General features: G+C 33.4%; 1 pseudogene; it reads right to left on the bottom strand.

Annotated features, from left to right (window-relative positions):
• Window positions 1-10,914: 10,914 nt before the first annotated feature.
• Window positions 10,915-19,109, bottom strand: LOC140183239 (probable protein phosphatase 2C 76; annotated as a pseudogene).
• Window positions 19,110-60,849: the final 41,740 nt, after the last annotated feature.

Genomic DNA, 60,849 nt, shown 5'->3' with positions numbered 1-60,849 from the left:
CTACAGATATTAAAAATTGACTATGAATATTTAAATTTTATTATATTTCCATCAAAAGAGAAACCCCAAGGTGATATGGTTTTTCTATATAAATAGATAATTCGAGCATTACTAACACATCAATTTGAAAAATGGAATTCACTCAACTTTTGTTTCATATCATTGTTTGCTTCTTTTTCCTATCACTTGTTTACGACACTATAGATGCTACTAAAATTAATAATCCTGAGGTAGGTTTCAACAGTGATGTTTTAGGTCTCAAACGTATCATTTCAATTGGTCCAAATTCAATCCATAATAATGTGTTGGTGCTGTCAAACTCAAATGGACCTCTTCCTAAAAAATACTCTTTCATAAAAAATATAGGTCTTGATCGTATCGTTTTTGTTGGTCCAAACTCAGTTCATAATGAAATGTCAGCATTGCCAAATTCAAATGGACCTCCTCTTAGAAAATACTTTTTCTCAAAAATTATAGGTCTCGACCGTATCGTTCCAGCTGGTCCAAATCCATTACATAATGAAGTGTCGGTGCTACCAAATCCAAATGGACCTCCTCTCAGAAAATACTCTTTCTCAAAAACTATAGGTCTCGACCGTATCGTTCCAGCTGGTCCAGACCCATTACATAATGAAGTGCCGGTGCTACCAAACCCAAATGGACCTCCTCTCAGAAAATATTCTTTCTCAAAAACTATAGGTCTCGACCGTATCGTTCCAGCTGGTCCAGACCCATTACATAATGAAGTGCCGACGCTACCAAACCCAAATGGACCTCCTCTCAGAAAATACTCTTTTTCAAAAACTATAGGTCTCGACCGTATCGTTCCACCTGGTCCAAACCCATTACATAATGAAGTGCCGGTGCTGGTGCTGCCAAATCCAAAAGGACCTCCTCCCAAAAAATAATCCTTTTCATAATATACAGGTCTCAACCATGATGTTCCATCTGGTCCAAACCTAATCGGTAATCCAGCACCGCAAAGTTATCCTCTAGAAACATAAATCATGACATTGATATTTCCGGTAGTCCGAATCCAATTAATCATAAGACACCGGCAATACTGGAAGGTCCTCCTTTCAGATATTTTTTTTAAAGAACATGTAGATCACCATTATATATATAGTTAGAATAAGTTTACCAAGTTATGTCCACTATAAGTATAATGCAACTATGCACGTTTATTAATAAATTTTCAGGTCATATTTTATTCGTATTTGTCTTACATTTTAGTTTTAATATGTTATGATCGAGTATGAGACTTTATCGTTGTTCTTATTATATTGCGTGATTATTTTATATTTCACCTATTAAAACAACAAACTGGACCTAAAACAAACCACCATTTAATTTGTATGCCAAAAATAGGTTTAATAAGGTAAGATCAGTTTCACATATATATAACTATAACAATAGAACCAAAAAAAATTTTCATAAATTTTATGCTTAATTTGTTTCTTAAAATTCGTTCTCTTCTTTAATCATACGTATATATAGTACTACTACTCATATAATCGGTACTTACTTAAATAATAATAAAAGGATAGCGTTCCCCTCCCAGCTCCCATCCAGCAAATTCCTCTAAAGCCAAACTAATAAATGCAATTTTAATATGTATCTTAGGATAGCATTATCTATTTTCAATAACTAATTAATTTTGGTCTTCTTCTTTAAATATAATTTAAATGGTTCATTCTTTCTTAACATTTTTAGAACAAAATAATTTTTTAGTAGTAATTAATTTTATAGTAATTCTCCCAATAATAATTGTTAAGTCAAAATTATCTTATATACTCTCAATTTCTTATTTTTAAAATTGATGAATTGATTGATTCTATTTTAAAATTTGAAAATTCTTAACATTAAAATGCATCGACTAACCATAAAAAATAGTATCGACTCTTTAAAATCAAATGTTGGTCATTCTCTTTTTCGTAAAAAAATAGTATTAAATAATTAATTATTCTTTTTTAATAATTTTGGTAAAAAAAATTTTATAATAACAAAAGGTTGAAAAATATCAAATTTGAAAAATGTTTGTATGTTCTCAAATTTTGATTTTAAACATTATTGATACATTTATAATATTTTAAAATGTAAAAAATTGAAGAGTTTGTGATGATCACAAATTTATATAATCCTTTCACATTGAAAATAACTTCTTATCACATTATAAAATAATAGCAAATTAGATAGTCATATTAGCATCTCATTAAATGGGTCATATAGCTCATTATTAATTACTCTTGTTTTTCTAAGGATATTAAAAATTGGCTAAGAATATTTAAATTTTAGAGAAAAGGACAAATAGGTCCCTGACCTTTTGTCCCGCGGACATTTTCGTCCCTGACCATTGAAAAATACTTTTAAATCCCTGACCTTCACAAAACTTGGACGGATCAGTCCCTGACGGAGACATTTGGACGGATCAGTCCCTGACGGAGGCATTTGGACGGAGGGACTGATCCGTCCAAATTTTGTGAAGGTCAGTGACTTAAAAGTATTTTTCAATGGTCAGGGACGAAAATATCCGCGGGACAAAAGGTCAGGGACCTATTTGTACTTTTCTCTAAATTTTTATCATCTTTCCATAAAAAAAAGAAACCTCAACAGTGATATGGTTTTCCTATATAAGTAGATGATACATTTTAGAATTTAAGAGAATCCTTTTTCAAAAGATATTCTTTTATAAAAAATGTTGGTGCCGACCGTAAAGTTTCATCTGGTCCAAATCCAATTGGTAATAGAAGTCCTCCTCTTGCAAGATATTCTTTTTTTAAAAATATAGGTCTTGATCGTATCATTCTAGTTGGTCCAAACCCAAATGGACCTCCTCTAAAAAAATACTTTTTCCAAAAATATAGGTTTCGACCATATCGTTCCAGTCGATCCAAATTCAGTCCATAATGAAGTGTCAGCACTGCCAAATCTAAACGGACCTCCTCCCAAAAATTGCTATTTCTAAAAAATTATAGGTATCAACCGTATCGTTTCAGTTAGTCCAAACCCAGTCCATAATGAAGTGCCAGCGCTGCCAATCCTAAATGGACCTCTTTCCAGAAAATACTCTTTCTCAAAAATTATATATAGGTCTCAACTGTATCGTTCCAATTGAACCAAATCCAGTACATAATGAAGTGCCGACGCTACCAAACCCAAATGGACCTCCTCCCAGAAAATACTCTTTCTCAAAAATTATAGGTCTCGACCGTATCGTTCCAGTTGGTCCAAACCCAATTTATAATGAAGTGCCGGCGCTGCCAAATCCAAATGGACCTCTTACCAAAAAATACTCTTTCTCAAAGATTATAGGTCTTGTAACACCCTAACTACCAAAGCTCACGCTTCCGGCTGCGCGACTCTGATAGCTCGGACATTACGACGACACTTATATTATTTAATACTAAAATATGAGCCTGTTTTAAAACTTTAGACCGCAATACCGTTCCCAAAAATACTTTCGTTCGATAACGTACATCCACAAATACCATTCAACTTACAACAGCTCATAAAGAGTACATCCATATATATACATAAATATATATAAATAATATTACAAACATAATCCAATACAATTCCTATCCCTCTTACAGATTATATCAGTATAGAGGCGAGGGTACAATAAACCATAACTAAAACAAATAAGAGCATCACAACAACAATTAAATAAGCTCTTCGTAACTTCTGCGCCCAAATCCTAAAAGGGGAAAAATGTAGGGGGGTGAGAACATCATCCTCGAAAGGGTTCTCAGTAGAGGGTTTTTGGGAATTACTGTAATAGGATACATGAAGATAACCGCACTAGTGATTCATAACCGTCTTATGCCTATTTTCAAAAACAACGGTTTACAATGAAAGTAAAGTCGGAAATCTTTTCGGAAAGAAGGACCGTTCAATTCTCAAAAACTCAAAAGCCTTTCAAAACGGTTTATCTATGCGGAACCAAAATAGCCTTTCATAATTTTATTCCAAACCAGAAACACAAAACCGAAATCAACCATCAGTTCATCTCTTTCCAACCACGGCCCTAGGCCCAAACAATCCAACCAACAACCAATCACCACAATCCAACAGAGTCCCAGATGCAAACACAGATAGGAAGTTCAAGCACAAACAAACAGTTATTACAAGTAGAACAGTTAGCAATTAATCACATAGGCAAACCAAGTGTAATATGCACACCCAACCAATATCACACAAATGCATATGATGCATGCCTGTCCCTAGTGGCTGATGATATCATCTGTCGGTTATAGAGCCAACCCGACAAGTCCTGGTAGCTAACCATTGGACTGTCCCTCTGTCGTGCATCCCCAACTCGAGTTATACTCATCATAAACTTGATCATAATCATGATCCATATCCATCATCCTCACTGGTGAATATTTACGGGGGCGAGCTCATCCGGGCCTTTCACAGTGCCCGGCCACACTTACGACATAGGGTCAACAGAGTATCAAGTCTCGACCTGGAGCACGTGGTGGCTAGCCACTGCTACTACCCAGGGAAACTCGTATCTCAGATAGTGGAAGTGCAACATTCACATTTGTCAATGATTCAGCATAAACATGCATTCAATCTCATCCATGGATCAACATCCATCTCAGCCATCTGGCTCACGGTTCAGTCCAGAACTAGCCAATATTCATATCATACACAGCCATTCTGGCTCACGGTTCAATCCAGAACCAACCAATATGTATAATCATACACAGCCATTCCGGCTCACAACAAAATGGCACTTCCACCATTCAACATCATTAAATTCATAAAGTCAGCATTTAAGCCATAAATCATTTTCTCAATTCATTTCACTTTGAAATCAAGTTTCAACTCTTTTCAGCCTTGGCTTTAAAGATCTCATTTCTCAAATCATCTCAGGCTCATAAGCCACTTTTACTCAAGGTAAATTCCCCTTTGAAAACAATGCCACTCTCGGCATCCTCTTTCCAAACTTCCATAACCATGGCAAGTTAAAGATTTATTGTGAAACATTCAAAATCATCCATTCAACAATGGGATTTTATAACAAAGTTTCTCGGCAGAGTCCCAAGTCTTTAGGGGAGAATAACATATCTCATTTCGCCAAATTCATTTAAAATCATTAAAACATTGGCTTTCTGATTTGAGTAAGAAAATAGGATCTAAGCCAAACCGAGTCACGTAATCATTTACTTCTTTCAAAACAATTTCCTTTTCTTAAACAAAAACCGGCTTCAATTCCATAATTAAACCTGAAGCGTTTCAAACTGATAAGAGAATCATTTTTGTTATGTTAAACTAGAGTTCAAAGGGTACTCTGAATCTTATTCAAAACGTCAAAATAATGAGGTTCGTCAATCGAGATCCACTTCCTTTTAAAATCACGAAAACTCTTCCAATGGACACTCTTTATGTTTAATAGAGAAAAACATAAACCAGTTTTACCTTTTAAAACAGCCTCAAGGCAAAATTCCTTTTCGAATAACTTGTGCCCAAAGACATACTATTCTTCTCGGAAAAGTAAGGAGGAATCATGATTCTCTTTTCAATAATTCTTTCAAAGCGTAGCTTCATCGCTTTCATAATTGTTCTAAGTAAGAATAATAAAAGAAGCCATAAATTCACAATCCTCCAAGTAAATATGAAAGGCATTAAACTCCAAATTTCCCAAATAACATTTCAAATAAAGCCTCGGATTTTATAGAAATTTGGGCAGCATCTCCCCTAAAACTTGGACTTTGCCACCCGGTTCGGGTCCCAACTAAACCGTTCCTCAATCCTTTTCAACAGTCCAGAACCCAAAAATCAATTCAAAATCACGCTAAATCCAACAGTCGCCTCAGTGGCATATCTCAAGAAAACCATTTCAAAGTCAACTCAATATCAACCGATTTAACTCATTTCCAAAGCTTTAAAGAATCGGTTCAACAATAAATCATTTATCAAAACCAAATCAATTAAAGCAACCCAGGCTGAATTTCAAGAGTATTCTATCTTTCACATCATCAAAATAATCAACTCAATTCAAATCAATCCTCAACGGATTAAACTCAGATTTCAAATATTTTAAGAATCAGCTTCAGAACATTACATTTCACAAAGCCGCACAACAACTCAGCCAAACCAACATTCATAAACATTCGAGTCAATCAAATAATACATAAGGTCGATACAATCACCAAATACACATTTTCTCACATCAGTATCCATATGTAATAATTCCAACATGTAAAAATATAGTTTTTGGAAAGCGCCCCTACCTCAAATGCAATTCCCATAACTCAAACGCGTCACAGAGTCCTTTCCGCCTCAACCCGAACTGACAGCGACCAAAACCTCAGCTCCAGTCACATTCGCAATAACCATAGCAACACTAATCGCAACATACAATAATTAAGACTCTACCCCACGTTATCAAAACTCGTATTCATTAACCGAACACAACAGAATACTCATGCGAGATCATTCGAAACATAATTTCTTACCAAAACAACACAATGAGGCAACTGCGATTTCGAACTGGCCCGGCAACAGCTCCGGCGGCAGCCAGAAGCTCCGGCGGATCAACTGGAAAAACCGTACAGCATCAAAACCATCTCGAAAACTAAAAAGGCAGAAACCTCGAATGAACCCTTACCGGCAATTTTTTCGGCGACGGCAGAAGTAGCCAGAATCTCCGGCGGTGGTCCCGGGAGTCGCAGAACCACTCCTGGCGACCAGAACCCTTTTCTGATGGCGGCAGTTCCGACCGAGGCGACGCCGGTGACGCGATCGGTGGCCAGGCACGGTGGTTGGGTTCCCAGCACACCTTCAGATCTCTCTGTCTCTCCTGCTCGGCGTGACTGAACGGCCTTCCTTTCAACGGCGCACCGGCGGCGAACCTTAGCAGTGGCGGAGGTAGGTGGCAGTCTCTGACGGCCATGGGAGCTCCGGCAGCGTCGCGGGTGGTCTTCCCCCTCTCTCCCATCGGGTCATCTCTCTCTCTCTCCTCGGGTTTCTCTGACAATAGTGGCACAATCATCGGCAAAAGCTCAACGGGACAGCGGCGGCGCGAGCTTGGCGACGGTGAGGCATGGGTCGATCTTCCTGGTTCGCGAGCTCTCTCTCTCTTTTGCGACGAGAAGGCAGCGACGGCCCAGCATCCTCACGCGTGGCGGCCCGGCGATGGCTCCACGGGACAGCGATGGCACGATTGGGTAGCTCGCGGCGAGGCATGGCATGGTGGCGGCAGTGCCATGGCGCTGCGGACAGCTCCCCCTCCAGCTCGACGGCGACGAGACGCGCCTCCTTCTCTCCCCCTCCCGCTGGCTCACTGTTTCTTTCTTTCCGGGAAAAGGAAACTTTGTGTGAGTTGCTGATGGGAAAAGAAATGGGGTAGCAGCTACAGGTTTTCAAATCTGAGTTTGCTGAGGGTGAAAGGCGGAACCGGGTCATGGGTTAGGGTTTCAGGGTTAGGGTTTCACTTTTGAAACTTAGGGTTAGGGGCATTTTAGTAATTTCAAATAAAGTTGGGAATAATATGGTAATTGAAACCCAAACTAAATCCAACACTAGAGATATATAGAAAATACTATTTGCTCATCAATTTCACAAATTATTTTCAATAAAATGCCCAAATCTAAAAATTAGAAATAATATACTTAATTTCTTCATTTTCTAAAATAGCAGTAATAATATTTAAAATATTACTTATCTAATCCAAATCATATAAAATCCTTATTATTTCATAACTATCAACTTTATAATTCAAATATAGAAAATAATCCAATAATTATAAAATTGGATAATAATCATAACTTATCTCAAATTCAATAAATCAAAACTTGCCTTAATTATCTTTAATAAAATAATTTCTGAAATTAAGGCTATAAATAACTATATGATTTGAGACTTACGCATAAAAAGACTTTTCAAAGGTTCTGGGTCTTACAGGTCTCGACCGTGTCGTTCCAGTTGGTCCAAATCTAATCCATAATGAAGTGCCAGCGCTGCTAAACCCAAATGGACCTCCTCTCAAAAAATATTCTTTCTCAAAAATTATAGATCTCAACTGTGTCATTCTAGTTGGTCCAAATCCAATTCATAATGACGTGCCGACGCTGCCGAATCCAAATGGACCTCCTCCCAAAAAATAAACTTTTTCAAAAGATATAGGTCTCAACCATGATATTCCATCTGGTCTAAATCGAATTGATAATCCAGCACCGGAAAGTTATTCTCTAGAAACATAAATCATGACCATAATATTTCCGATAGTCCAAATCCAATTAGTAATAAGACACCGGCAATAGTGGAAGGTCTTCCTTCAAGGAACATGTCGATCACCACTATATATAGTTGAATAATGTCCACTGTAAGTATAATGCAATTATGCACGTTTATTAATAAATTTCAAGGTTATATTTTATTCGCATTTGTCTTACATTTTAGTTTTAATATATCGTTATGATCGAGTATGAGACTTTAATTTATTGTTGTTCTAATATATATTGTGTGATTATTTTATATTTCACATATTAAAACAACAAACTGGATCTAAAACAAACCACCATTTAATTTGTATGCCAAAAACAGGTTTAATAAGGTAAGATCAGTTTCACGTATATATAACTATAACAATAGAACCAAAAAAATCTTCATGAATTTTATGCTTAATTTATTTCTTAAAACTCGTTCTCTTCTTTAATCATACGTATATATAGTACTACTACTCATATAATCGGTATTTACTTAAATAATAATAATAATAATACGAAATAATAATAACGAGAGTCTGAATTTCAGAAACTAGGGTATATATGATGAATTTATAAAGAATAAAATATTTATTAACAAAAATCTTCATTAAAAAAAAAAAAACTCTACAAAGAACATTTTAAACTCTACAAAGAGGATTCTGTTTTATTAAAATATTGCGATCAATATCCTTAAAATTAAGTTTACATTCATGCACTTCTGAGTGCCTATATATACTTTATTTTCACAAAACGAATCTCCATGTAACACCCTCACTACTAGAATGTCACGCTTCTGGCTGCGCCACTCTGATAACAAGAAGTATTATGACTACTTTACATACTAAATATTTAAATAGGAGCCTGTCACTCGACACTGTATCGCTGCGTTCTTTGAAAACCGGAAAATAAATACTTTATCTTAAGAAAAATACAAGCAGGCATAGATTCATATACAAGACTCCTTACATAATATCTTATAATATAATATACATATAAAATATACAACTCCTATCCCTCTTACAAACTAATTATAACAAAGACGAGGGAAGAAAATAATCTAATTCATACAACATATGAAACCAAACGCAGTTTAACTCTTCTTAATGCTTCTTCATCCGGTTCCTGAAAATGTAAAGCTGTAGGGGGTGAGAACCTAACCAGATGGTCTCACCACGGAGTTTCAAAGTTGTCATAAGAAGATATTTAATAAGAAAATTATTTTCAAACTCAGTGATTATCATCGCCTTATGAATCCTTTAAAAACCAGTAGGTAATCGTTCAAAACTTTTTCAAAGAAACAATGTTTAATCTAATTGAAATCCGAAACATTTCCTTTCTTATAAGCAAATCTCAATCAGAAACCAACTACGCAATCAAACAACACAATCATTAATTCAGCACCAAAGTTCATTCTCAAATGTAGAACGCCAGGACAAACACAGGCAAGACAGACAAGGAAAGCACAAGTATGTAGCAATTATAGCAAATAGTTCAAGTAGCAGTTAAGAACAGTTTAACAATTAGGCAAACCAAAACAAGTTCAAACCCAAGCAAAGCATACAAATGCATATGATGCATGCTTGTCCTATGGCTGATAAGGCTCATCTGTCGGTTATCCAGCCAATCCGACAAATCTGAATTGTCCTTAGACTGTCCCCCGATGTACATCCCCAAGAGTCTATGCATAGCTTTTTCTCAAATAATCAATATTGCTCAATGGGGATAACATTCCCCGGAATTTATATAGTGCCCAGTCACACTTACGTCGTAGGGTCAACAGAGTATCGAGTTTTCAACCTGGTACACGTGGTGGCAAGCCATGGTACTTTATCCAGGGAACCTCGTATCTCAGATAATTCAAAATCATAAGCCATATGAATAATTCAAAGATCATATCTCAACATTCTCAACATCATAATCATTCGTCAATCCAAATCTCATTTCCAAATTCATTCAAAAACCATATTTCAAAGAAAATTCTCATCGTCCTTCTTTCCATTCCGTTCACTAACAATTCCCAATCCAAAACATAACTCTTCGTTTGATAAATGAGGTAATTTTAAATCATATAATACTTAAAACCCTTTTAAAATAACTACTTTAAATGAAACTTCTAATTTTATAAAATTTCGACAGCATCTCCTCTAAAACTTGGGTTCTGCCACCCTTTTCGGGTCCCATCCAAACATTTCTCAAACTTTTTTCTCAACCATTTCCAAATCTCATTCATTTTCCAAAATTCAACCAGTTCCAATATCAAATTGTTTTCAAAGCGAATCAGTGCCAATAATAAATCTCTTTTTAAAATCAAACCAGCTCAAATACTAAATCATTTATAAAGTTAGACTAACTCAAAATTAAACCGTTTCCAAAATTAAATCAGTTTCATATTCCAAATCATTTCCAAAGCCGATTCATTTACATTATCAAAAATAGGTTCAAAACTAAGAAAATCATTTTTCATAATAATCAACTAAATAACCTTTCAAACTAATTTCTTTTTAGCCATCACAAACTACAATAGCAATCATGCAGTCAGTCATTCAGTCCAGCAAACAACCACATTTATAAGACAATCATAATCATAGACATATGTTTCTCACATTAATATCTATTTATAACAACTCTGTAATGTAAAATAGATATTAAGAAAAACCCCTACCTCAATTTAGTCAAAGCTCAATAGTTAAACGCATCAATTCCTCTTCCGTTCATCACTTCTGTTTGGTTTATGATCCTGAGAGAGCAATTGCTTTACCAGCCAAAATTATAGTCCCAGAATCTCCAACATTAGCAACATAGAGATGGTTATCAACCAAAACATCGATTGAAGCAGTAGAGCCATGATAAACCCATATTTTATGATATATTTTGTGCTTAATTTGAGTGATTTGTTCAATCCTTTACCCACTTATTCATATTAATTGCATGGTTTTACTTCTCCTTCCTTATTATGTGATGTATGTAAAAAACATGTTTCTTATGCTTTAAAATTAATTATTTTAATTACCTTTATTTCCATTCGATGCCGTGATTAGTGTGTTGAGTAGTTTCAGATCTTCTAAGGCAGGAATGACTCAAAGGATGGAAAGAAAACATACAAAAACGGAAGGAAAGAACAAAATGGAGTCCTTGAAGAAACTGGCATCCACGCGATCGCATGGACGACGCGATCGCGTGCCAAGAGCAAAGAAGCAGCGACACGGCCGCATGACTGATGCGACCGCGCAACTTGAGCAAATCGCATATGACGCAGACGCGTGAACGACGCGACCGCGTGACAAGAAAAACTCCAGATGACGCGACCGCGTGACCCACGTGGACATGTGACAGAGGCCACGCACCAGAAATTACAGGATACGCCCCCAGCGATTTCTGAAGCCCTTTTGGCCCAGATCCAAGTGCAGAAAACACAAATTGGAGGTTATAAAGTGGAGGAATGCATACATTAAAGGGGAGCTCGCCAATTTAGTTACTTTCCATGATTTAGATTTAGTTTGGAGAGAGGTTCTCTCCTCTCTCTTTAGGATTAGGATTTAGATTTAGGATTTTTATTCGCTTTCAGGATTATCTCTTTTGGTCAGGTTCAATATTCCTTTTATTTACTTTTGCAAGTTACTTTATGAATCCTTTCATGTTACAGATCACTCTTTTATTAATGTTATTTGAGGTATTTCAGTTTAATATTGATTTCTTTTATTTATGCTATTGTTGCTTTTACTCTGAAGACATTTTTATTCCAGTAGATTTACTTCCCCTTTTGGTTTTGGTTAAGAAATCAGTAACTCATGAGTTGTCAAATTCAAACAAGATTGATAATTGTTATCTTGTTAATTGAATTGAACTTCAATAATCCCAATCTTTTCTTAGGAAATAAATAGGATCCGAAGATCAAACCAATTAATCCCTTGACCTTCCTTTATATTAGTAAAGGCTAACGAAGTGGAATTAAGATTCAATTATTATCATCATTGATAATGATAGCCAGGATAGGACCTCTAATTTTCATACCTTGCCAAAAGTTTATTTATAGTCATTTATTTATTTCACTTGCTATTTAAATTACTTGTTCTTCATTTACTTTATTTGCTAATTAAACTATTCGCTCTTCATTCTCAAAACCCCAAATTTACAATCTCCATAACCAATAATAAGAACATACTTCCCTGCAGTTCCTTGAGAAGACGACTCGAGGTTTGAATACTTCGGTTATCAATTTTTAAGGGGTTTGTTACTTGTGACAACCAAAACGTTTGTACGAAGGGATTTTTGTTGGTTTAGAAACTATATCTACAACGCGACTGTTTATTAAAATTCTTTACTGCCAAAAATTCTAACGTCAAAATGGCGCCGTTGCCGGGGAACTGCTAACGTGTGCCTTATTATTGGTTATTGTACATATTTTTCTTTTACTTGTTTATTTATTTCTGTTTTTCCTTTTTAATTTTATTTGCTACTATGAACTCTCACCCCTCTCGCTTTGAGTTTGGTTCTAACTTTGCTGAAGGAAATAGAAGTTACAACAGGAATATGCATCAAGGTCAGACCAATCAAGGATGGATGGAGCCAAGAGGATCTAATCAACCCTTTAGGCGTCAACACCCTCCAAGATTTCATGGGCAACAACCATTCTACAATGCATACCCAACTGATAGATATGGTGGACAACCTTGTAACTACCAACAAGCCCCACCCCGTGCCTATAGACCATCCTCTCAACATAACCTCAAACCACCACACTCACAAGCTTCTTTTCACCATTCACCACTGTATGATCCTTTCCTACCCCAGTTCCAATCCAATCACCCCCAAGCACCACCACTTCCCTATGTTTCATGTCCAAATCCATCACCCCGAGAATCAGAGGTTCGCCTTAAGGCAACAGTAAATAAACTTCAAACAACCATTCGGCAACTGGAGCAGGCAGTAATTCAATTAGCTTCTAGACGCACGAACATTCAAGGACCAACCATAGCCCCATGTGGACAATCTAATGAAGAGCGTAGCATGAAGGAAATATTAGAAACTCCAATGGACAAGACAGAGCATGAATTCGTACTAGAACAAGTAGAAGAAGCTGTCATTGTACAAGAAGAAGAGTTGGTTGAAGATCTAGGAGACGCTGAACCTCCATGGGAATCCAGAGCTGAGGAGAACTCCGTCAAGGACGTTACAGTTGATGCTAAGGAGGACAGTGCACAATCCCCAAGGCAAGTCATTTATGAAGAATTAGACGGAATAACCCAGGACACAAATTCCCTTGATGATGATAGTCACAAGTCAAGCTCTCTTAGTAATGAACTTGCATCCGCAAGTGAATTCTCTGAGATCGAAGAATCTTCCCCAAGTGAATACAAAGATGACGCGGAGGTAGATTTCTCTCAACCTTCAATCTATGACTCAAGTGATGAGGAAGACATAGAAGACTTTGACCAGGACTCAGTTGCATTTGAAGAACCTTACAAGGAAGTGGAGGAATTCACAGAAGAGCACAAGGGAGAAGAACTTACAGAACCACCAGAAACACCTACCCCAAGGCCATTACCGCCTAATACAAGCTTCAAGTGGGTATAATCCTTAACCGTTAACTTTACTTATTCACTTGAATATGGTTTACTTGAAACAAATGGCCAGCTTAGAGCTCTCTGCGGCTTTAAGAGTAAGAGGGAAATGGCTCGTGCTCAGAGCTGGTGCACAAGGTTCAATAAGGTTCCACGCTTCAACTTGAAGTGCACGGATTGGTATCAAGCTCAATTGAATGGATCTCGGAAAACGTTTGGTCAGTGTGGTGAGAATCTACTTTCTAAACCACCCGGATGAAAAAATATGGATCAAGACGGAGGCGGATTTAAAAACAAGGCTTGGGATCATGGATTCTGTTCTGACATCCAACACCCCGGGAGCCTAAGAATCTGTTTGAAGCTGCTCAAAGGCTTTACGTGCCTAGTTTGGGATCCCGGAGGCCATTGGAATTACAAACATTGGTGGAGATTCCTGGATGAGTTCAAACACAAGCCACCATAACAGGAAGCTCATCAAATGTCCAACTTAAGGACTTTAACTAAAAGTGCTAGGTGGGAGACAACCCACCATGGTATGATCGTCCTTTTTCATTTTTATTTAGTTTTATTTGTTTTTGAGTTTTATTTTATTCCATTATATTGAACCTGGAGTTTTGCATAACATTCATATTAACACTGCATTCTGCATTTTTCATGCATAAAAAAAAGAGAAGCACGCACGCGACGCGGCAGCGTCGCTGACGCGTCCGCGTCATGTGGGAAAAATGGCTCCCATGCGACCGCGTCACTCACGCGGCCGCGTGACCTGGAAATCGACGTACGAAGGGTGCACGACCGAAAGTTGTGCGAGAGTGGTGCTGGACTGGTGCTGACCGCACACGCCTTACCACGCGGACGCGTCATATCCCCATGATGGCCACTCACGCGATCGTGTCAACCACGCGACCGCGTCACCCTGGATTTCGGCAATACTAAGTTTTGAACAGAGAGTTGTGCGACCACGAGGCTGCACTCGCGCCACTAGCACAAATCAAGTCACGCGATCGCGTGCCCCACGCGTCCGCGTCGCCTGACCTTATTGCGCACCACGCGACCGCGTTACCCACACGACCGCGTCACCAGCGTCACACAACCTATCCAGATTAGTGCCAATTTTCTTATCTTTTCTTCTCTAATCCTAATTTCTTCTATTTTTTTCTTCTTTCTTCTTTCTTTCTTACTTTATTTCCTTCCCTTCTCATTCTTCTTATCTTTTATTTTATTTTATTTATTTACATACTTTCATTCATTGCATATTTTTATTTTTTTAAATTTATTATTTTACCATTGGTGTTCAAATGTTCTTATTCAACTGTTACATCTTTTCTGGTATTTTCTTGGTGCTTAATGACTTGTTTAATTCTGATTAAGTAATATTATTTAAATCAATGCCAATCTTTTATATCTGTATTACTTTTGCATTGACATGAATTTATATTATCTCTCCTTCCCCACTCTCTTCCCCATTGTTGTACATTTTGTACCACTGGCATGCCATGGCTTCTATTGTTTTCTCACTTGCATGTTGTAGCTACCATGTAATTGAGACCCTTATTATTTGGCATTAACCCACCCATACTGTATTTATTTTTCTATATTTATTTCTGGGTTACTCTTCTTCCCTTTTTCTTTCAGGATGGCCACCCGGAAGAGAACCGGAAGACGTTTACATGGGGAAACAGGCAAGTCAATCTGCACATTCTATAGAGAAAAGCATCAGTTGAAGCCACCCGTCCACTTGCACATCTTAGCATGCATCGAGGAAGGTGCAATCTTTAAGTGTGGGGAGGTCGATACCGATCTCCATGGGTTAGTACCTTTCTGTTTCAACACCAATGTTTAAAGTTTCTTTGTTAAATTAGTTATTGTATTTGCATATTTGTTTGATTTTTTGCATTTAGTTACTACTTGGTTAAAGTAATAAAATTCTTTTAAGACCCTATCTTTGAAAATTTTCACTAATTTAAATTGAAAAAAAAATTATGTTAAAACTTGTTTGAAGTTATATGTGGAACATGGTTTTTGAGCCAAAGAACACACAACCTGTGAGATTTTGAGCTTATTTATATGGTTACACTATTTAACCATAATATTTTTATTCTTGTGTGTTTTCTTCTCTATAATTGCAATCTTAGCTTTGTTCCATTCTATATGTCCAATATTTAGTGTATTTACATACTTGCATATGATTGAGGCCATTATTTGATTTTAGCTCACTTATCCCAAATAAGCCTACCCTTTAAATCACCCTTCTCAGCCACCTTGAGCCTTTTAATCCCCATTTATTTTGTATTTTACCACATCACTAGCCTTAAGCAGAAAAATAATTAAATATCCCAATTGAATCTTTGGTTAGCTTAAGATAGGGATTGTGTAACAATTAAGTGTGGGAAAACTGTGGGAACATGGGTTAATAAGGGAATGTATCATGTTTCTAAATTATTTGAATATTGGGAATTTGGGAACCTGCTCATGAAAAACCAAAATAGAAAAATAATGGAGAATCCATGTGCATTGGTAAGTTATGTTTGCTTTTATGATTCAAAATATATATATATATATATATATATATATATATATATATATATATATATATATATATATATATAAATAAATAAGGGGACAAAATTATCCCAATATTAAGTTTAATAAAAGATCAATGCACATGTGATAAAAATTAAAGAAAATTTGGTACATGAGTATGGGAATTATACAAAAGTGGGAATTATGGGTAGCTAGGCATGAATTTAAAAGTATATAGAGTATATGTATATTAGGTGAAAGCTTAGGTTAATTAAAGATTCATGTTATAGCTCACTTGGCCATACATATATCCTTACCTTTACCTCAGCCCCATTACAACCTTGAAAAGACCTCATGATGTTTGCATTGGTACATTAAATATTTGTTGATTGATTAGATGAAGAACAAGGTTTAGAAAGCATGATTAAAGAAGAGTAGACTGATTGACCCTAGACACTTGAGAGACTAGAGTGATATACACTACCAGTAAGGGTTCAGTGCTTAATTCTATGTTCCCTGCTTTCATGAGCGATCTTCTTACAAGTTTACTTGTCTCTTATTGTATAATTTGAATTAGTGAAATCTGATTTATGTTTGTCTTGGAGAACTTATTTGCTTTTAACCAAGTAGGTAGAAACATTTTTTGCATGACTCATTTAGGTAGTTGCATTTAGAATAGGTTGCATTGCATAACATTCCACCACTTTAATCTTACCTTACTCTTTACCTTGGATTTAGCATGAGGACATGCTATTGTTTAAGTGTGGAGAGGTTGATAAACCCATATTTTATGATATATTTTGTGCTTAATTTGAGTGATTTCTTCAATCCTTCATCCACTTATTCATATTAATTGCATGGTTTTACTTCTCCTTCCTTATTATGTGATGTATGTGAAAAACATGTTTTCTATACTTTAAAATTAATTATTTTAATTACCTTTATTTCCATTCGATGCCGTGATTAGTGTGTTGAGTAGTTTCAGATCTTCTAAGGCAGGAATGACTCAAAGGATGGAAAGGAAACATATAAAAACGGAAGGAAAGCACAAAACGGAGTCCTTGAAGAAACTGGCATCCACGCGATCGCATGGACGACGCGATCGCGTGCCAAGAGCAAAGAAGCAGCGACGCGGCCGCATGACTGACGCGACCGCGCGACTTGAGCAAATCGCATACGACGCGAACGCGTGAACGACGCGACCGCGTGACAAGAAAAACTCCAGATGACGCGACCGCGTGACCCACGTGGACACGTGACAGAGGCCACGCACCAGAAATTACAGGATACACCCCCAGCGATTTCTGAAGCCCTTTTGGCCCAGATCCAAGTGCAGAAAACACAGATTGGAGGTTATAAAGTGGAGGAATGCATACACTAAAGGGGAGCTCGCCAATTTAGTTACTTTCCATGATTTAGATTTAGTTTGGAGAGAGGTTCTCTCCTCTCTCTTTAGGATTAGGATTTAGATTTAGGATTTTTATTCGCTTTCAGGATTATCTCTTTTTGTCAGGTTCAATATTCCTTTTATTTACTTTTGGAAGTTACTTTATGAATCCTTTCATGTTACAGATCACTCTTTTATTAATGTTATTTGAGGTATTTCAGTTTAATATTGATTTCTTTTATTTATGCTATTGTTGCTTTTACTCTGAAGACATTTTTATTCTAGTAGATTTACCTCTCCTTTTAGTTTTGGTTAAGAAATCAGTAACTCAGGAGTTGTCAAACTCAAACACGATTGATAATTGTTATCTTGTTAATTGAATTGAACTTCAATAATCCCAATCTTTTCTTAGGAAATAAATAGGATCCGAAGATCAAACCAATTAATCCCTTGAACTTCCTTTATATTAGTAAAGGCTAACGAAGTGGAATTAAGATTCAATTATTATCATCATTGATAAGGATAGCCAGGATAGGACCTATAATTTCTCATACCTTGCCAAAAGTTTATTTATAGTCATTTATTTATTTCACTTGCTATTTAAGTTACTTGTTCTTCATTTACTTTATTTGCTAATTAAACTATTCACTCTTCATTCTCAAAACCCCAAATTTACAATCTCCATAACCAATAATAAGACCATACTTTCCTGCAGTTCCTTGAGAAGATGACCCGAGGTTTGAATACTTCGGTTATCAATTTTTAAGGGGTTTGTTACTTGTGACAACCAAAACGTTTGTACGAAGGGATTTTTGTTGGTTTAGAAACTATATCTACAACGCGACTGTTTTATTAAAATTCTTTACTGGCAAAAATCCTAACGTCAAGCCATCATCCCAGAAAGGGTCTTTTTCAGAATCCAGAAATTGAGAATCAGTCCCTTGATACGTTTCACTTATAGCCAATTTGGCACCAGTAAAGAAAATTTGGATGCTTCATGAGATTATCAAAGAGATGCTCTTTCAAATACTCTGCAGCACCAGAACTACCATGACCATCAAATATTCCAAATAAGCATACTGAATGACCACCAATCTTCAATGTTTTAATATCATAAAAATTCTCCATCGTTACTCTCTTCCATCTGAAGCTTGAATACCACGACTAAGCCTTCCATCCTCACTTTTCCACCCTCCACTTGCAAACCGGCCATCATCATCTTTTTCTGGCATCATATTCACAAGGGAACCAACACTTCTTGACACAGAACCCGTATCCACCATCATCACTGTGAATGTCTTAAATTGACGAATAAAAAATACTAGGGGCAACTTGCAAACTCCTCTTAGTGTTGTTTATTCTCACTTGTTTGGAAAAGGTTCCAGCTTGAACAACCAAAGGCTTACACGATTGCTGCATACCATCTAACCGACCAATCCAGAAGACATGGGTTCCGGTGGCAGTTTTCGGCAACCACACCCGCAGCAACGCAGGTTCCAACAGAACCAAGTAGAGCGATAGTAACCTTTGAGCAACTCCGATGAGCTTCATCAGCGGTGGTAAGAAAGGCGGTCCCGACGGCCAGAGGCTCCAGCAGCAGTGGTGAGATTTGGCGGCAGTGACGTAAACATCGTCTCCTTCCTCACGTCGCACTCCTCCTCTGTCAGTCTCCTCTCTTCGGGCACTCTCTGTCCTCAGTTCCACCATGGATGGCGGTGACTCTGCTTGCGGTGAGGACGACGATGGTGACCTCAGCAGTGGCAGCGGCGGCAAGATGCAACGGCAACAGTGGCTTCTCCCCTGTGCGTGCTTTGCTCCTCCCTTGCATGGCTCTGGTTCGCGCTCCTCTTCCTCTGACGGCAACACACAACGGCACGGACGCATCTGCGGCGACGACAGCCTCAGCCGTGACGAAGAGCGGCGGAATAGCCCACGAGCTCCGGTGCGTCTTCCCCCCTTCCACCGGCACTCTTCCCTCTCTTTCTCTTTGTTTTCTCGGATTTCACTATCTCTTCCCTGCTTTCCCTGTTTCCATTTCCGTTCTCTTTTTCTATTTGTTTATTCTGAAGCTGTGTTTCTTTAAAGAAAAAGGGATATGACTAGGGGTGTACACGGCCCGGCCCGGTCTGAAGACCCGGCCCGGCCCCAAACACTTTAGGGGCTAATTTAGTGTGATTTCATCGGGTCTAAGGCCGGATAAGGGTCTCAAAAATAGACCCGGTCATTATTTCGGGTCGGGTCCGGGCCATAGCTCGGGTCACCCGAATTCGGTCTGGTGGCCCGGTCATCATACACAATTAATATTTTGTGTTATTAGTGATGGATGATGGCTATTCTTATGTGGAATTTAAATATTGTAAACCTTAATATATTGTGTTATTAGTTATTATAAGATTATAAGTAAATATTTTATGTTTAAAATGCATAAGACTTTAGATTAATGCATAATATTGTGTTATTTGTATTGATTTAAATATTTGGTATTTTTAGACAATATTAGTATTGATTATGGTTATGCTTTAATTTTAGAGAATGGTTGGTTTTTGTTATATTTTTGGAAAAACTACCAAAAGTACCCATGAAATTTATGAATGCTGACAAAAGTACCCATAAACTAAGGAAATTAACGATGTATCCATGGAAGATGATTTTGTATGATAAAAGTATCCAAACCCTAATTTTTTTGTTGATTTTTTAATAAAATTTTCAAACTATCCCCACTCTCAACCTCAACTCACTTTTTCAACTTTCCATAACCCAACCTGTACCTTTAAAACCTTTGTCATTGTGGCGCAGCCAGAAGCGTGACATTCTAGTAGTGAGGGTGTTACATGGAGATTCGTTTTGTGAAAATAAAGTATATATAGGCACTCAGAAGTGCATGAATGTAAACTTAATTTTAAGGATATTGATCGCAATATTTTAATAAAACAGAATCCTCTTTGTAGAGTTTAAAATGTTCTTTGTAGAGTTTTTTTTAATGAAGATTTTTGTTAATAAATATTTTATTCTTTATAAATTCATCATATATACCCTAGTTTCTGAAATTCAGACTCTCGTTATTATTATTTCGTATTATTATTATTATTATTATTTAAGTAAATACCGATTATATGAGTAGTAGTACTATATATACGTATGATTAAAGAAGAGAACGAGTTTTAAGAAATAAATTAAGCATAAAATTCATGAAGATTTTTTTGGTTCTATTGTTATAGTTATATATACGTGAAACTGATCTTACCTTATTAAACCTGTTTTTGGCATACAAATTAAATGGTGGTTTGTTTTAGATCCAGTTTGTTGTTTTAATATGTGAAATATAAAATAATCACACAATATATATAAGAACAACAATAAATTAAAGTCTCATACTCGATCATAACGATATATTAAAACTAAAATGTAAGACAAATGCGAATAAAATATAACCTTGAAATTTATTAATAAACGTGCATAATTGCATTATACTTACAGTGGACATTATTCAACTATATATAGTGGTGATCGACATATTCCTGAAAGGAAGACCTTCCACTATTGCCGGTGTCTTATTACTAATTGGATTTGGACTATCGGAAATATTATGGTCATGATTTATGTTTCTAGAGAATAACTTTCCGGTGCTGGATTATCAATTCGATTTAGACCAGATGGAATATCATGGTTGAGACCTATATCTTTTGAAAAAGTTTATTTTTTGGGAGGAGGTCCATTTGGATTTGGCAGCGTCGGCACGTCATTATGAATTGGATTTGGACCAACTAGAATGACACAGTTGAGATCTATAATTTTTGAGAAAGAATATTTTTTGAGAGGAGGTCCATTTGGGTTTAGCAGCGCTGGCACTTCATTATGGATTAGATTTGGACCAACTGGAACGACACGGTCGAGACCTATAATCTTTGAGAAAGAGTATTTTTTGGTAAGAGGTCCATTTGGATTTGGTAGCGCCGGCACTTCATTATAGATTGGGTTTGGACCAACTGGAACGATACGTTCGAGACCTATAGTTTTTGAGAAAGAGTATTTTCTGGGAGGAGATCCATTTGGGTTTGGTAGCGTCGGCACTTCATTATGTACTGGATTTGGTTCAATTGGAACGATACAGTTGAGACCTATATATAATTTTTGAGAAAGAGTATTTTCTGGAAAGAGGTCCATTTGGGATTGGCAGCGCTGGCACTTCATTATGGACTGGGTTTGGACTAACTGAAACGATACGGTTGATACCTATAATTTTTTAGAAATAGCATTTTTTGGGAGGAGGTCCGTTTAGATTTGGCAGTGCTGACACTTCATTATGGACTGAATTTGGATCGACTGGAACGATATGGTCGAAACCTATATTTTTGGAAAAAGTATTTTTTAGAGGAGGTCCATTTGGGTTTGGACCAACTAGAATGATACGATCAAGACCTATATTTTTTAAAAAAGAATATCTTGCAAGAGGAGGACTTCTATTACCAATTGGATTTGGACCAGATGAAACTTTACGGTCGGCACCAACATTTTTTATAAAAGAATATCTTTTGAAAAAGGATTCTCTTAAATTCTAAAATGTATCATCTACTTATATAGGAAAATCATATCACTGTTGAGGTTTCTTTTTTTTATGGAAAGATGATAAAAATTTAGAGAAAAGTACAAATAGGTCCCTGACCTTTTGTCCCGCGGATATTTTCGTCCCTGACCATTGAAAAATACTTTTAAGTCACTGACCTTCACAAAATTTGGACGGATCAGTCCCTCCGTCCAAATGCCTCCGTCAGGGACTGATCCGTCCAAACGTCTCCGTCAGGGACTGATCCGTCCAAGTTTTGTGAAGGTCAGGGATTTAAAAGTATTTTTCAATGGTCAGGGACGAAAATGTCCGCGGGACAAAAGGTCAGGGACCTATTTGTCCTTTTCTCTAAAATTTAAATATTCTTAGCCAATTTTTAATATCCTTAGAAAAACAAGAGTAATTAATAATGAGCTATATGACCCATTTAATGAGATGCTAATATGACTATCTAATTTGCTATTATTTTATAATGTGATAAGAAGTTATTTTCAATGTGAAAGGATTATATAAATTTGTGATCATCACAAACTCTTCAATTTTTAAAATTTTAAAATATTATAAATGTATCAATAATGTTTAAAATCAAAATTTGAGAACATACAAACATTTTTCAAATTTGATATTTTTCAACCTTTTGTTATTATAAAATTTTTTTTACCAAAATTATTAAAAAAGAATAATTAATTATTTAATACTATTTTTTTACGAAAAAGAGAATGACCAACATTTGATTTTAAAGAGTCGATACTATTTTTTATGGTTAGTCGATGCATTTTAATGTTAAGAATTTTCAAATTTTAAAATAGAATCAATCAATTCATCAATTTTAAAAATAAGAAATTGAGAGTATATAAGATAATTTTGACTTAACAATTATTATTGGGAGAATTACTATAAAATTAATTACTACTAAAAAATTATTTTGTTCTAAAAATGTTAAGAAAGAATGAACCATTTAAATTATATTTAAAGAAGAAGACCAAAATTAATTAGTTATTGAAAATAGATAATGCTATCCTAAGATACATATTAAAATTGCATTTATTAGTTTGGCTTTAGAGGAATTTGCTGGATGGGAGCTGGGAGGGGAACGCTATCCTTTTATTATTATTTAAGTAAGTACCGATTATATGAGTAGTAGTACTATATATACGTATGATTAAAGAAGAGAACGAATTTTAAGAAACAAATTAAGCATAAAATTTATGAAAATTTTTTTTGGTTCTATTGTTATAGTTATATATATGTGAAACTGATCTTACCTTATTAAACCTATTTTTGGCATACAAATTAAATGGTGGTTTGTTTTAGGTCCAGTTTGTTGTTTTAATAGGTGAAATATAAAATAATCACGCAATATAATAAGAACAACGATAAAGTCTCATACTCGATCATAACATATTAAAACTAAAATGTAAGACAAATACGAATAAAATATGACCTGAAAATTTATTAATAAACGTGCATAGTTGCATTATACTTATAGTGGACATAACTTGGTAAACTTATTCTAACTATATATATAATGGTGATCTACATGTTCTTTAAAAAAAATATCTGAAAGGAGGACCTTCCAGTATTGCCGGTGTCTTATGATTAATTGGATTCGGACTACCGGAAATATCAATGTCATGATTTATGTTTCTAGAGGATAACTTTGCGGTGCTGGATTACCGATTAGGTTTGGACCAGATGGAACATCATGGTTGAGACCTGTATATTATGAAAAGGATTATTTTTTGGGAGGAGGTCCTTTTGGATTTGGCAGCACCAGCACCGGCACTTCATTATGTAATGGGTTTGGACCAGCTGGAACGATACGGTCGAGACCTATAGTTTTTGAGAAAGAGTATTTTCTGAGAGGAGGTCCATTTGGGTTTGGTAGCGCCGGCACTTCATTATGTAATGGGTCTGGACCAGCTGAAATGATACGGTCGAGACCTATAGTTTTTGAGAAAGAATATTTTTTGAGAGGAGGTCCATTTGGGTTTGGTAGCACCGGCACTTCATTATGTAATGAGTCTGGACCAGCTGGAACGATACGGTCGAGACCTATAGTTTTTGAGAAAGAGTATTTTCTGAGAGGAGGTCCATTTGGATTTGGTAGCACCGGCACTTCATTATGTAATGGATTTGGACCAGTTGGAACGATACGGTCGAGACCTATAATTTTTGAAAAAAATATTTTCTAAGAGGAGGTCCATTTGAATTTGGAAATGCTGACATTTCATTATGAACTGAGTTTGGACCAACAAAAACGATACGGTCAAGACCTATATTTTTTATGAAAGAGTATTTTTTAGGAAGAGGTCCATTTGAGTTTGACAGCACCATCACTTTATTATGGATTGAATTTGGACCAATTGAAACGATACGTTTGAGACCTAAAACATTACTGTTGAAACCTACCTCAGGGTTATTAATTTTAGTAGCATCTATAGTGTCGTAAACAAGTGATAGGAAAAAGAAGCAAACAATGATATGAAACAAAAGTTGAGTGAATTCCATTTTTTAAATTGATGTGTTAGTAATGCTCGAATTATCTATTTATATAGAAAAACCATATCACCTTGGGTTTCTCTTTTTGATGGAAAGATAATAAAATTTAAATATTCATAGTCAATTTTTAATATCTGTAGAAAACAAAAATAATAAAACCAAAATTATTAAAAAAAAATAATTAATTTAATATTATTTTTTTTAACCAAAAAGAGAATGACCAACATTTGATTTTAAAGACTTGATACTATTTTTTATGATCAGTCGATGCATTTTAATGTTAGGAATTTTCAAATTTTAAAATAGAATCAGTCAATTCATCAATCTTTAAAATAAGAAATTCAGAGTATATAAGATAATTTTGACTGAAAAATTATTATTGAAAAAATTACTATAAAGTTAATTACTACTAAAAATTTATTTTATTCCAAAAATGTCAAGAAAGAATGAACCATTTAAATTGTATTTAAAGAAGAAAACCAAAATTAATTAGATATTGAAAATAGATCATACTATCCTAAAATACATATTAAAATTGCATTTATTAGTTTGGGTTTAGAGGAATTCGCTGGATGGGAGCTGGGAGGGGAATGAAGGACTTTGAATATATAAACGGTATTTATAAATTTTATTATTCTGAAGACAAAGAGATTGAAAATTTTTATTTATTTTTACATTTTTTTATAAATAACAGAATAGAAACGCTCAAGGATAAAAAAACCAAATTACCCAGTCATTATTTTGATAAATATAGTTCTAACAGAATCTTAAAAAAAAAAAACTAATAGATTGAAAGTTTATTTTTATTAATCATTCAAACTTTTCATTTAATTTTCAAGTTCTCTCGAGTTCTCCAAATCGAAGGTTTCACGAGAACTAAATATAAGTTATATTTTTATTTCTAAAAAATTATTATATTACCATTTAAATTTTAATTTCCGATTGTTTTGTCGATTTTTAACAAAATCGATGGTGGTTCGATTCTAATAGTCTGGGAGCGAAACCTACTCTTCTTTTGCAGGTACCAGTTCTATAAGTGCATCAAAGGTTTTCGAATTAGACGAGTATCAAGATAGAAAATAAGTTCAAAAAGTGTCAAAAAGGCAAAAAAAATGTAGAAGAAAAGATTCAAAAAATATACCGACTGAAATCGAAATAGTTTGCAGTAAATTTAAACAAAGTGGTAAAATGCCTTCGATAGAATCAAATGACTTTTGATATAAAAATTAAAGATACTGAAATGTAAATTGGGCAAAGAAATTAAAAATTGCTTAAAAGATAAATTAGACAGAAAAGGTAAATTGGACGGAAAAGTAAAGTTTTACAGAAAGTGTAAATAGAAAAAATAAAGACAATGGAAGGAACCCTACAGAAATCGAACTCAAATATAGACTAGGGAATTCGCTAGAATATGAGTGTGCTTGAGTGTATTTTTGAAAAAAAGTTCCAACCCTAATTTCTTCGAACTTGCCAGTATTTATAATCTACTTCTATAACCGACCACTAATTGCATGGTGCTGCCTTGTATGCGAATTTTTTGGTAACCGTTCCCGCTCTTTTACTAATTGATAAACGTTACCAATAAATTCCCAACTCAGAGAAAAGCCTTCAACTTTCTTCTCTCTGTAACTGCTTGATTCTCTATTTCAAAAGTGTCATTCGATCTATTCGAATTATTTTCCTAATTCATTAAGGTACCAAAATCGAGTACACGTCAGCTAACTTTCATTTAACACTGGTACGTATGTCTTTTCAATTTTTACTCCCTTTTTAACATCTCTCCAGCATTTCAAATTAACTTATTCTTTCGAAAGTATTTCTCGACCAACACCAATATTATAATAATAAATAATAAAATTATAAAAATATTTATTTAGTAGTCATACAAACTTTTATTTCATATTTATTTAAAATTCTTGAACATGATTTGGGCATATAAGTTATATTTTTGAAAAAAAAACTATGTGTATTTAAAAGTTCAATCATAAAATTATTCATAATATATATATGTAAAATATATATTATTTCACATATTTTTAATATATATTTTATATTTTAATATATAATATATATTAATAACTAATTTTTTATGTATATTTGCTTCTTGTGCGTGCCAACTCTTTTTGTCGTAGACAGTCTTTACGATAAATTAATTATAAGTATTTTTGTTGGTTGAATTAAATATTATATTACAAATTATAAATAATTATAACTGACGGATAAATTTAATTTAATTATAACTAGTCTCTATTTGTTATTCCTGTCCCTTTTGCCCCATCCCAAAATAAAAAAAATTATAAGAATAAATAATAAATAAGTCTCTAATTTTCTTTTTATATTAAATTAAATATCTATTAGCCTCGGACATTTCTACTATTAATTTTGGTTAAGAACTTATAATATCCATACAAAAAATGATTAGAGATCTATTTATGTACTTTATTCAAATTATAGATAATAAAGAAAATTTAAAATGAAATAAATACAATATGATTGCAATTAGCCAATTACACAAGAAAATGACAAAAAAAAAATATCGACCAGCCATTTCTTCCCTTTTTTTTTTTTTTGAAAATCAATCAATTATTATGTTCTTAAGCAAATCTGTTTTACGGGGAACAACAAAGAAAAGAGAATACTATATCTAATTCCTTATTGATTTGGTCAAATCATTTGTTGTTAGGCTATGAATTTCATATTTAAATGTACCATATTACTATTAATATTAAGATTTAATTATTCTGTTTATCTATAGTTTTGTAAAATTTTTAATTAAATTTTTAAATTTTTTTTAATTAGGTTTTTGTACTAATTTTTTTTTAATTAAATTCCTCTTGATAATAATTAATTTAATTGTATAGGGACTCAATTAGAAAAGAAATTAGTATAAGAATCCAAATAAAAAAAATATAAGAACCCAATTAAAAATAAAATTGGTGTAAGAATTCAATTAAAAGAAAAAAAAATATAAAGACTTAATTAAAAATTTTACGAAACTATAGAAACTAACGAAATAATTAAACTTAATATTAATATTAATATAGCATAAAAGAGGCGTAAAATTTAAGTTTCCAATGCCTGTTATATATTTATTAAAAAAAATTAAACTTTTCTGTTATATATTTATTAAAAAAATTAAACTTTTAGCACTACAAGATACTTATCATTTGGTGGAGGTTTTATAGTGGAAGTTTTTGAAAACTTCTCCAACATCGTTTATTCGTAGATATTTTTAAAATTTTCCTACATAAATTTGCACACAATTAAAACAGCCATACACCCAAAAGTCCACTCAAAAACTCAAAGCTCGTATCAAAGATGTAAAATAGGACTAATTTTGAGTTAGAAGGAGAATAAATAAGACCTATTGATTAAAATCCTAAATTATAGTTGTCACCATTGTTGTCGTCACCGTCACTGCTATTGCCACCACCACAGCGATTCATCTCAAGACATTATAGCCAATTAGATCATTCTTAAAAAAAATTAAAAAATTATAGTATTTAGATTTTATTATTTATTTTGTTTTCATAAATTCTTAGTTCCTAAAAAGCAATTTTTTTTAATCTTATAAATTTATTTTTTTAAATATGCAACAAGACATTAGGTAAAAAAAAAATTAAATAACTATTCTAGGAAAGGTCACGTCCTTCCTTTTATCAGCATCAACAGCTAAAGAAAGAAAACAACAAACAACAAAAAAATATAACTTAAACAAAAGAATCCAATGGAGATGAGATTTATAAGAAATTAATAATGCATTGTTTGTTTTATATCTATGTTTATATAGGTGTGTTTGATATGGCATACTAAAAGTTTGAAATTGAGATTAAAATTTAATATTATATTTGGTGGTTAAAGATTAAAATTAAATAAAATTTTAATTTTGGAACATAAAATATCAATTTTTTTAGTACTTTTAAAAAGTAAAGATATATGAAACTGAAATTTTAAAAAATTGGAGTATGTATTCATTTTGATCCTAAAAAAATTTTGGACTAAATACTTTAGTCTTTAACTAAAATTAATTATTCAATTGGTCCTTAACAATTAATTCTATCAGTCACTTAGATCTTTAGCTCCGTCAACTATAACGAAAGACAAAATGGTCATTGACAATTCAAATAGGAGACAAAATGATCCCTCACTGTAAAACCCATAAATTTTAAAAATTTTATTAAGAGTTAATTTCGATTTATTTATTCATTAAATACTTTAATCTCAGAAATTATTTTATAAAAGATAAATTAAAGTAAATTTTGATTAATTGAGTTTAGATTCCATTTAAGGTTTTATCTGATTTTATAATTATCGAATTATTTTCTATATTTAAATTATAAAGTTTAGCAAATGTAAAATAATAAGAATTTTATATAATTTAATTTAAACAAATAATATTTTAAAATTTAATACTTTTATTTTTATCAATAAAGAAAATTCAGAATTCAATCTTATATACAATATTCCCTAATTTTATTAAAATTTAACAAATTTCAATTTATCCAAAATAATTCCTAATTTTACAATTGCCCCAAATCAAACCTTAATTCTAAAATCAAACACACAAAATCCTAACCCATCCACCACCCCTCACTCCACCGCCACCCCCTTCCCTAAACCTAACATTAAGTTAATTCAGAAACAAAAGAGAAAGAAAAGGGAAAAAAGGGGGAGAAAGCAGAGTAAAGAGCAGAGAACTCGAGATACCTGAGAGAGGGAGAGAGAGAGAGAGTGGAGATCTCGCCGCTGCTGTCGGAGCTCCACCACTGCCAAACCATCGCAGAACCACAAAGAGGAGAAGCCCGCAGCTGACATCATCGGAATGGGAGCCAGAGGAATCAAACGCGATGGAGGTTTGCATCAGCTGCTGCCATGGCCGCCATTTCGTCACCGCCGCCGCTGGGTCGTCGTCGCGTCGTCGTCAAATCCGTCGACCTTGCCAACTCGTGAAAGAGAATCACGATGAAGCTCGGTTTCTGTTTCTTTGGTCCGTGAGCGGGGAGGTCGTGGATGGAGGAAGATCGAATGAGAGAGGACGCTGCCGCCGCTGCACCACGCCTCGTCACCACTGCCGCACCGTGCTTCATACCGTCGCTACTACTGTTCTGTCACGGGAGAAGGACGCGCGAAGGAGAGAGAGAAGGATCCGAAGCTGAGCTGAGGTCCAACCGCCGCGCTCAGTCGCTGTTCACGTTGCCGGCATCGCCTTCGTTGGAGCCGTCGCTGCCAGCTTCCATCTCCATCAGGCTGATTGTGGATTTGAGGGGACGAAGCTGCCTCTGTTGCCGGAGAAAGCACTGCCGGTAAGGGTTTTGGGTTTGGCCTTCGTTTCTTTTGAGATTCCGGAAGCTTTATTGTCGTTGCATGTTAATTTCAGTTGCCGTTGCCAGAGTCTAGTAGACGCTGCTGCTTGAGTGGCAGCCGAACTGATTTAGAGACTGCCGCTGCTTCGTTTTGTCATTTCAGTAAGTATTTACGTTTCGAAAATCCCTGTGTTAGTGTTTGGTTATGTGTGATTAAAGACTTTGAGGTTTGGTAACGTAGATTTGAATTTTGACGTTGCGTGTCGCGTAAATGTTGCTGTAGCTGCCGCGCCATTTCTTTTATCCCAGAAAGTGTCTCTATCTCGGAATCATCGCCATTAGTTTTCCATTATGTGCTTTAAGATTTTCCGTGATATTAATGTTTTAGGAATTAGAAACTGAGGTCGCACGTCGCGTTTGAGGTTGTTCTGCTTTTGAGAAAGCAAGCGGAGCCGAGGTTGCAGCTGCCACTGATCGCGGGTGGAAAAGAAAGGGTTTCTTGATGCGTTTGATTTATGAGTTTCGACTATTCGAGGTAGGGAATTTTTCTTAAAATCTATTTTACTTTGCGGAGTTGTTTTAAATAGATATTAATGTGATAAAACATATGTCTGTTATTATGATTGTCTTATAAATGTGGTTGTTTGTTGGACTGAATGACTGATTGCTGAAAAGAAATTGGTTTGAAAAGAAATTAGTTTGAAAGGTTATTTAATTGATTATTATTTAGAAATGGTTTCCTTGGTTTTAAAGCTATTTTTGATAATGTAAATGAATCGGATTTGGAAATGATTTGGAATATGAAACTGAATTAATTTTGGAAACAGTTTAATTTTGAGTTAGTCTGACTTTATAAATGACTTTGTAAATGATTTAGTATTTCAGCTGGTTTGATTTTAAAAAGAGATTTATTGTTGGCACTGATTCGCTTTGAAAACAATTTGATATTGGAACTGGTTGAATTTTGGAAATGAATGAGATTTGGAAATGGTTAAGAAAAGGTTTGAGAAATGTTTGGCTGGACTCAAAAAGGGTGGCAGTGTCCGAGTTTTAGAGGAGATGCTGTCGAAATTTTATAAAATTAGAAATTTTATTGAAGTAATTAATTAAAAGGATTTGTTTTTAAACATTATATGTTTTAAGATTGATTTATTTTTCAAATAAAGAATTACATTTTGAATTGGGATTGTTAACGGACGGAATAGAAAGAAGGATGACGAGGATTTTCTTTGAAATATGGTTTTTGAATGAATTTGGAAATGAGATTTGTATTGATGAATGATTATGATGTTAAGAATGTTGAGGATGTTGAGATATGAATTTTGAATTATTCATTTGGCTTATGAATTTGAATTATCTGAAATACAAGGTTCCCTGGATAAAGTACCATGGCTTGCCACCAAGTGTACTAGGTTGAAAACTCAATACTCTGTTGACCCTGCGACGTAAGTGTGACCGGGCACTATATAAATTACCAGGAGTGTTACCCCCATTGAGCAATATTGATTATTTAAGAAAAAGCTATGCATAGACTCTTGGGGATGCACGTCGGGGGACAGTCTAAGGACAATTCAGACTTGTCGGGTTGGCTGGATAACCGACAGATGAGCCTCATCAGCCATAGGACATGTATGCATCATATGAATTTGTATGCTTTGCTTGGGTTTGAACTTATTTTGGTTTGCCTAATTGCTAAACTGTTCTTAATTGCTACTTGAACTATTTGCTGTAACTGCTACCTAAACCTATGCTTTCCTTGTCTGTCTTGGTTGTGTTTGTCCTGGCGTGCTCCATTTGAGAATGAACTTTGATGCTGAATTAATGATTGTATTGTTTGATTGCGTGATTGATTTCTGATTGAGATTTTCTTATAAGAAATGAAAAGTTTCGGATTTTTGAAAGATTAAACATTGTTTCTTTGAAAATGTTTTGAACGATTTTTTATTGGTTTTTAAAAGATTCACAAGGCAATGATAGTCACTGAGCCTGAAAACAGTTTTCTTATTGAATATTTGCCTATGACAACTTTGAAATTTCGTGGTGAGACTGCGTGGTTAGGTTCTCACCCCCTACAGCTTTACCTTTTCAGGAACCGGATGAAGAAGCATTAAGAGGAGTTATACTGCGCTTGGTTTATATGTTGTTCTATTAATTAGATTATTTTTTGCCCTCGTCTTTGTTATTATAAGCTTGTAAGAGGGATAGGAATTGTATGTTTTATATGTATATTATATTGAGTTATTATGTAAGAAGTTTTATATATGAATCTATGCCTGCTTATATTTTTCTTAAGATAAAAGTGATACAGTGTCGAGTCACAGGCTCCTATTTTAGTATTTAGTATGTAAAGTAGTCGTAATACTTCTTGCTATCAGAGTAGAACAGCCGGAAGCGTGACTTCTGATTGTGAGGATGTTACACTCACAACTGTAACAGGAGACAAAATGATCCCTGACCCCTTTGTTCGAAAACGACACTATTCTTCCCTAATTTTCATCATATCTCGCATAACTCTAACATTCATACTAGCCTTCTTCACTTTCACAATCTTCTTTTCCATCTTTTCCTTCCTCTTCTTCAGCTCCAAGATCAAGGCATGGTGTAATTATGTTAGATATATATCAAAATTAGTCATTAATATAAAATACATACTAAAATATAAATACATATTAAAAATAAATTAAATTACACATATATCTATATATAAATATATTAGTGACTGATTTTAGTGACTGATTTTAATATACAAATAACATTTTTTATCACACTTTTAGTCACCTATCTAAATAATGAGTTTAAAATAACTAAAAATAAGTTTGAAATTATATTTTTTAAAATAGTTGCTGTGTAATTTGATTTTTTTTATTGGACATTTTTGTCCTATTATTTATTAAAAAAATAAAAAAAAATCCTGCTCCTTATCTTTAGAATAATAAAATTTATAAATACAGTTTATATCTTCAAAGTCTTTCTCTTCCCATTCAAAATTTTCTAAAACCAAACTAACAAATGCTTGTCCAAAAAAAAAAAAAAACTAACAAATGCAATTTTAGTATTTATCTTACGATAATATTATCTATTTTTAATATTTAATTAATTTTGGAATTTTACATTAAATATAATTTAAATAGTTCATTCTTTCTTAATGTTTTTGGAACAAAATGTATTTTTTATAGTAGTTAACTTTATAGTGATTCTCCCAATAATTAATTGATACACATGCCATGTATAATAATAATAATAATAATAATAATAATAATAATAATAATAATAATAATAATAATAATAGTAGGTAACTTTATAATATTTTCCCAATAATATTTTTTCAGTCAAAATTATCTTTTAAAAATTGATGCATTGACCGATGATATTTTAAAATTTGAAAATTCCTAGTACTACTAAGATGCACGGACAGGTCATAAAAAATAATATTCTCTCTTTAAAATTAAATGTTGGTCATCTCCTTTTGGTAAAAATAGTATTATAAATTGTTCTTTCTCAATAATTTTGTTCAAAATAAAAGTTTTTATAATAAAAAAAAGATTGAAAATATCAAATTTTAAGAAGAGTCATTCTTCTTCCTCCATTCAGCCAAAAACACGCTGAAGCATGTCCATGGAGAGAAGAGAGCTTCCAAAAATACAAACTCTCACTTAATAATTCAACCTCACATAACTTTTGATCCGAAGTTTTGATTGTCGCACTGTTTGCGGCTATGTGTTCACCGCAACGAGCTCTACAAAAACTATAGAACAATTTGGTAAGTAACTTATTATTCTCTTCTCAGCCACTCTCCCCTAATTTCAAAAATAAATGAGTGTATGTGTTTAAATTTTGTTAAATTGTGAAGTTTAGACTCAAGCTAGTTTGAGGAAAACGCTTAATCTTGTTACATTGGTGCTTGAGTAAGGTGAGAATCTTTGAACCCTAGTAGTTTTTCCTTGTTCATTATGTTTGAATAATAATTGGTATACTTGGATGTGGCAATGTGAACTAGGTAATGTATATATGTGAATTGGAGTTAAATTGTGAATGTTGGATGCTTGGTGGAGCCTTGGGTGCTGTTAGCTTGAGGATTGAGAACCTTGGGGCTGGGTTTTATGCCAACTTGTGGCGCCTTTGACTTAGGAGAGAAATTTGTCAAGGTATAGTTTTGGTTTCTCGTATATAATATATAATATTTTGTGAAAACTTAGGCTAAATGACCTTAGGATATGTTAAAATGCATGATTGTGTTAAATGTTTAGTACCCTTGATGAAAATTGTTAAATTAGGTTGAGTATAAATTATGGCAATTGATGTTTGTGGTGAGAATGTATTGAGGGATGATGATTTTAATGATGAATGATGAGAATGATGGGATTGAATATATATGTGATGAACTATTGATGAGTTTGCTGGTTCAATTAAGAAGTTTATGTATCAGATTGTTTAAAATTGAGGTATGATTGGTTGTGGTAGGATGTGGGGCTGTGTTTCTATAATATGGTATGTTTTGGTGTTGTTTATTAGTATAGAAAGTTGGTTTTTGAATGGTGAATCGTTGAAAATAGAGGTTAGAATATTTTTGTGAAAATCTGATTTTCGGTCAAACTTCGGCGAGCCATAACTCAGCTTCTGGATACCCAAATTGTTTAAAACTTCTTTTATATGAAAATTAGGTCCGAGAAGTTTATGCCGTTTAAAGAATGGATGAAAAATGTTTTAAAACGAGAAAGTTATGCGCGTCGGAAGTTCGGTATGTAAAATTGAAATTCTATAAACTTAACCATTTTTTACTAATCTGCAATGCATGCGTACGCAAACCCCTCCATACGTGGATGGGCATTTCTGTTTGGCATGCATGCATACTCGGGCATGTGTTGCGTGATGGGCGAAAAGAGACCCTTGCGTACGCGAGCATGGGGCTTTATACGCGGACGTTTGATTCTGTCTAGCTTACCTGCATACGCGGACGAGGTAATGCGTACGCGAGCATGGAAAATTGCACGCCCACACGTACGCGTGGCCCACGCGTACGCATGGCCCCTGATTCAGCAAACATGGATTTGTGTTTTAAATCTTAATTTCAAACCTCTAAACCTCTATTTTCATTCTTTTAGCCCTAGATCTTAATAGTATGCCTAGTAATGAGATGAAACTAGGAAGAGGTGGTAACTTGGGAGTGAAGTAAGATTTTAAATGATGAATTATATACAAAAATACAAAGTTATGAGGTATATGTGTGATGTCATGGCTATAAGGAATGATTGTAAAGGAATGATGATGATGAATTTTGAGAATAAATGGATATAATGATGATGATATTGATGTGTTAGATGTGGGGAAGGCGGTAGGGCACTAATCCCTCGATTCATTCTCCCGCATTTATTGTGATTGTGTTTTGTGGGATGTGATGAAGGTGGTAGGGCACTAATCCCCCGACATATTCCCTCACATTCTTTCTCTCTCTGTCTGCAAGGTGGTAGGGCACTAATCCCTTGACAAGTATGGCATAGCCTCACTAGGAGAAGGTGGCAGGGCACTAATCCCCCAATTTATTTCCCCTGGTGTATGCCTCCAGGAGAAGGTGGTAGGGCACTAATCCCCCGATTTTATGCCTCCTAGAGATGCGCAGTTGAGAGATGGTATCCGATTTTATGCTTCCTAGAGCATTGTGCTTTTAATTCTACGTTTTTGCTTTAACTATCCTTCAATGCTCCTCGTATATTACATTCTTTATATATATATATTATTTTAGAGGTCGTAATACCTTGCCACCTCTGCTTTACGACTCGAGCGTAAGATTCTATGTGGTAAGGTGTTACAATTGACGAACAATAGCAGAACATAGATCAAAGCGTAGTTTTGAGTGGAGTTACCAGCTCCACAGTGTGATAGCTTCGCAGCTTTCAGCGTTTACTTTTGTCAATGTTTGTATTCTGTGTGATTAAATTGCAAGATGTAAGGTGACTTACCTTCATCACCACGGCTTCGACGACTACGGTGAGCTAGTCCTGGTGGCGATGCTGGCATAATGGGTTTGAGGAGGGTTTGGACCAACGTTGTGTTCCAGAATGAGAAGAGCTGCAATGAAAATTAGAAGAAATCCTAACCAGTTTTAACAAAGAGTAGACTTGGAATTTCAAAATTTGGATAAGGGTATTTTTTTAAAAGAAATATTAATAAAATTTCAGTCTCAATTTTTGAGTATTTACCCATTTTGGTCCTTGACGATCTGGATTTCTATCGGTAAAGAATTTTCACAAATATAATCGCGTTGCAAGTATAGCTTCTAAACCAACAGAAAATCCTTTCGTACAAACGTTTGGTTGTCACTTAAGCAAATCCAAATAAAATTGATAACCGAGTATTTAAACCTCGGGTCGTCTTCTCAAGGAATTGCAGGGAGGTATGACTTATTATTAGCTATGGAAAAGGTAGAATTTTGGGTTTTAAAAGGGTTGAACAAGGGAAATAAATTGCAGGAATTAATAAATTAATATCTAATGAAACTCTTGGCAATGTATGAAAATTTAGATGTCCTATCCTAGTTATCCTTATCGATGGTGATGAGAATTGAGTTTTAATCCCACTTAGTTAACCTTTACTAAAGCAAGGGAAAGTCAAGTGGACTAATTAGTTAGATCCTCAAGTCCTAGCCAACTCCTAAGGAAAGACTAGAGTTAGTGGAATTCAATTCAATTAGCAAAAATAACAATTATCAATCATGATGAGTTTGATAACTCAAGATTTACCAATTAATCAACCAAAGTCAAAAGGAAAAAATCTAAATTATTTATATAAATAAAGGAAAGCAATCATAATTCTGAAATACCTCAAATTATATTAAATAGAAAATCCTAACATGAATGGTTCGTAAGCCAATTTGGCAACATAAGTAATCAACAAATAAAAGTATTAAAGTATCTGAAAGTAAAAGAGAAATATAAAGTAAAAAGAATATTCAACCTGTGGCTGAAGATGAATTGAACTAAACTAATAGAAATCCTAAAATCCTAAATCCTAAGAGAGAGGAGAGAACCTATCTCTCTAAAAACTACATCTAATCCTAAAATTATGAATGTATGATGCCAGACTTCTCTATGAATGGATGCATTCCCCCACTTTATAACCTCTAATCTGTGTTTTCTGGACTTGGATCTGGGCCAAAAGGGTTTCAGAATTCGCCGGGGGCGTTTTCTGCAGTTTCTGCACGTGGCGTTTGTCACGCGTCCGCGTGGGTCATGCGGTCGCGTCATCCAGGAGTTTTCCTTGTCACGCGTTCGCTTCGGTCACGCGTACGCGTCAATTGCGTTCTGCTCAAGGCACGCGTCCGCGTCAGTCACGCGTTCGCATCGCTGCCTTTTTGCGCTAGGCACGCGGCCGCGTCGTCCATGCGTTCGCGTCGCTGCCTTTTTCTTCAAAACTCCATTTTTATGCTTTCCTTCCAATTTTGTATGTTTCCTTTCTGTCCTCTAAGCCATTCCTGCCTTGGGAGATCTGGAAATACTTAACACACAAATCACGGTATCGAATGGTAATAAAGGGTAATTAAAATTAATATTTTTAAAGTATAGGAAACATGTTTTTTACATATATTACATAATAAGGAAGGGAAAGTAAAACCATGTAATTTACATGAATAAGTGGGTGAAGGATTGAATAAATCACTTAAATTGAGCATAAAATACATCATAAAATATGGGTTTATTAACCTCCCCACACTTAAACAATAGCATGTCCTCATGCTAAATCCAAGAGAAACAGTAAGGTAAAGTGGTGGAATTTCATGCAATGCAATCTATCCTCAATGCAAACTACCTAAATGAGTCATGCAATTATATTTATTATTCACGTGTATATAAAGCTTACATGTGGTTAAATTAATTCATATCCTCAAGGAATCATATATGCATAGCCAGACCCTAGATAATGTTAAAGCACTTTACAATTGAGATGGGTAAAAGTATTTCACAAACTTGCAAGACAATTAACAATTAAGCAGAGATATATGGTAATGAGCTATTAAACCCTCACTGAATTTTGTATTTACTCTCTAGTCACTCAGTGTTTATTGGGTTAATCACTCTATTCTTCTTTCTATCCTTGCTTTCTAAAACTTTGTTCTTCATCTAACCAATCAACAGATATGGAATACAGACATACAAAAATCATGAGGTCTTTTTCGAGGTTGTAATGGGGCCAAGGTAAAGGTAAGGGTATATGTATAAGGCTAAGTGAGCTAACAAAGTGAATCCTTGATTAGTCTAAGATCTCACCTAACATACATACTTTATAATTTAAAATTCCTTTACCTATTTACCCAAATTTTCCCACTTTGTATTACAAGCTCATGCATTAAATTTTTTTGAAATTTTGTCCCATGTGCATTGATTCTTTTTTTTTTTTTTTTTTGGCACTTGGGAAATTTTTGTATCCCCTTATTTGAGTACTGAAAATATTAAATTATTTTTTTTCTACGCACATGTTAATTTAGTTATTTTGATTTCACATGAGCATGCTTCCCAAATTTCTGAAATAACTTATTCATTTTAAATTCCTACTTTGTTTCTATCATCCCATGTTCCCATAAAATTTTCCACACTTAAATTGTAACAATATATGTCTTAATCTAACCAAAGATTCAACTTGGGATTTTTATTTTATTTTTCTGCTTAAGGTTAATAATGTGATTATAAAACAAGAGGGGATTAAAAAGCTCAAGGGGGCTAACAAGGGTGATGTAAAAGGTAGGCTAAATTGGGATAAGTGAGGAAAATTCAAATGATGGCCTCAATCATCTCTTGGTATGTATCTATATTCTATATTAGATATATAGATTAAAACAAAGAAAAGAACATCAGAATGAAAAAGAAGGGCAAAACACACAGGAATGAAATTTATCGTTTGAATGTAACCATACAATTAAGCTCAAAACTCACAGGCTGTGTGTTCTCCAGCTCAAAAATCATATATCAGTTATACATGTCATGCAAGTGGAAATCAAGAGTTCCCATTATTCTCAATGTAAATATTAGGGTGGCTTTTAAAATCTTAGTGTTCCTCCTTGATGAAATGTTGTTAACTAACTAACATGTAATGCTATATATACAAGGTGTGTGGATTGTTTTAATTTACTAAAGTTTCTAGTTTACTCCTTTTATTTTCAATTAAATCAAACTATTATATGCTAAAAGGGTAAACTACACTAATTAATCCACATATTCTATAACTAATAAGTTTAGAATTGCAAACTAAACTAAATGTCTAAGATATAAACTAAAGTGCAAAATGCGGAAATAAAGTAAAAATACAGTAAAAGAACAATGTGCAAGTACTGAAAAATAAAAATGAAAATAAAAATACAGAAAAAAATAAGATAGAAGAGTCTGTAGTGGTTCACCAAAAAGATAAGCCAGAGATGGCGACCTCCCCACACTTAAAATATAGCATCGTCCTCGATGCTCACTCAAGCTGGGTGTGAAGAAGCGTCATCACCGGAAGGATGTGCTGCTGGTGTCTCTGTGGTAGGCTGAATATCTGCAGGCTGGATAAGTGTAGGAGGATCGGTCTGCTGCAATGGAGGCTCTGACTGTAGAGGAATCTCCGGGTCTGCGGCCTGGATCTGGTGGGAGGCGGCAGTCTGAGGTTGGCCGTGGTGGGGGGCAGTGGTGGAGGGGAGTGAAAGGGAAGGGAAGAGAAGAAAGGGAGAAAGAATAGAGGGGGGTGTCGGTGGTGTGGTGTGGTGGTGGCTGGGCGTGGTGGTCGGCGGTGGTGGGCAGCTGGTGCGGTGGTGGTTGCAGAGGAGGGAGGGAGTTGCAGAGAAGAGAAGAAGAAGGGGGGGGTATGGGGCGCGACGGGTAGGGTTTCGCGTGAAAGGGGGTTAGTATTTTTGAATCCACGCGAACGCGTGGAGTACGCGATCGCGTGACTAGGGTGAAATGGGTTTGACGCGGTCGCGTGATTGACGCAGTCGCGTGGGTTGGGTAAAAGATGGGTGACGCAGACGCGTGAGGCACGCGACTGCGTCGCTGTAAATTGTGCGAGACGCACACTTCCAGCGTCATTTCAGCACAACTCTCTGTTTTTATTTAGGGGGCCATTATATCCACGCGACGCGGACGCGTCGCTCACGCTTTCGCGTGGGATGAGTGTTTTGCAAGTGACGCGTTCGCATCAGGGACGCAAACGCGTGGGCCGTTTTGTGCTAAACGCACACCAGCTGCACAATTCCAGCCCAACTTTCTGGGCGTTGGATCTTTATGCCGATTTCCTTCTCACGCCCACGCGTGGCCTGGGCGCTCGCGTGGGGTGAACCATTTTTTTATGCCATTATGCAATTATGCAGTATGCAATGCTAATGCAAATGCTACGAATAATATCCAGGTTCAATGAAAATAAAACAATATAAAAACAAACAAAATGAAATAAAATTGAAACAGGAACAATCATACCATGGTGGGTTGTCTCCCACCTAGCACTTTTAGTTAAAGTCCTTAAGTTGGACATTTGATGAGCTTCCTGTTATGGTGGCTTGTGCTTAAATTCATCCAGAAATCTCCACCAATGTTTGGAATGCCAACAGCCTCCGGGGTCCCAAACTAGGCATGTAAAGCTTTTGAGCAGCTTCAAACAGATTCTCAGGCTCCCGGGATGACGAATGTCAGAATAGATTCCAGGATCCCGAACTTTGCTTTTAAATCCGCCTTTGTCTGGATCTATATTCTTCCATCCGGGCGGTTTAGAAATTGTATTCTCACCAAGATGACCAAACGTCTTCCGAGACCCATTCAATTGAACTTAATACCAATCCGTGCACTTCGAATTGAAGCGTGAAACCTTATTGAATCTTGCACACCAGCTCTGAGTACAAGCCATTTTCCTCTTACTCTTAAAGCCACAGAGAGCTCTAAGCTGGCCATCTGTTTCAAGCAAACCATATTCAAGTGGAAAAGTAAAGACAAAGGTTAGGGATTGTACCCACTTGAAGCTTGTATTAGGTGGTAATGGCCTTGGGATAGGTGTTTCCAATGGTTCTGTAAGCTTTACTCCCTTGTATTCTTCTGTGAATTCCTCCACTTCTTCGTAAGATTCTTCAACTGCAACTGCGTCCTGATCAAAGTCTTCTATGTCTTCCTCATCACTCAAGTCATACGTTGCAGGTTGAGAGAAATCTACTTCGACATCATCTTCGTATTCACTTGGATAAGGTTCTTCAGGCTCAAGGAATTCAGTTGCGGATGTAAGTTCGTGACTAGGAGAGCTTGATTCATGATCATTGCTGCCTAAAGAATCAATTTCTTGGTCTGTTCCGTCCAATTTTTCACAAGGTATTTGCATTGGAGGTTGTGCACTATCCTCCTTGGCATCAATTTCGAACTTCTCAGCGGAATCCTTTACAGTTCTTGATTCCCATGGAGGTTCAGCATCTCCTAAATCTTCAACCACTTCTTCCTCTACAACTATTATGGCTTCCTCCACTTGTTCCAATACAAAGACATGCTCCTCATTGTCCACCAAAATTTCTAGCGTCTCCTTCATGCTACGCTCTTCTTTTGATTCTCCACATGTAGCCATGGGAGTACTTTGAGTGCTCAGATGTTGGGAAGCTAATTTATTTACTACCTCAGTTAAGGCAGTAGTGAGTTCCAGTACGTCCCTTTGCATCTTCACTTGTCCTTGAAGAAGAACACGAAGTTTGTCATCCATTGGAGGTTGGGGTGGATATGAGGGTTCATTGGTTGGGGGAGAGGGTTCATAATAAGAATGTGGTGGTTCTTGGGAGTAATTGGATTGAAATTGTGGTGGATAAGGATCATACGGTGGTGAATGGTTAAATGGAACTTGTGAGTGTGGTGGTTCAAAGCTATGTTGAAAGGGTGGTTCATAAGCACAGGGTGGAACTTGTTGGTAACTACAAGGGGTCCACCATATCTATCAGCTTGGTATGCATTGTAGAATGGTCATCGTCTGCGATACTGTGGAGGGTGTTGTTGCCTAAAGGGTTGATCAAGTCCTCGTGGCTCCATCCATCCTTGATTGCTCTGACCTTGATGCATATTCCTGCTATAGCTTTCATTCCCTTCAACAATATTAGAACCAAACTCAAAGCGAGAGGGGTGAGAACTCATGGTAGCTAATAAGAATTAAAAAAAATTGAAAACAGAAACAAATAAACAAGCAGAAGAAAAAATATTTACAATAACCAATAATAAGGCACACGTTTGCAATTCCCCGGCAACGGCGCCATTTTGACGATCTGGATTTCTATCGGTAAAGAATTTTCACAAATATAATTGCGTTGCAAGTATAACTTCTAAACCAACAGAAAATCCTTTCGTACAAACGTTTGGTTGTCACGTAAGCAAACCCAAATAAAATTGATAACCGAGTATTTAAACATCGGGTCGTCTTTTCAAGGAATTGCAGGGAGGTATGACTTATTATTAGCTATGGAAAAGGTAGAATTTTGGGTTTTAAAAGGGTTGAACAAGGGAAATAAATTGCAGGAATTAATAAATTAATATCTAATGAAACTCTTAGCAAGGTATGAAAATTTGGAAGTCCTATCCTAGTTATCCTTATCGATGGTGATGAGAATTGAGTTTTAATCCCACTTAGTTAACCTTTACTAAAGCAAGAGAAAGTCAAGTGGACTAATTAGTTAGATCCTCAAGTCCTAGCCAACTCCTAAGGAAAGACTAGAGTTAGTAGAATTCAATTCAATTAGCAAAAATAACAATTATCAATCACGATAAGTTTGATAACACAAGAGTTACCAATTAATCAACCAAAGCCAAAAGAAAAAATATAAATTATTTATATAAATAAAGGAAAGCAATCATAATTCTGAAATACCTCAAATTATATTAAATAGAAAATCCTAACATGAATGGTTCGTAAGCCAATTTGGCAACATAAGTAATCAACAAATAAAAGCATTAAAGTATCTGAAAGTAAAAGAGAAATATAAAGTAAAAGGATGAACCTATGACTGAAGATGAATTGAACTAAACTAATAGAAATCCTAAAATCCTAAATCCTAAGAGAGAGGAGAGAATCTCTCTCTCTAAAAACTACATCTAATCCTAAAATTATGAATGTATGATGCCAGACTTCTCTATGAATGGATGCATTCCCCCACTTTATAACCTCTAATATGTATTTTCTGGACTTGGATCTGGGCCAAAAGGGTTTCAGAATTCGCCGGGGGCGTTTTCTGCAGTTTCTGCACGTGGCGTCTGTCACGCGTCCGCGTGGGTCACGCGGTCGCGTCATCCGAGAGTTTTCCTTGTCACGCGTTTGCTTCGGTCACGCGTACGCGTCAATTGCGTTCTGCTCAAGGCACGCGTCCGCGTCAGTCACGCGTTCGCATCGCTGCCTTTTCGCGCTAGGCACGCGGCCGCGTCGTCCATGCGTTCGCGTCGCTGCCTTTTTCTTCAAAACTCCATTTTTATGCTTTCCTTCCAATTTTGTAAGTTTTCTTTCTGTCCTCTAAGCCATTCCTACCTTGGGAGATCTGGAAATACTTAACACATAAATCACGGCATCAAATGGTAATAAAGGATAATTAAAATTAATATTTTTAAAGCATAGGAAACATGTTTTTCACATATATTACATAATAAGGAAGCGAAAGTAAAACCATGTAATTTACATGAATAAGTGGGTGAAGAATTGAATAAATCACTTAAATTGAGCATAAAATACATCATAAAATATGGGTTTATGAGTCCTCAATGAATTTTGGACCAGACTCTTTAGTCATCAACTAAAATTAATTACTCGATTAGTACTTAACAATTAACTCCGTCAGTCACTTAGGTCCTTTACTCCGTCAACTCTAACGGAGGACAAATAGTCCCTTGAAACTCTAATAGAGGACAAAATGGTCTCTAACATCTCGCATAACACTAACAGTCTAACACTGTAACATCAAGCTACACAATGCACACTCTGCAACTTCAATATTTACAAGGAGAAAAATCATCACTTGTTCTCAACCAATTCATACTCAGAAAACTAATGACTATGTCTCTCAAGTACTTGTTGTCTTCGATAGATCCCATGAATCTAGATAGCAAGTTTGATTTGTTAAGACCCGCCGTCGTCGCTGCTATCTCCCTCCTCCTTTGCCCTATCATCTCCATGACCACATTGTCCACCAATTCGATTGCTTCCTTCAACTTCTTCTCCGAATCAATGTTTAGTAATTGCTTCAGTTTCTATATGAGCGGCAACGACGATATTGCTCGTTGTACGGATAGCTTGGATGCAAGGTCGAAACTGTTTGCCAACTTGGACTCCAGGAAAGAAGGAATGAAGCACTCGGGTCCATTCCAAATGATAATTTGTATATGATGTCGAAAGAGAATCTTCTCATGATGTCCTAATGTCCAACAATCTATATTGCTTGTCAGAAAGTGGCGAAAGCGTGCTCTTGGAGTAGTTGTGGAACTTGGTCTTGAGGATGTGGTGGACGTTGTCGGGGTTAGAGGTGATACTATTATCGAGGACGTGGAGGTGGATGTTTATGGTGGCTAAAGTGCGGACGAGGTGGGTGTACCAGCCACAGACATTTAAGAAGTGTGTGGTTCATGACATGTTAAGGTAGGTACAACACGCGTGGTAATTACACCATGTCTTGATCTTGGAGCTGAACAGGAGAAAGGAAAATATGGAAAAGAAGACTGTGAAGGTGAAGAAGACTAATATGAATGTTAGAGTTATACGAGATATGATGAAAATTAGGAAAGAATAGTGTCGTTTTCGATCAAAGGGGTTATGGATCATTTTGTCCCCTATTAGAGTTGTGAGGGATCATTTTGTCTCCTATTAGAGTTGTCAGGGACCATTTTGTCTTTCGTTAGAGTTGACGGAGCGAAAGATCTAAGTGACTGACAAAATTAATTGTTAAGGACCAATTGAATAATTAATTTTAGTTAGGGACTAAATTGTTTAGTCCAAAATTTTTTGAGAATCAAAATGAGTAAATACTCCAATTTTTTAAAATTTCAGTCTCATATATCTTTACTTTTTAAAAGTACTAAAAGAACTAATATTTTGCATTCCAATTAAAATTTTATTTAATTTTAATCTTTAACCACCAAACATAATATTAAATCTTAGACTTAATGTCAAACTTTTAGTATACCATATCAAACACACCTATATAGACATAGATATAAAACAAACATTGCCATATCAATTTCTTACAAATCTCATCTCGATTAGATTCTTTTGTTTAAGTTTTATTTTTTGTTGTTTGTTGTTTTCTTTCTTTGGTTCTTGATGCTGATAAAAGGACGTGTCTGTTCCTAGAATAGTTATTTTATTTTTTTTTACGTAATGTCTTGTTGCATATTTAAAAAAACAAATTTATAAGATTAAAAAAATTGCTTTTTAGAAATTATAAGTTTATGAAAACAAAATAAATAATAAAATCTAAATACTATAAGTTTTTAATATTTTTTAGGAACTATCTAATTGGCTATAATGTCTTGAGATGAATTGTTGTGGTGGTGACAATGGCGGTGGCGGCAGTGACGACAACGGTAACAACTATAATTTAGGATTTTAATTAGTAGGTCTTGTTCACTCTTCTTCTCACTCGAAAATAGCCCTATTTTATATCTTTGATACGAGCTTTAAGTGTTTGGGTAGACTTTTAAGTGTGTGGCTGTTTTAATTGTGTCCAAATTTATGTAGAAAAATTTTGAAAATTTGCGACGAATAAATGATGTTGGAGAGGTTTTCAAAAACTTCCACTATAAGAGCATCTACAATGGTGAGTTCCTCTTTCACTTTTTTCTGACACATAGGAACTCTAACTATTGGAGGAGAGAAGGAATGAGTTCCCGCACGGGTCTCAAGTTGAGGGAGTCCCTCTAAATAGGGACTCAAGTTAACCAATAATAACTTGCCATTTGGCAAATTATTTTAAAAAAAATAATAATATAAAATCTGAAATAATTAAATAATTATATTAAATAATGAAATAATAATTAAATTAGTAATAATTATAATAAAAATTATATTAAATAATTATATTTTTATTTAATTAATAATTTATATTAATTATTTAAAAAATAATTAATTAGATTAAATAATTACATTTTTATTTAATTAATGATTTATATTAATTATTTATATCATAATTAATATTGAATATTATTTATATTATTATATTAAATTATAATTAATTAAATTTACTTACATTAAAAAATAAATTTAATTTTTACACCTTATAAAATAATTCTTAGTTGAGTTAGTTATTTTTATTTTTAAAATTTAAAATGCTAACGATATTATTAAAATTAGCAATTGTAAACACAAAACTATAAATTAGTGTAATCTCGAATTATATATTGTGTATTATTATTATATATGAATTTATTTAATATTAATATCTTTTAATAGTGAATTATTTTTAAATTTATAAATTTAAATAATATTATTAAAAAAATTAATTACATTAATTTTAAGTATTTTAATTAATTAATTAAGTGGGACCACAATAGGGACTAAAGTTAGTTCCTCCTAATGGAGAAGAGAGAGATGCTTTGAGTTCCTATTTACCGTTTATGACGCAAAAGCTGATGTGGAGTTACTTTTTATGACAGGTGGGCCATAAATAGGGACTGAGATGAGTTCCCTACTAGAGATGGTCTAAAACCTCCACCAATCAATAAGTATCTTGTAGTGTTAAAAGTTTAATTTTTTTTATTAAATATATAACAGACGTTGGAAACTTAAATTTTACGCCTCGAAAAAGTGTAGTCATTGATCACTTTTGGCCACGCTTTAAAAGCGTAGTAAGAAAAAAGTGTACCGACATGCCTTTTTTCTTGTAGTGCTCTTTTATGCTATCACTACAAGAAAATGAAACATTTGTAACAAAAAATTTGTATCAAATTTAAAATTATTACAAATTATGATTTTTTTGTAACAATAATTAGTTATTGTTACAAAATAAGAATATTTTGTAACAACAAAAAAATTGTTACAAAATATTTCAATATTTTGTAACAACGTGATTCTTTTTGTTACAAATTATGTTGGCTTTCGTATCGAATCGTTGTTTTGTTGCAAATTGTTATAATATTTTGTAACAAAATATCTATTTGTCTCAAAAGCTCTAAATATTCTATAACAAGAAATTAATTTGTCACAAAATACAATATTTTTATAACAAGTTATTTATTTGTCACAAAATTCAAAGATTTTATAATTAATAAAATTTTTGTTTCAACATATTAAAAGTAAGATTTCGAATTTTTAAAAATTAACATAGAGTTATTTATGATTTATTATATTTATTTAAGATTTTATATTTAAAAATTTATTTTACTAAAAATATTTAAGTCAAATTAATGATACTTTCAGTTTAAAAATATTTTAAAAATTAAATAATAAATTATTTATGATTTATTATATTTATTCAAAATGAATTTTTAGATATTTTTATATTAAATGTGATTTTTTTATTTATAATTTAAAATGTTAATATTTTAAAAAACGTAAAAATTTTATATAATTTAATTTAAATATTTAAAATTTTTGAATTCAATACTTTAATTTTTATAAATAAAAAATTTAATTTAATTATCTCTAATTTTATCTTAATTAATATTTATTTTAAAAAATTATAAATTAATAACAAAATAATAGTTTAAAAATAATTAATTTAATTTTCTCTAATTCTTAAAATCAGTGTATTTATTTAAAAATACTTTGAGATTTTATAGTTAAATAATATTTTTATATAATTATTATTAAATTAAAATTAATTTTTAATTACTATACTATCCCCATTTTTATTAAAAATACTTAAATTATCTAAACATTAATCCTAATACAACTCTCTCTCACTCTACCCCCTAAACCTAGCCACCAACCCCCCTTCCCAAAACACATTTGCCCAGCGAAAAGGAAAGTAAGAAAAAGGGAAACAGAAATAGGGGAAACTGGGAAAGAGAAAGAAGAGAAGGAGAGGGGGAAGGAGGGGAGGACGACGCCGGCGGACATCACTGTCGTCGCGCCGTCGTGTCACACCCAGAGGAGAGAAGGCGCCGTCGGGCAAGTGCCAAGGAGAGAGAGAGAGAGCGCGTCGTGCCTGTCGCGAGCCTGCTGTTAGAGGAGTCGTCGTCGCGCCCAGCCACCATCGTCGCTGTTCAAGCCTCCAGACTGCCGCATGCAAGGAGCTTCCTGTTTCGCCGCTGTCTTGCCGAACCAGGGGAGAGAGCGCCGTTGAGAGAGGAGACACCGTGATAGAGAAACCGTGCCGCGAAGGATGAGACCGTTGTTGCCGAGGCTCCGCCACCGCCCAACCGCCGTCGCCGAAGCCATGATGCCGTCTCTGCGCCAGCAGGGAGAAGCAGTCTTTGAGTGTGTAAACCCCAATAACCCTTCCTTTTTCATTTTAATATCAAGTTTCTTATTATTTTTAATTTTTGGGGATGAAATTTTTTTGTGATTTAAAGACCATAACTTTGATTTCTTCTGAACTTTTTGGCTGCAAGCTCTAATTTATGCCATTCTGAAGAATGAGTTTATTACTGATGATGAATAGTGAACATTATTAAAGATTATTGAACTGTTATTATTATGAGTAATGATTTTTTAGGTTTTTCTGTTATGAGTAATTTAGATTATTTTGTTGTACAGTAATTATGGAACTGTTCTTGTTGTTCACATGTTGTATTTTATGAAATTATTCTTGTTGTGTTTATTCAGTATTGTGTTTATTTAATTATTCAGTGTTGTGTTTAGCTTGATCAGATTTGGCCTAGTGCATCTGTACGTGTAGGAAGTGAGCTATTATCTTGTTGTCAGAGTTTTTCTTTTTCTTTTGTCCTAACTCTAAAGATGATCTTGAATTTCAAATTTATTATTAAGTTACTGGATAAGTAATCAACATATATTATATATTGTTATAATTGTGAGATTGCAAACATGTTGACTTGTGTGTTTCTTAGCTTTCTTTTCTTTTATTAAGTGTGCACTATGAAGCTTTGCATCTTGTCCCTATATTATGCTACTTTATGATAAATAATTGTTACTGAGAATAACATGTTATTTTTATTTTGATAGTTTGTAATATTATCTTTCACATCTTGTCCCTAATTTATCTACATATTTTTAACTTTGAATAAAGTCTAGTATATATATTTTGTTTTGCATGAAAAACTCAATACAAGGGAAAAGTTGGCTAGACTTGATATTATTTTGGAAGAGTTCTCAAATTGTGTTTTGTGTGGAGAGGTCATAAAAACTGTCCACTATCTCTTTTTTCAGATGCAAGATTTCATAGAGTATTTTGGGAGCAGCGTTGAAGGAGAAAAAGTCTGGTGTGGTTATGGTTAGGGAATGCTTTGTCATGTTTTGAAACATGGCTAGAACTAAAAATGCCAAATAAAGTAAAAGAGATATGGTGCTTTGTCTTTTATGCTATAATTTGGTGTTTTGACATGAATCTCACTTTCTTTGTATGGAATTTTGTGAGTGTAAAAGCATGAAAAGCATTATTAGAGTTTACATTATGTTATTTTGCATGTTTGATCTTGTGTTCATGGTGTCATGGAGCAGAGTTTTTGTAATGTTATGATTGGGTTTATCTATTTTTTTTGGGGAAAAAATGTTGGACTAGATTTCTTGAGGGATAAATTACTGCAATATGCGGTATATGGGAGTTTATAGGGAGGGGAGTTAAAGGATAGAATATAAGCTTGATACTATATTGAATTTTCTGTTGGTGCAGCATAGATTGAGATTGGGGAAGTACAAGAGAGATTTGCATTCTTTGCAAAAGGAAAGGAAAAACTTGCAGGCTGTGTGGAGCCCTGAAGGCAAATTAATCACCATTCATGTAAGTTAGTGGAAAAAACTTAGTGGAAAATTTATAATTAGTGTTATATCTTGTTTCTAACTTTTTTGTTTCGGTTTTTCTTATTTACAGGAGTGTTGAAATGGTGACCATATGCTACCTTGAGGGCTCAAGAATGTTTTGATGCATAGAGACACTAATCTATGTTAGAACTTTTATGTTTTGGTTGAACTTTTATGTTTTGGTTGAACTAATCAATGTACTCACTAGCTAATGTTATTTTGTTTCAAGACAATTTTAGCTAAAAGGATCTTGTTTGACTTATGTATGTTTTTGCATATTATATACATGCAAACTTGTTTATTAAAAGCGTTAATATATTAGTTAATTTAAAAAATAATTTAGTAAATTATGCATGTAATTTGTAATAAAAAAAAGTTACAAAATAATTAATTTGCTTTCGTAACTAAAGAAAAAAAATGTTACAAAATCATGTTATATTTTGTAACAAAATTTTTTGATAGGAAAAAATTGACTGTCACGAAAAATACATTTAAAATCAAAATTTGTTATCACTTTTGAAACGGTTTCTGGTTTTTTGTATCAGAAAAAATTGTTACAAAATATGGTACTGAATTGTAATAGTTCCATTTTTTGTTACAAAAACTTTTTGTAACGGAACTTACTGCAATGGACCCTTTTTTGTTACAAAAAACTTTTGTTTCAAAATTTTGACGTTTTGTAACAATATTTTTTGTTACAAATACGCCTTTTTCTTGTAGTGTATATTAATACTAGGTTTAATTATTCTGTTGGTCCTAATAGTTTCGCGAAATTTTTAATTACATATTTATATTTTTTTTCTTTTTAATTGAGTCTTTGCACTAAATTTTTTTAATTGGGTTCCTATACTTTTATTTTTGTCCCTACATCAATTTTTTTTAATTAAGTCCCTATATAATTAAATTAATTATTGTCAAGAGAGACCTAATTAAAAAAAAATTGATACAAAGATCCAATTAAAAAAAATTTAAAGACCTAATTAAAAATTTTACAAAAATATAGAGACCTGCCAACAAAATAATTAAACCTTAATACTAATACTAATATGGTACATGTAAATATGAAATTCAGAGCCTAACAACAAATGATTTGACCAAATCAATAAGGAATTAGATATAGTGATTTATCTTTTTAAGTATTCTCTTTTCTTTTTTGTTCCCTGTAAAACTGATTTGCTTCTGAACATAAATGATTGATTTTCAAAAAAAAAAAAAAAAAAAGGAAGAAATGGCTGGTCGATATTTTTTTCATTTTCTTGTGTAACTGGGTAATTGCAATCATATTGTATTTATTTCATTTTTAATTTTTTTTATTATCTATAATTTGAATAAAGTATCTAATCTTTTCTTGTATGGATATTATAAGTTGTTAACCAATTAATGCGTAGAAATGCCCGAGGCTTATAGATATTTAATTTAAGGCAGAAACTCATTTACATCGACATGAAGTTATTTTTGGATGGATGATATGTATTATTATTTAGTTTAAAAAAAATTGATTTATTATATACAAATAATTTAACTAAAAATCGAATTGATATAGTTATGATGTTAGGTTTTTTACTGTATTTTATTTTAAAAATAAATTGACTAATTTAAATTGAGAAATTGTAGTTAATTATTTACTATATAATTTTTTTTAACCAAAATTATAATTAAAAATTATTAAAAAAATAAAATTATCTAATATATTAGACCAGCTCAATGTTAATCAGTTTTCTTTCTATTATAAAATATAAAAAAAATTAATTCTAAAAAAATCATCTTGTTTTTTAGGATTTAATTTTTTTTATTGTGTTTTCATAAAATTTCTACAAAATTCACCTATCATGTTGACTAAACTTATTTATTTACGTAAAATTTGTTTATGGACTCACCAAACTTGTTTATATTTTAATACGATTTGAATTGTATTAGTATATTTTTATTTTTTAATCAATTTAATTTTATTTAAATAATTAGAATTTTAAATTAAAAATTTGTATTAATTTGTAATTTAAAATTTAAACAGATATAATTTAAATTAATAATTTATAAAATTATATGTATTCGTATTATTGTACTTATATGATTAATTATATTTATTTGATTTAAAAAAAAATGGTTGTTAATTTTTTTATTTAAATACATTCATATTATTTCCAAATGAAAAGAATATACTTATTTAAAATAATATGAGTACGTTTATTTAAATTTAAAAAAATTTAAAATAATAAGAGTATGTTTATTTAAAATATTAAAATTTTAAATTTTAAATAAACTTACTTATATTAATTTTAAATTTTATTTAAAATAATACGCATATGTTTATTTAAATTAAAAAAATTGAAATAATAAGAGTACATTTATTTAAAAAAAATTAATTTAAAATAATATAAGTGTATTTATTTGTTAATTAAAAATTAATAACTGTTATGTTTTTTTTTGAAAATCGAATAAATATAATTAATCATATGAGTACAATAATACGAATATATATAATTTTATAAATCATTAATTTAAATTATATCTATTTAAATTTTAAATTGCAAACTAATACAAATTTTATAATTTAAAATTCTAATTATTTAAATAAAATTAAATTAATTAAAAAATAAAAATATACTAATACAATTCAAATCGTATTAAAAGGTAAACAAGTTTGCCGAGTCATAAACAAACTTTACGTAAATAAATAAGTTTAGTCAATATAATAGGTGAATTTTGTACAAACTTTATGGAAACACAATAAAAAAATTAAACCCTAAAAAAAACATAATTTTTTATTTTTGAGGATTAATTTTTTTTTATATTTTATAATAGAAATAAAAAATCTGATTAACATTGAGCTGGTCCAATATACTAGATAATTTTATTTTTTTAATAATTTTTAATTATAATTTTAAATTATATAGTAAATAATTAACTACAATTTCTCAATTTAAATTAGTTAATTTATTTTTAAAATAAAATACGGTAAAAAATCTAACATCATAGCTATATCAATTGATTTTTTAATTAAATTATTTGTATAAAATAAATCGATTTTTTTTAACCAAATAATAACACGTGTCATCTATCCAAAAACAATTTCATGTAAAATCGACGGCAGGTGAGTTTCCACCTTAATTTAATACAAAAAGAAAATTAGAGACTTATTTATTATTTATTCTTATAATTCTTTTTTGGGGATGGGGCAAAAGGGACAGAAACAACAAATAGAGACTAGTTATAATTAAATTAAATTTATCCGTCAGTTATAATTTATTTATAATTTATAATATAATATTTAATTCAACCAACAAAAATACTTATAATTAATTTATCATAAAATATTGAAATAAACATACATAAAGACTGCCTACGACAAAAAGAGTTGGCACGCACAAGAAGCAAATATACATAAAAAATTAGTTATTAATATATATTATATATTAAAATATAAAATATATATATTAAAAATATGTAAAATAATATATATTTATACACATATATATTATGAATAATTTTATGATTGAACTTTTAAATACACATAGTTTTTTTTTTTCAAAAAATATAACTTATATGCTCAAATCTTGTTCAAGAGTTTTAAATAAATAAGAAATAAAAGTTTGTCTGACTTAATAAATATTTTTATAAATTTATTCTTTATTATAATATCGAAAATTAAAATTTAAATGGTAATATAATAATTTTTTAGAAATAAAAATATAATTTATATTTAGTTCTCATGAAACCTTCGATTTGGAAAAATTGAAAATTAAATGAAAAGTTTGAATAATTAATAAAAATAAACTTTCAATCTATTATTTTTCTTTCAGATTCTGTTAGAACTATATTTATCAAAATAGTGACTGGGTAATTTGGTTTTTTTTTTTCTTTTTTCTTGAGCATTTCTATTCTGTTATTTATAAAAAAAATGAAAAAATAAATAAAAATTTCCAATCTCTTTGTCTTCAGAAATCAGAATAATAAAATTTATAAATACCATTTAAATATTCAAAGTCCTTCATTCCCCTCCCAGCTCCCATCCAGCAAATTCCTCTAAAGCCAAACTAATAAATGCAATTTTAATATGAATCTTAGGAAAGCATTATCTATTTTCAATATCTAATTAATTTTGGTCTTTTTCTTTAAATACAATTTAAATGGTTCATTCTTTCTTAAGATTTTTAGAACAAAATAATTTTTTAGTAGTAATTAATTTTATAGTAATTCTCCCAATAATAATTGTTAAGTCAAAATTATCTTATATATTCTCAATTTCTTAGTTTAAAAATTGATGCATTGACCGATTTTATTTTGAAATTTAAAAATTTCTAACATTAAAATGTATGAGCTGATCATAAAAGATAGTATCGACTCTTTAAAATCAAATGTTGGTCATTTTTTTTTTGGTAAAAAAAATAGTATTAAATTAATTATTCTTTCTTAATAATTTTGGTAAAAAAATTTTTATAATAACAAAAGGTTGAAAATATTAAATTTGAAAAATATTTGTATGTTCTCAAATTTTGATTTTAAACATTGATACATTTATAATATTTTAAAATTTGAAAATCTGAAGAGTTTGTGATGATCACAAATTTATATGATTCTTTCACCTTGCAAATTAAATAACTTCTTATCACATTATAAAATAATAGCAAATTAGATATAGTTATATGAGCACCTCATTAAATGGGTCATATATATAGCTCATTATTAATTACTTGTTTTTCACGAATATTAAAAATTGATTATGAATATTTAAATTTTATCATCTTTCCATCAAAAGAGAAACCCCAAGATGATATGGTTTCCTATATAAATAGATGATTCAAGCATTACTGACACATTAATTTGAAAAATGAAATTCACTCAACTTTTGTTTCATATTATTGTTTGCTTCTTTTTTCTGTTACTTATTTACGACACTATAGATGCTACGAAAATTAATAACCCTGAGGTAGGTCTCAACCATGATGTTTTAATTGGTCTAAATTCAATCAATAATGAAGTGTTGCCACTATCAATTTCAAGAGAATCCTTTTTCAAAAGATATTCTTTTTCAAAAAATGTTGGTGTCAACCATGAAGTTCCACGTGGTCCAAATCCAATCGGTAATAGAAGTCCTCCTCCTGCAAGATATTCTTTTTCAAAAGATATAGGTCTCGACCGTACTGTTCTAAGTGGTCCAAATCCAATCCATAATGGATTGTCGCCACCGCCGTCGCCGCCAAATGGACTTCCTCCCAGAAAATACTCTTTCTCAAACAATATAGGTTCGTACCGTTCCAAGTGGTCTAAATCCAATCCATAATGGATTGCCGCCGCCGCCGCCACCGCCGCCAACCGCATGATGTTCCATCTGCTCCAAACCCAATCGGTAATCTGGCACCACAAAATTATCCTTTAGAAACATGAATCATGACCATGATATTTCCGGTGGTCCAAATCCAATTAATCATAAGACCTCGGCAATACTGGAAGGTCCTCCTTTCAGATATTTTCTTTAAAGAACATGTAGATCACTATTATATATATAATTGAATAATGTCCACTGTAAGTATAATGCAATTATGCACGTTTATTAATAAATTCTAGGTTATATTTTATTCGCATTTGTCTTACATTTTAGTTTTAATATATCGTTATGATCGATTATGAGACTTTAATTTATTGTTGTTCTTATATATATTGTGTGATTATTTTATATTTCACATATTAAAACAAGAAATTGGATCTAAAACAAACCACCATTTAATTTGTATGCCAAAAACAGGTTTAATAAGGTAAGATCAATTTCACGTATATAGTATTAAAGATAAAAATTTTATAATTGAAGAAATTAAAATATTTATTTTATTTATTTTAAATCTTACATTGTTGATGTATAAAAAAAATTATGCCATCTAAAGTTCAAACCAAAGACAATAAAGATAGCTGTGCATTAATCTCCGCTAAGCTATTACATATTTTTATGAATTCATGCGTGTATATATATATATATCACTTTAATGATTATTATGCTTAAATAAAAAAATATATATAATTCATATTCTCTAATAATTTTTTTAAATCTTTTTCTTTTATATTTTTCAAGGAGTATTATTGTAAAAAATAATATATTATCATAATTATAAACATATATTATTATCATTTAATATACTTTAATATACTTGGTGGAGGAAACAGTTGTTCATTATATTTGGGCATGTGCAGACTTTGCAGAAGCCAGCTGGGACATTTCTGGAATCACGACGCTGACCTGCAAAGAAGAAGCATGGAAATGGTGGTTAGCAACCCAAAACAGAAGCAATCAAACAAGGCTTACGGATGAAAGAAAGAAACTAGCAGCAAATTTATACTAGAAGCTGTGGAAAGCGAGGAACGAGATAGTGTTTGAACAGAAACACTACAGATCTCCATTGCACTGCGTGAAAAAAGCTCGAAGATAAATGAGAAAGATAGAACTTACAACATGATTTTTTTTTTTCAATTTCGATTGTACCCCCTGTTCGAAGAGGACTTCCTTTAATCACATTGGTGGATCTTTTCCTATTTTAATTTTTTTTGTATGTTATCCAATTGGACCTTATTGCAATGAAATTTACTATCTTAGCAAAAAACAAAAAAAGTAACCATCTAAAAGCAGCCGAGATAGGATGCTAATCTCTTTTCTGAACTCAAATTCTAGTAAGACAGATTTTTCTCATTTTTCAACATTCAATTAATCATTCCATTCTTATAAAAAAAAATTAATTGGTAGCAACTCTAAATCTGATCTAATAGCATAATTTATTTTAAGAAAACAATTAATATCCTTTTCAAATCTCGGTCGTCTACTCCGAATTGCACGGTCCCAGACGAAAACGTTACGATACTTTCTGGCTCATTTGTCGCCATTAGTAGAAAAATCAATAATGAACAAACTCACGAACTTCTCTGATAATATAATCTCACAAGTGGTGAAAGAATCACTCTCCTCTGCAAGCTGTCATATTCAGCGCACTATGGTGATGAGGCAGAAGCTCACACCTTGTGAGAAGGAGAAGCTCAAAAAATGAGAGTTAGTTTAGAGTGGAAGATCCAAACTCTCCATCATTCATGTGAGGCTTTTATACACGTACATGCATGTCTTTAGCAGCATTGCTTATGAAGGGAATATGCTAACTGATTTCTGTTCGAACTAACTATACACGTCAGCAAATAAAATTTACTGCTAAATTCCTATTAGATTTTCTAGTTCCTATTTTCGTATATCTATATATCACACTTTTAGTTACCTATATGAATACCAGTATATACACACATTTTTTTGTTAAAAAATTATCCTAAAAAAATGAAAGCTTAAATTTTGTTCATGAGTTAAAAATAAATAAAAAATAAGTTTGTTTGGTTTAATAAATATTTTTATAATTTTATCCTTTATTATAATATTAGAAATTAAAATTTAAATGGTAATAGAATAATTTATTATGAATTTTATAGTTCAATAAGATAAAACTAATTAAAAAAAATTTTGACATTAATTTTAAATAAAAATTTGGCATAAGATTGGGTCAAACGGGCCGAACCAGTCGAACCGAACCTAAAATGGGTCCAAGGCCCAACCCCTCAGCCCAATAACTTAAAGTCATTCTTTTTCCTCCATTCAGCCAAAAACACACTGAAGCATGTCCATGCAGAGAAGAGAGCTTCCAAAAACACAAACTTTCACTCAATAATTCAACTTCACATAACTTTTGATCCAGAGCTCCAATCGCCGCATCGTTTACAGCCACGCGTTCACCGCGATGAGCTCTACAAAACTCATAGAACAATTTGGTAAGTAACTCATTATTCTCTTCTCAGCCACTCTCCCCTAATTTCGAAAATAAATAAGTGTATGTGTTTAGATTTGGTTAAATTGTGATGTTTAGGCTGAAGCTAGCTTGAAGGAAGCGCTTAATCTTGCTATATTGGTGCTTGAGTAAGGTGAGACTTTTTGAACCCTAGTAGTTTTTCCTTGTTCATTATGTTTGAATAATAATTGGTATACTTGGATGTGGCAATGTGAACTAGGTAGTGTATATATGTGAATTGGAGTTAAATTGTGAATGTTGGATGCTTGGTGGAGCCTTGGGTGCTGTTAGCTTGAGGATTGAGAACCTTGGGGCTGGGTTTTGTGCCAACTTGTGGTGCCTTTGACTTAGGAGAGAAATCAGCCAAGGTATAGTTTTGGTTTCTCGTATATAATATATAATATTTTGTGAAAACATAGGCTAGATGACCTTAGTATAGGTTGAAATACATGATTGTGTTAAATGTTTAGCATCCTTGATGAAAATTGTTGAATTGGGTTGAGTATGAATTATGGCAATTGATGTTTGTGGTGACAATTTATTGAGGCATGATGATTTTAATGATGAATGATGAGGATGATGGGATTGAATATTTATGTGATGAACTATTGATGAGTTTGTTGGTTTAATTGAGAAGTTTATGTAAGAGATTGTTAAAAATTAAGGTATGATTGATTGTGGTAGGATGTGGGGCTGTGTTTCTGTGATATAGTATGTTTTGGTGTTGTTTATGAGCATAGAAAGTTGGTTTTTGAATGGTGAATTGTTGAAAATAGATGTTAATTTTTTGTGAAAATTTAATTTTTGGCCGAATTTCGGCAAGCCATAACTCAGCTTCCGGACCCCCAAATTGTTTCAAACTTATTTCATATGAAAATTAGGTCCGTGAAGTTTACACCATTAGAAGAACGGATAAAAAATATTTTAAAACGAGAAAGTTATGCACGTCGAAAGTTCAGTATGTAAAATTAAAATTCTGTAAACTTAACCATTTTTTACTAATCTGTAATGCATGCGTACGCAAACCCCTCCGTACGCGGATGGACATTTCTATTTGGCATGCATGCGTACGTGGGCATATGCTGCGTACGCATCATGGGCGAAAAAAGACCCTTGCATACGCGAGCATAGGGCTTCATACGCGGACGAGGTAATGCGTACACGAGCATGGAAAATTGCACGCCTACGCGTACGCGTGACCCCTGTTTCATCAAACATGGATTTGTGTTTTAAATCTTAATTTCAAACCTCTAAACCTCTATTTTCATTCTTTTAGCCCTAGATCTTAATAGTATGCCTAGTAATGAGATGAAGCTAGGAAGAGGTAGTAACTTGTGAGTGAAGTAAGATTTTAAATGATTAATTATGTACAAAAATGCAAAGATATGAGGTATATGTGTGATGCCATGTCTATAAGGAATGATTGTAAAGGAATGACGATAATGAATTTTGAGAATAAATAGACATAATGATGATATTGATGTGTTGGATGCGGAGAAGGCGGTAGGACGCTAATCCCTCGATCTTTTTCCCCTGCATTCCTTATGATTGTGTTTTGTGAGATGTGGGGAAGGCGATAAGGTGCTAATCCCTCAATTCATTCTACCGCATTTATTGTGATTGTGTTTTGTGGGATGTAATGAATGTGGTAGGGCACTAATCCCCGACGTATTCCCTTACTTTTATATATTTTGGGTTACGGATATTTATATGTATGTACATAAATATATTCTCCGACCAGCCTTAGCTCCGCAGGCTGTGTTAGGAGCTTGCTTAAGTTGTACCCTAGACCTTCTACTCTCTTTTTATATACATATGTATGCGTGCTTTAGTTTTCTTCACACGCAAGTAAACGTTATTTCTGAGCGTTGCGCTTTTAATTCTACGTTTTTTCTTTAACTGGCCTTCAAGACTCTTCGTATATTACATTCTTTCTATTATTATACATATATATTATTTTAGAGGTCGTAATACCTCGTCACCTCTGCTTTACGACTCGAGCGTAAGATTTTGTGTGGTAGGGTGTTACAATTGACGAACAATAGCAGAACACAGATCAAAGCGTAGTTTATGAGTGGAGTTACCAGCTCCATAGTGTGGTAGCTTCGCAGCTTTCAGCGTTTACTTTTGTCAATGTTTGTATTCCGTGTGATTAAATTGCAAGATACAAGGTGACTTACCTTCATCACCATGGCTCTGACGACTACCGTGAGCTAGTCCTGGTGGCGATGCTAGCATCATGGGCTTGAGGAGGGTTTGGACCAACGTTGTACTCCAGGATGAGAAGAGATGCAATGAAAATCAGAAGAAACCCTAACCAGGTTTAACAAAGAGTAGACTTGAAATTTTAACTTTTGGATAAGGGTATTTTTTTTAAAAGAAATATTAATAAAATTTCAGTCTCAATTTTTGAGTATTTACCTATTTTGGTCCTCAAAAAATTTTGGACCAGACACTTTAGTCCTCGACTAAAATTAATTACTCGATTGGTCCTTAACAATTAACTTTGTCAGTCACTTAGGTCCTTTGCTCCGTCAACTCTAACGGAGGATAAAATAGTCCCTAGAAACTCTAACATGGGACAAAATAGTCTCTGAGCTCCTCTATTTAGGAACGACACTGTTTTCCTCCAATTTCTATTGTATCTCACATAATACTAACAGTCTAACACTATAACTTGAAGCTACACAATGCACACTCTGCAACTTCAATGTTCACAAGAAGAAAAATCATCAACTTGTTCTCAACCAATTCATACTCAGGAAACTAATGACTATGTCTCTCAAGTACTTGTCGTCTTCGATAGATCCCATGAATCTAGACAGCAAGTCTGATTTGTTAAGACCCGTCATCGTCGCCGCCATCTCCCTCCTCCTTTGCCCTATCATCTCCATGACCACATTGTCCACCAATCCGATCGCTTCCTTCAACTTCTTCTCTGAACCAATGTTTGGTAATTGTTTCAGTTTCCATATGAGCGGCAACGGTGACATTGCTTGTTGTACTGATAGCTTGGATGCAAGGTCGAAACTGTTTGCCAACTTGGACTCCAGAAAAGAAGGAATGAAGCACTCGGGGTCCGTTCCAAATGAGAATTTGTATATGATGTCGAAAGA

The sequence above is a fragment of the Arachis hypogaea genome, chromosome 20, assembly GCF_003086295.3.
Source record: "Arachis hypogaea cultivar Tifrunner chromosome 20, arahy.Tifrunner.gnm2.J5K5, whole genome shotgun sequence".
Taxonomy (NCBI): domain Eukaryota; kingdom Viridiplantae; phylum Streptophyta; class Magnoliopsida; order Fabales; family Fabaceae; genus Arachis; species Arachis hypogaea.
Note: the sequence above shows the minus strand (reverse complement) of the source record. Positions and strands in the feature narration are given on the sequence as shown.